Raw genomic sequence first — 72,089 nt, 5'->3', positions numbered from 1 at the left:
AAGGATGGATAGATGAAAGAATGAAAGGATGAAATTATGAAAGTATAGGTGAAAGAATGAAAGGATAAAAGTATGGATCGATGTAAGGATGAAAGGATGAAAGGATGGATGAATGAAAGGATGAAAGGATAGATGGATCAGCTAAATTGGATTAGAACTAGAAATATAAAAGTACAATTGACAATTTTCTCAATTGTTTCTGAAGCAAAAATCTGCAAAAATCTGCATTTAAGTCGAACATACCATGCTATAAATACACTTCAATATACGTCTACAGTCATTTGAATATAAGTCTACAGTCACTTCAATATAAGTCTACAGGCACTTTAATATACTTCTACAGACACTTTAATATACGTCTACAGACACTTTAATATACGTCTACAGACACTTTAATATACTTCTACAGACACTTTAATATACGTCTACAGACACTTTAATATACGTCTACAGACACTTCAATATACTTCTACAGACACTTTAATATACTTCTACAGACACTTTAATATACGTCTACAGACACTTTTATACACTTCTACAGACTCCTTAATATACGTCTACACTCACTTGAATATACGTCTACAGACACTTCAATATACGTCTACAGACACTTTAATATACGTCTACAGACACTTCAATATACGTCTACAGTCACTTTAATATACGTCTACAGACACTTGAATATACGTCTACAGACACTTGAATATACGTCTACAGACACTTTAATATACGTCTACAGACATTTTAATATACATCTACAGTCACTTTAATAGAAAAGAAACCGAAAAATATAATTAATATTTTAAACAAATAGCAATTATCCCACATTAACACATAGGGCCCTGAGCATCAAAATCACTTGTATTCACCAGCAGTATTAGAGACTAGCATTGACCAGGCTAATCATAGTTATTCCTGCCGTATACCCGCACTTGGTCTTAAAACAACGATTGTAGCTATTTTCCCTATACAGAAGTCCTTCCCGTGGTTCACTTGAATTCCCTAATCAAAATTTTAGGCAAATCGGTCCTGGGTTCATGAGTTATGATCGGACATACAAAAAAGAAACAGATTAACAGAGATTGCTAGTTTATATGGATGAGTAGTACTTACCAACGAGGATTCAGTATTTAGGTTCAAATCTGGAGAATGGTTTGATTAGTTATATTTCTGGAGCAAATCAATTTGAGTTGAAATAGTTTTAATGGATTGGGGGTTCCCCAGGCATAATAGCAGAATTCTACAGTTCAGTGCAGGAGTCTACCTAATTTTAGAACCATTGTGGATGAGATTACAGACAGTGAAGTAGTCTACAAGATTTTAGAACACATATGTATAACAGCGCAGATATCTACCAAATTTTAGATCACTGTATATTTATAATTATAAAAACCAAAGAAATCTGCCAAATTTTATATTACGCGTAATGATTATACAGTTACACAGCGCAAATATCTACCAAAATTTATTTTACATTCCTCATAATTATGATTATATGAAAGCGCAGGGATCTACAGTGGTAGGCGATTATATCAATAAAATGAAGACGACTTTCGATATCAATTTTGATTTATATCATGTTGTTAAACATGCATGGTTACACATAAACATAGAAGTAAAGAGTAGCTGTCAATCTCTTTAATTAATTAAAAACTTGAAATTTAAAAAAGCTTGTTAACAATCAAAACTTAAATAAAAAATCGTCTCCATTGTATTGATATAATCGCCGACCACATAGTACATCATAAGATATCTGAAAATAGTACATCATCAGATATATGAAAATAGTACATCATCAGATATATGAAAATCTAACAGATGGTTAATACAGTTTATTGACAAAGGATTTGTACTGCAGAATATTAGTTTGTTTACAAACAATAGAGTTCACTTGCTTACTAGATAATCTAATACAACATTCAGAACTACAGTCGACTTTTAAACTCAAGTTATGACTTGAAATAGTCCAATGAACATGAGGCCCAGAAATTGAGCAGTGTAAACAGACCCATTTCACTTATAACTGGTTAAATAACTTACTAACGAAGCTTTTTCCTTTGTTACAACATCAAATGCACTTTAGTATTTCTTTAATGTCGTCTTCCTATTGTACAGTTTTCACTGTCTCTATAATAAGATATTAGTTTCCTATTCTACAGTTTTCACTGTCTGTATAATAAGATAATAGTTTCCTATTCTACAGTTTTCACTGTCTGTATAATAAGATATTAGTTTCCTGTTCTACAGTTTTTACTGTCTGTATTTGCGATCATAAAACATTTCCCGTTTTCATGAAGCATGTTTAAAATCGAATTAAAAAATAATTCCTTGAATTATACGCATTGAAAACATGCCTTAAATGTTTTAAATATTACATATATATATATACAAGTTCAATCTTTTAATAAAACGTCCTAAATCTTATTATAAACGTGCTAAAACTAAAACTGAAACTTAAACGTGCCAAAAGTCTTAAGGCAAAACGTGCAACTTTGGTTTAAAGCGTGATACAACTATTTATTATAGGTTTAAATATGTACATCGCGTTTACAATCGTGTATTTAGTACCTGTACGCGCAACTACCCGCATGTATGTATGTATAAGGTAATTAATAATTTCTAAAACACTGTATTTCAATCTAACTTTTTTATGCAAAATACTCCAACAATATTTTTTGGTAAAGGAATTGAGTCTTTGCCACAAACAATAATTTTCTATTCCCTATATGCAACCTAATGTTATAGACCTTTGATATTTCAATGAATTATGTAAGATCAAATAATCTAATTTAAAATATCTAATTTATTGAGATTCGAAATTTGAGTTTGTGGCCCGGCAAAGACTCAGTTAATTGCTCATGTTATTCTAATGAATGAACTACACCCTATAAAAATCCTTGTTACGTACCATACGGGCAAACATAATGCATTTTGATCATAGAACAAATAGACTACATTTGTGGGTTTAGTAGTTATGTAAACATGGTGCCTTATTCAACATATGGTCAATAAATGTGATATATGTATATAATTAATATTATTCTGTGTACGCTCTTGATTATAATACGTTAGATAAATATATAGATTCCTGTATTTTTAACATAGCTAGCATTGAATAGTTCCTCTATAGTTTATAATTATAACACATGATGTTATGTATTTAAGACGCTTCGTGCCCCTGTTCTCGTAAAACCTTTCAAAGGTTTCTATTCCCGCCACCATTTTTTATCGCACAACAATAAACAAAAATGTTTTCAGATTTTTTTGTTTCAATGAATGCATTTAGTATTTTTTACCCCGACAAAATGTTTCAATTTCTACCAGGCATACACCTTCCCTTGGGACATGTGAAATATCTCACAAACAATTGGACCCAATCGGTTCAGCCGTTTTGACGTTTATTGGATAAAAACTAAGAGACAAGCAGAGAAAAAATATATGTAGAAGAAAATCAAAGATGGTGAAATCGGTCTAAAAGAAAAATGATTATTATAAAGGCCGGGGGTGTGGAGGGGGGGGGGAGACTAGAGGGAAAGAATATATTGAGAGGGAGCCCAAAAGAGATTAGAGGTTGGAGGAAAGAGGGTTTGGTTGGCAGAGGAGGGGAGGGGGGGGGGGTAAGTTGCAGCAAAAATGGTTCCAGTTTAATTCTGATTATTATACCCATTTATCCATCTATCTCTATATCTCTCCTACCTCTCCCCTTACAGTCTGGTATTTTCAACAATAGTAATCTTTTTACGGGCAATTCTTTTTCAAATTAGAATTTTTGAGTATATTTTTATCATTTTAAGTGTGTTGTTGTAGATGGTGGGTTTTGTTTTATTGCTCAAAATAGTAGGTTGGGGGTTCTAACTGTTCAGCTACTAAACTACAATTATTCTCCGGGCTTAGCATCATTATGCAGAGTAGTAATCCTGGAGCCGTAGACTCCTTAATATAGGATATAGTCTTCTCTTTCTTCTTATCATAGTATCCAGTATACAGTATCCTGTACCCTGGTATCCTAGTATCTTTGCCGGTATCCTGGTATCCTGGTATCCTGGTATCATGGTTTTCTAGTTACCAGTATCCTGGGTTACTGGTAGTGTAGTGAAGATGAGTATTCTGTCTCCTGGAGTAGGATAAGTATCCTGTATCCCTGTATTCATGAGTAGGATGAGTATCCTGTATCCATGAGTAGGATGAGTATCCTGTATCCATGAGTAGGATGAGTATCCTGTATACATGAGTAGGATGAGTATCCTGTATCCATGAGTAGGATGAGTATCATGTATCCAGAAGTAGAATGAGTATCCTTTATCCCTGAATCCAGGAGTAGGATGAGTATCCTGTATCCAGGAGTAGGATGAGAATCCTGTATCCCTGTATCTAGGAGTAAGATGAGTATCCTGTATCCCTGTATCCAGGAGTAGGATGAGTATCAAGTATCCAGGAGTAGGATGAGAATCCTGTATCCATGAGTAGGATGAGTATCCTGTATCCCTCTTTATCCAGGAGTAGGATGAGTATCATGTATCCAGGAGTAGTATGAGTATCCTGTATCCCTGTATCTAGGAGTAGGATGAATATCCTGTATCCCTCTCTATCCAGGAGTAGGATGAGTATCCTGTATCCAGGAGTAGGATGAGTATCCTGTATCCCTGTATCTAGGAGTAGGCTGAGTATCCTGTATCCCTCTATCCAGGAGTAGGATGAGTATGTTTATAAGGTTTGACCTCCTGACCTCGCGTGCTCAGCTCCTACACGCGCCATGGCTTCTCCTCAAATCTTTATTCTTAAATCACGAAATTTTCAACCATTTTTAGGAAAATTTGGAAGTTTTTCAGCAATGTTTTTGCTCGGTTTGAATAATTATGTTTTATTGCAGTACATATTTTTATGTAATGGTAGAAAGAGAAAGTATGCGAAGAGGGAAATAGAATAATAAAGTGGATTTTTTTCTCCATTTTTAGAGATATCAGTGTTTCTAGGTTTGGTGTTTATATACTTTTATGGGACTTCTTTTGTTATTGTGAATACATCAAGTACACGGATGACCGAAAAATTGTTACAGAATTTTTTGTTATTTTTATATTTCACTTGTTTGTGAGCTGAATTCTCTCAATTTTGCATGATTACAAGCGTTATAAAAATTTTAGTTTCCATTCAGGAAAATTCATAAAAAGTTGATTAATTTAGGCTATTTTTATAGTGAGTGCAGTTGATTGGAATAGTCATCTGCATATTCTAGGCTTCATGAGACTCAATTGCACTCACGTATAACCAGGGGGGGGGGGGGTACAGGGGTACTTGCCCCCATTTTCCCCAGAAGGGTTGTCATGAATAATTTTTTAACCTTTTCTGAGGTTTCGACGTCAACATTTTTTGTTGCCAAACTACATAACTTCATTTTTTTAACTTTTTGCCCCCCGACTTTGCCCCCCTGCCTCCCCTGCTTGATTGTCTCTATGAGTTCTGAACAGTGAACAGTGAACAGTAAACCTATAAATTATATCTATCAAGTGTATACACTATACAGTGTACAAAATATAATACCAAAACTACAAGCGTGTGAAAAGAGTTCAGGGGCAACAAAATAAAAAGTGGATTTAAAATGGGGAGTGGGGGGGGNACCCCCCCCCCCCTTGGGACACTGAGATGCCCCTTCAAGATATATATTAGTGTGTGTAGAGTATAGTGAACCCCTACTGATTTATACTCGTAAAGTGACAAAATTGAGAAACCTTTAAGATTTATGACAACAAAATGTCAAAGGGTTTAAAACTTGTTTTATGTTGTGTTAAAGTTGTGTTTGACGTTGATTTTCCTTTTTTTCAGAAATATGAGTAAGATATCTATGTTTTTGTTTCTTTAAGCTGTTTATTTTTATTTGCGGTTTTATTTTTGATCCCATAAAGATTGGATTGCAATTATTGCATGGAAGGTCTTCTATATTTTGATAAATTTTCATATAATAAGATAATTATATAAGAAATCTTGTAAATGTAGTAAAGTAGCTTGTAAGACTTAATGATATAAAAATATAACTTGATTAATTGTACTGTAAACGCGAATTCAATTGAACCTACATTCAAGATGGCAATGCCTGATTTACAACGATACCCTTGAAATCTTAGTCTGATCAAAAATGTGGAAGATAACGTCGTTTTTCTGACTCGAAAAGCTTTAATTTCAGTGAATTTCAGAATTTCTCCATCAGTTCTTAAAATTCAGAAATGCGCAATTCACTTTTGCAGAGAAGCCAAAAATAAAAGTAAACAGAGCTGAAAACTTTAGAATGAAATATCCAATTAGAAGATAACGTTGCTTCTCTGGAGTTTAAATTCATGTGGAGAACAAGCAATATTTAATCTGGATATTAAGAAAAAGAGTGGTTTAAGCCTTAATCCTGATATCCACCATTCTAAAGTTTTCAGCTCAGTTTAAATAAACAAAAACCTGGATATTTAAATTATACTTGATCAGACAAAGCTTTTAATGGGACCGTTTTAAGTCGGGCATTGTATGGAGGGTCAATGAAATTACGCTTACAGTCTCTTTAACTAATATTCAAATACCAATATTATTTGCTTTAAACACCTTGAGAGGATTAAACTATTGGTAAATGATGAGGATTTCTCATGAAATGAACACTGAACAAATATTCATTTTCATATAATTTAAGCATGGTCATTCAAAATAGCTAAAAATATACATAAAAGTTACATAAAAAAGTTTTTATTGAATCTATTGTTAAGCTAATCGGTCGGAGTAAAAATTACTTTTCATTGTTCATAATTTTGAGGGGGGGGGGGGGGATTATGCACCCCTACGATTTTCCTCTGTTGTCTAAATCTTAACCCTTCGCCGCTCTTTGAAGAAAAAATGATTTAATACTATTTAAAATTTCCTTTATGGCATTAATCTAGTTTCTTCATCTTAGATATTTATCAAGTTGACGTAGATTTATTAGATTTATTATAGGATTAAAGTAATATGTCAGGGTACAGGATACCTATAGGTGTTAGAATAATGCCCCCCTTGGACCCCCTGGGGGGGCGGTGCCCTTGTTGCCCCACCAGGGGGGGCGCTTTCTTAGGGTGACCACACACATTCTTAATAGGGAAAATACTTCCTTTACTCTCACACCGTTAAATGGGAAGGAAGGGAAGGAAGTGGAAGGAAGGGGAAAGAAAGGGAAGTATGGGGAGGCAAAGGGTGTGTCTTGAACTAAACCTAAGATCCTGGATCAGGAAATCTTCTAATTACACCATCATTATCTTCCTCTTCCTTTACATCTAGAGGATCATTAATAAGATTAAACACTTCTAATCCAGGTTTAGTATCTTCATTATTTAGTACATTCACTATATTTATAGATGAAACAGATAGGGAAGTAGGTACGGTGATTATATAAGTTCTGAAGTTAGAACTTTTGTGTTCTTAATCTCGGGATCAAGAATTGATCTGCATCTTGTGCTTTATCCTAGCACCATATCAGCATTATCCTGTTTCCAGCATGGTTCCTTTATCCTAGCACCAAAACAGCATTATAATGTTCTTCGTGGTTCCTTTATCCTAGCACCAAAACAGCATTATCCTGTTTCCAGCATGCTTCCTTTATCCTCGCACCAAAACAGCATTATCCTGTTTCCAGCATGGTTCCTTTATCCTAGCACCAAAACAGCATTATCCTGTTTCCAGCATGGTTCCTTTATCCTCGCACCAAATCAGCATTATTCTGTTTCCAGTATGGTTCCTTTATCCTCGCACCAAATCAGCATTATCCTGTTTCCAGCATGGTTCCTTTATCCTAGCATCAACTCAGCATTATCCTGTCTCCAGCATGGTTCCTTTATCCTAGCATCAAATCAGCATTATCCTGTTTCCAGTATGGTTCCTTTATCCTAGCAAATCAGCATTATCCTGTTTCCAGCGTGATTCCTTTATCCTAGCACCAAATCAGCATTATTCTGTTTCCACCGCGGTTCCTTTATCCTAGCACCAAATCAACATTATTCTGTTTCCACCACGGTTTCTTTATCCTAGCACCAAATCAGCATTATTCTGTTTCCACTTTTCCTTTATCCTAGCACCAAATCAGCATTATTCTGTTTCCACCGTGGTTCCTTTATCCTAGCACCAAATCAGCATTATCCTGTTTCCAGTATGGTTCCTTTATCCTAGCACCAAATCAGCATTATCCTGTTTCCACCGTGGTTCCTTAATCCTAGCACCAAATCAGCATTATCCTGTTTCCAGTATGGTTCCTTTATCCTAGCACCAAATCAGCATTATCCTATTTCCAGTATGGTTCCTTTATCCTAGCATCAAATCAGCATTATCCTGTTTCCAGCATGGTTCCTTTATCCTAGCATCAAATCAGCATTATTCTGTTTCCAGTATGGTTCCTTTATCCTAGCATCAAATCAGCATTATTCTGTTTCCAGCATGGTTCCTTTATCCTAGCACCAAATCAGTATTATTCTGTTTCCAGTATGGTTCCTTTATCCTAGCACCAAATCAGCATTATCCTGTTTCCAGCATGGTTCCTTTATCCTAGCACCAAATTAGAATTATCCTGTTTCCAGCGTGGTTCCTTTATCATAGCACCAAATCAGCATTATCCTGTTTCCAGCGTGGTTCTTTTATCCTAACACCAAATCAGCATTATCCTATTTCCAGCGTGGTTCTTTTATCCTCGCACCAAATCAGCATTATCCTATTTCCAGCGTGGTTCTTTTTATCCTAGCACTAAATCAGCATTATCCTGTTTCCAGCGCGGTTCCTATATCCTAGCACCAAATCAGCATTATTCTGTTTCTATCGTGGTTCCTATATCCTAGCACCAAATCAGCATTATTCTGTTTCCACCGTGGTTCCTATATCCTGGCACCAAATCAGCCATATTCTGTTTCCATCGTGGTTCATATATCCTAGCACCAAATCAGCATTATAATGTTCTTCGTGGTTCCTTTATCCTAGCACCAAATTAGTATTCTCCTGTTTGCACCGCGGTTCCTTTATCCTAGCACCAAATCGATCTTAAATTGAGGGTCAGGAACTTCAAGCATTAGTCAGCTTAAGCTTGGGTTAACAGTTTATTGTGAAGTTAGTTAGATAGATAGATAAATGGTTAAAAATACATAGATAGATAAACAATAGATAGATAATTAGTTAGATAGATAATTAGTTAGTTAGTAAATTAGTTAGTTGGATAGATAGATATATGTAGAGATCCAAAGATAGATAAATATTTTTAGATAGACAGATAGATAGGTCAACATATAGACAATAGAAAGATCGATAATAAATAGATAGATAGGTAAAAATATAGATGATAGATAAAAAGATAAAAATAGATAGATAGATAAAAATATAGATAATAGATAGATAGATGATATAGGTTTGCTAGACACGTAGATAAATAAATAATGAAAAAAAATACATTGATAGATAAAAAGATAGATAGATATAGACAGATAGATAGATAGATAGATAGATAGATATAGTTAGATAGTTAGCTAGATATACAGATAGGTAGATAGATAGTTAGTTAGATAGATAGATAGATAGATAGTTAGCTAGATATACAGATAGGTAGATAGATAGTTAGATAGATAGATAGTTTGATAGATTATTAGAGAGATGAAAAACATTTCGATATGAAGGAGTCAATAAAAACCAATATTTTGCCAAACAAGTTTACGAATTCACCCACTGTGTTACTTAATTTATGATATAATTGGCAACTTGTATCATAATTTCAAGTATTTCAATGTAAACTGCACATGGGAAATACACATTTTTTAGTCCATTATGCAGCTTTAATCATGATTAGTGATTACTTATTCCACTGTGCAACTTGTAGAATAACTTCAGCCCACTGTGCAAACTGAATCATAAATTGGCCCACTGTGGGTCTAAAATCTGATCTATATCACCCATTTTCTCACCAATATTAAACGATATTTTCAAATATAATTTATAGGTTTGATTAGTATAAGCCTAGAGCAAGGGCTATGTATAGGATGAAGATGAAATATTGAGAAGGGGGGGGGGTTAGTTCAAGGGGTTGGGGGCGGTCAATTCAAAGGCTTTGAAAACATTGCTTTCATTCATTTATCCATTTATTAATTCATTCATGTTTATACTTTTATGCAGGTGGGTGTATACTGTATTGCTATCAGAGATCCGGAAAATGAAAACTTGGATAAAGTGCATTTAATTTACCTAACTAACCCATTGGATCAAATTCTCATAGATGTTTGTGTTAGAGCTTGCAACATCATTTGGATCACTGCATGAGTATGCTGTAAGGAGGTGGAAGTACTTGAAGCAATTTGATCGGGGCCAACAGCAAGTGTCAAAAACCTTGAAATTGGGACAGTCATGGGACTTTAGGACTGTCCAAGGAGTCCCTTTCCAAAAAAAAATTCCAATTATTTTCCAAGATTTTTTTTCCAATTTTGATGTTAATTTAAACCTTCATTGGGGCTATGTGAGTTTGTGAGATCCCATTCATAATTTGGGCCCGATCGGTTCAGCCGTTTTGACCATAGAGTAATAAAATGAAGAGGTAAAGCTTAGCTCAGATGTACACAACCGACCTCCCTATTAATTAGTTAATTAAGTGGTCGGTTGTGTACATCACGATATGTTTACGTATCTAACGCTGTACACTTGTATATAGAGTGATCGTATTTCTAAGGGGTGTTTTATGTAGATATTTGAATATTAGTATTGATAATTAGAGCATCATCGAATTCTCTTTAAAAATATTTAATAAAGAATAAAAATTTAAATAATTTAAAATTGTATTCAATTGTTCAAGATTTAGGCCGGTGCTCAGTTAAAACCGGTTTTTTGGGGATTTGAGACGCGACTTAAATTCATTAAATTCGGACACCGATAATATAAATATCTAATTAATACAAATATGTTTAAACGATTAGTTATTTATATCTATTATCTAGTTGAAATAATGTTCCAAAATATTTATAAAAACCCAGGAAATTAATAAAAAAAAAACGGTTTTTGTAGAGTTGCTTTCTAGTGTAAAAAGACACCGCTACCACCACAAAACTTATTTATTTAGTAAATTCTTTCTTTTACTTTACTGTTTGCTGTATGCTAAATACAAACCATGCTTTTACTGAATGTTTTATATTTCTTTCGAGTAATCGAGATTTAATTGTTTCAATAAAATTGACAACATATGACTATACTTTTATAATTTATAGTTTATAGCGAAAAGCAGAGTTCGAGAAGTTGAGAGTCAAAAATAACTAAAACATTCATTATTACCAAATTTTACAGGGTCGCTAATTGGGAGAGAATCAGGGGGCGGGCATTACTCTCCTAATTTTGCCTGGCTAGGTTTATACTGTACAGTGAAATTTGTCGAAAAATGTCCCCGGCCCCCCAAAAGTACGCCCCTGATATAAAAACAAAATTGTAAAAATCGAGGAACAAGATTCTATAATCTCTATTATTTCGAAATTATTATTCACAAGGGCAAGGCATGCAGGCTTTTACAATGTTGTCAGAAGATGATTTAATACAAAGTTAGCATGTGCATCAGCATGACATGAAATATATGAAATATATGCGTGTGTAAAGGTCGGATTAATAAAATGAAATGAGCTCATTTGCAGAGGCGCAACTAGGGGGGGGCGGCCGGGCGCGCGCCCTCCCCTAGCACCTGAGAGGGGGGGGCGCCCCCCCCCCGGAAAAAGGAAAAAAAAAAAAAAAGGGGAAAAAAAGATTCCCAGGAAAAAAAAAACCCGGCCCCCCCCCCCCCCAGTACGTACCTGTCAGGAACGTATCGGCAATTGACAATTGTGCTTAATTTTACATTGTTTTATAAATGTCAATAACATTGTTTTGAAATGATGAAACTGGATACTGCAGGCATTGCTCTGTATATGTAAAAAGACACCGCTAGGGACCACTAGTAATGTCTTGCTGCCAATTGTTCTGTTGGCGTTGTACAGACTTTGTTAGAGTTGATTTATATTTATATTTTATTTTTTTTTATGTATAATCATTTTCCTTTTTTAATCTAATTCTAACCCTTGACACTTATTTCTTTTTTATAAAAAGACTGCCACTGATAGGTAGAACGTATCCATAACTGGAGTTAATTGTTTGAAGTCAACCCAAAGTCTCTTATGCAGGGTCGAGGACATGAGTAAAGTCTACCAGACCTAATTCCAATTATGGGTTTGTTCATCATTACACCACCCCACTTTATCTAGATCCTTTATCAAGGTTCTATTTGCTGTGCTGTCTCATTTCCTCTTAACCTTTGATATGGCACCACTATAGTCGTAATACTGTGATCTCTTCAATGTCCATGTCTCTTATCCTTTCCAATGTCATATCTATAGTGGTGCTATATTCGAGATAAATGATCAGAAGGTCCTAAGGCCTTCCTGTGTTATTATTGTATCGTTACCTGGATCCCTCCCATTCATGGATCTATCTCTCTCTCTCTGATCCCAGTCCTGTGCTCTGTCGTGCTCCTGCAGCGTGAGCTAGACCAGACGGTTCATCTACTCCTCTTCTACTCTGTTCCTATCCTAGACGTATCCAGGCGACACTTGCCTGAACAGAACTAGAAGGACTTCTTCGACCAGAGCACATATCCAGGGTTTGTAACTTGGGTTAACAAATAAAAGTTGCAGCCAAGATATAACGTACTATATATAAATAAATAATATGACTGTAGTAATAAAAAACTTGAAAAAGAAAGGAAGTGATTACTCACATCATTATAACAGTTTCTTTAATAATAATCTTTACCCTGAAGTTTATGGTAAAAGTATCAAAAAGGATGACAAAGCTTGCCTTTTGATGTTCAATTTTTATTGTTTTCACCTAGATCATGAAAAAACATTTCATAAATGAGCCCCAGGCGATTACAAAGGGGGGGGGGCAGTAGTCCTTTTGTCCCCCGTGGTATTTATAGGCAAAGGTTAAACTCAGATGTTGCGGGTAAAAAAAGAGTTTGCCCTCATCTTCAAAATAGTATTTTCCCCATGAAAAGGAGTAGAAAATTTTCTTAGAGCTTCACGCCATTTATTTACAAATTTTAACTTAATTTTTCCCTTTTATTCAAAATCTCCCCCCCCCCCTTACTTGATAAACAACTATAGACACATGCATTTGGCGAATTATTCAAGTGTGTGGCATGTCTTCCCGCAAATACAGGGGATACATAATAATATATAGTATATAGACTCAGTAGTTTCAGGAGAATACTCAGGACTTCAGAGAAAAATATAGAATTACTAGAAATTCAAGGCGCTTCGCGCCCTTCTTTCTAGCCTTAGAGGGCGCTTCGCGCCCATCTTCTAAATTAATTGTAAACATGTTCTCTTTGTGTACATCGTAAAACTAAACAAAAATAATTCGCGGATTTTTACAAAAAATTTCGCGGATTTTCAAAATTTTAAAAAATTTAATGACGATCGAATTTTGATAGANCTATCCCATGGTCCCACTCTTCTCCTTTACGCTTTTATTGGATTTATTTTTATTCCTGCACTGCACTGAATTGAGCCTAAAGTACACAAATCTTCGAATATTTTTCCTAATCTGCCACACAGCAGTGGTGCAGGGATCAGACTGGAGTAAGCTAGAGACAAGTGTTTATAAGGCCAGGCCCCCTAACTCAGACCTATTAAGGACAGATTACCAAGTTAAATCCAGTTTATCTACGCATCAATCCATAGGGTTTGAATACTCCCCGACCATTACATAATAATATATTGCCCCCCCCCTAGCAAAAGTCCTAGTTGCGCCTCTGCTCATTTGATCCATATGATACATTTACAGCTTTCGCGTATACGATTTTACATTTTCATCTTAAGTGATGCTACTAGGATGACGACATTGTTATATCTCCTGCATGATTTAGGATGCTGAGCGAGCTGAGCACTTAAACAATCATTTTACAATACAAACACGGCTGGGCATTACCCTCAAATGAAGAGACTGCAAAGACGACCGGAAACTTTATAAAGGTGACGATCCCTTTATGTTAAATTATGTCTTTCTGTAGATATTAATAATATAATGACTTGTTTTTATGATTTGGAATAAAAAAATAATTGTTTGCAGTTGCAGGGAATAAACAGAAAACAGCTACACTATAGATCCGTACAATAGTCTCTGAAGTCTCATCCTTTGTGAGATCATATGTATCTTTGCGTTGCCCCCCTCCCCTCAAAACCTTTCAGGTTACGGGCCTGAACTTTCATGTTTCATAATTCATGCAAACAATGAATTATGCTTATGTTTAAAATTTTAGTGGACGTTTGGGGAGATTTAAAAGTTTACAATATACCACCAGGGTGCAAATATATGAGGATTAAAACAATAAACTTATAGGCGAGTTTTCAATTCCTTTTTTTAGATCAAAAACTACCTAAAATTCGTCTTGTTTCGTGGGACACCCTGTATATATATTACATCAAGTAACTTCTTAGGTTTTTTGTTTCACTTTCATTTATCCGTTCGTTTTAATGCTTTTATTTTTGACAGTGCTAATACTACCGATATAGTACGATCATAACTCTTGAACCCCTTGACCATTTTGAATCAAATTTTGATTGAGAAACTTGCTAGGAGAGCTAGGAGTTCCCCGGAAATGTTCTCAGGTTTGTTTGAAAAATAAAAGTTCTGAATTGATTAAGTTAACTTTATCGCTTAAAGTTTAGTTTCCGTTGCCATCTATTTAGTTCACACCAGGGTGTTCCAAAAATTAGTTTTACTTTATTTTTCGTTGTCGTTATTTAATAATTAAAAAACCACCCCCAAAGTAGAAGTTTTGAACGTAGACTTTGCGCTCAAACTCAGGATTTACAGATCTTTAAAAAGTTTAATATGTCTCAAATGAATCCGAAAGAAGTTTTCCACAACACTGCATACTCAGTTCAACTACCTTACGTAGCCGGTAACTCCCTTTCAGGCGTATCTTATCTGTAGTTACATTTGTAGAGTTTCATGTCCTCATTTAAGCCTCATCCATTGTGAATTATCCTGTATGTGTATTGTGTATATGTTATCATGACTGCAACCATTAGCTCTAGACACTTGAATTCGTATCTGCTTAAAAACTACATATTTAAAAATAATCTAATATTGATGACTTAATCCTTCAATAAACCATTAAACATTGAATACGTGTATATTTTCAAAAATGGATAATTTTCATCTGAAACATGAATACTATATAACTGGATTGTGATCTGATATAATATGGTACATAAAAAATAATGAACAAATGTTTACAAACGGCCGAAAAAAATAAATGTTTAGTCAAAAATAATTTTCTTTCACAAAATAAAAATGCGCAAAATGCAGAATTCTCAGATTGCATCTTGATCTATTGGTCGGACTCCGAGACCCTCTTGGAGGATACAGATGAACTGGTGCTGCTCCTCATCTGCTCCGACTTACTGATATAGTGAATCAGATCGATATCGGTGGCGATCCCGACGATCACCTCACGCGTCTCAACATCCCTCTCATTCGTATCTAAAAAATAAAATAAAAATAAAGTTTGCTTTCATAATATTTGTTTTCTTCTAATTGTTTCCGGAAAACTCTGAAATAGGAGAACGACTTTCAGACTCAAGCTTTAACTTTGCAATTATTCATGTCAATGCAGTGTCAACTAAATTAGTGATTTAATAAGTGTCTGGTAAAACATTTTGCTGTGAAACAACATCAAATACAATTAAGTATTGTTATATAGTCGTCTTCCTATTACACAGTTTACTGGTTATCAATACATAAATTTGGATAAGACAGTTTAGTTTTAAATATGCATATCCTAGCCGCAATGCTCTCTCTCCTAACGTATACTATAAGCTGTAACAAACCAGTCTAAATTTCAAAAACAACATTTGTAAAAAAGGGACTGTTGTTGTAATTTCAAGAGACCCTCCATTGAAAGAGGAGCATGTCCTATGCACAATGGTAACCTTTAAGCATTTATCTGCTAATTAATGTGAAAGATATTGTAGTTTTTCTTTTTGAAAAGTTGTTATGACCATTTTCTCCATTGGTTCTGTATAGTAGAAATCCTCAAGTCACTCATATAGAGAAACGACAATTATAAATAATTAATTTTCCCAATTAAAAACATGGAAAGCACATTCATTCCTGATCATAAAAAGAATTTGAGTTATCGTTGTGAATCGGACATGGAACTATATTATTAGAGGGACGCTTGAAATTACCTTTACAGTCCTTTGGAACTTTAAATTAACATCAGGAAAAAGTAATTTTTAAAGGATTGAGGATAAAATTTGGAATTAGTATTTTGGGCTGGTTGTTCGGAAAAAAAGTGCAAAATTATGTATTTCAATCAAATTTGGATATTTGTAGTTTAATAATTTTGATTAGTAATCCTACCACAATGAGCTGAAATTGAACCCATTCCGTTATCGTCCCCTAGATTTAATAATATTTTAGCCTTAGCAACAAGACCCTCTTCAGTGAAGGTCTAATCCAATATTCAGATTGTTGCATTTAAACAATGTTAGGTCCTCATTAAGGTCTCATCATTTCATTCTTAAATTAAAAGGTTTTCGGATTTACAGTTTAAAGCTTAATCTCAACCAAAGTCTCCAGTTCTGTTCAGTGATAAAACAACAATATTCCAAACTTACATAATCTCTGACTATGAACAACGAGGGCGAAGTGCTCGACGTCCAGGATTCTGTTGAGCTTGCCCAGGGTGGTGTCCAGGTTGACCTTGTGGAAGGTGGAGTAGGCAACCTTCTCAATAGGATCGTCAGACATCACTTTTCCCTACAACATACATTACTTAAGGGACTGTCCACGTAAATTCAAGTGAACCTTTATTAAAGATCAGGTTCGATTCACAACTATACCCTTTAAACCTCTATCTGAATAACGAAGAAGAAGATATCGTTGTTTTTCTATTTTAACAATTCTAAAACTCAAAACTTCCTTAATTGTAATGTTTCTGCAACATAAATCTGCAAGTCACTTTTGTACAGGAACCATCATGAAAAATTATCATTTTTTAGCTAGAAACTATGATATTATAATTTATCCTTGATCAAGGTTTAATTACTGTTGTGAATTAAACATGCCACTTCTTAAAAATCTACACAGTGTCACTTGAAATACTTCTAAATTATAAAATAATAAATAAGATATAAATACGAGGAAAAGATGTAATCTAACCAACCTTCAGAAGTTTAGCTTTCAGACTGCCAAGAGTAACAACTCCAGTGATTTCTCCGGTCTTGGTGATAACAGGGAGCTGATCAAACCCTTCATTGATCATAACCTGGATAGCGTGCTCCACAGAGACGGAGGGAAGAATGCTGAGTGGGGCGGAGAGCTCCAGGGCACTGACCTTCATTCTCTCCCAGGGGTTCATGTCCTCCACGTCGAGCTGGATGATGTCCCTATCCGCCAACCAGTTGTCATCCAGGAACTTGGTCATGTAGTTCCTTACGCCGTCCGCAAGGATGACAACACACTTCTGTCCAGGTTTCAGATCAGCTGCCATTTTGACGGCGCAGGACATAGACGCCCCACTGCTTCCTCCACAGAGCAAACCTTCCTCTTTGATCAATCGTCTTGCCATGATGAAGGACTCCTTGTCGTTAGATTTGATCCATTTATCAACAACACTACGATCCAGAACGGTTGGGATGAAGTCGTATCCTGTGCCTTCGACGTCATAGAAGGTTACTTCAGACTTGTTCAGATTCTCAGGTTGAGCAAGAATCGAACCTTCCGGATCGACTCCGACCACGATACAGTTGGGACACTTTTCTTTTAGCTTTCTCCCGATTCCGCAAATCGTGCCTCCGGTACCAGCACCCATAACGACCATGTCGACAATACCTCCGCACTGCTCAATAATCTCCTCAGCTGTGGTGTCGTAATGCGCCAAAGGGTTTCCCGGATTCCGGTACTGATCCAGGATAATCGAGTTCGGGACTTCGGTCAATAGACGTTGGGCGACGGAGATATGGGACTCCGGGGAGTCCCAACTAGCGGAGGTTGGGGTTCGGACAATCTCCGCTCCTAGAGCTCGGAGGGTCGCTACTTTCTCATTTGACATCTTCTCCGGCATGACAATGATACACCTGAAGATACATTCATACATTAATGTTTTCAATTGAGTAAATATGATTTTTTCAAAAGAAAACTTGGAACTTGTTTCTTCACAATACCCAATGTATTACCTGTATCCCTTGACCGCTGCGGCTAGAGCAATACCAATCCCTGTGTTGCCCGAGGTTGGTTCGATGATGGTATCTCCGAGCTTCAAGGTTCCCTCCTTCTCCGCATCCTCCACCATCCTCAGAGCAATCCTGTCCTTTACAGAACCTCCAGCATTAAAGAACTCACACTTTGCCACTGAAATATAAAGAGTTACAGAAAGGCTCAAAGTAAAGTGGAAAAGGAAGATGACTCCTATGGCCAAAAATGGTACGTGGTATTTTGCGGGGCGCACAAAGTCGTTTTTATCTTTAGATTGAATTTACGAAGACTTTATTTTGGCAACCAATAAATATGATAGTATTGTAAATATCTGTTTGCATGTCCGATCATAACTTCGGAACCTCTTGACCAATTTGACTCAATTTTTTTATTGGGGAACTCAGAATCACGGGAATGTTCAAAGTTTGGTTAAAATTCTAAATTAAGTGGGTTGACTTTTAAAACGCAAGTTTAGCCTCCAAGCAAACCTAGGTTTCCAAGCTGTTGTATAACATATTTTTAAATTTTCAACTTCGTAATAAATGTTATAAAGTTTTAAAGATTTGTTGTTGAAAATTATGGATAAAGTAGTCGAGTTGTAATGTGTCGTCTATGGTTTACAAAACAGAGGCGCAACTAAGAGATTTTGGCAAAGGGGAGGTTTAAAAATAAACATTAAAACTTACATAGTTCACATTTAAGCCCAGCAGTTTGATTAATCTTGTTTATCTTCACTAAGGGAGTGTTCCCGATGTTATGAAGAACATTCGGCATAATCTTCTCTGGTTGTTTCCTAGAAAAACATTACATTTATCAAACCATGGTTTCAGGATCCAATTTTGTACTTACAAATTTCATTCCTATTTCCTTTGTGCGTTTTACAAAAAAATTTAAGCACATTTTTTATTCTTCTAATCTCAAAATATTTCATATCATGTTAAAAGTAATTATTTCAAATATTTGTATAGGTTTGCCCTACTTTTTCTTTTGCTTAGTATTAAATTTTAACAGTTGTTTTAAAATAATATACAGATATTTTCATTTTTATTATTATTATGATCTAAATATGTAAACAGTTTCTGAACTGTAACTATGTAAGCTTAATTTTTAAATGAGCAAAGATGGCAACTCTTAAAACATTTTTCTGACCAATAATGGGGAATATATTGTCGTTTTTCTGACCAATAATGGGGAATATATTGTCGTTTTTCTGACCAATAATGGGGAATATATTGTCGTTTTTCTTGATTCAAAAAGGGATTAATTCTTAGTTCCTAATTTTTAGAATGCACAAGTGACTTTTATAGAGAAACCACAATTTAAAAAAATTATTTTTCGAAGTCAAACGTTAATATCTATTTAATAATTGATCAGACAAAACTTTTGTGAATCGGGCATTCTATCTTTGCATGGAGGGTCACTTGAAATTACGCTAATAATTTGATCCTTTTCTTTGTGGGAAAAAAATATTCAGTTTCTGATATTGGATTGAAAAATTTTATGCACTAAAAAGATGCATGAATACGCAAAATTAATATTTCTATATTTTTAATTTCTATATAAACTAGTTTTTCTCGAATATTCTTATCCTTAACCAAATCTTAATAGCTAGGCGTAATAAGGCACATATGGAAAATATTAAATAGGGATAAAATACAAATAAATCACAAGTTACTCGAGACAAATAACGACATTCTGAACAATTCTAGGCATCCTAGATATTACTAAAAAATCTAGACATTTTATTTCCATCCTAGTGGTTTCTAGATTTCTAGACTTTCTTTACATTGACATTCCTCGTAATGCGAGACACCCAAGAAAATCTTAAATATCATGGATATTTAAAGAAATTTCAGTAAACTTGTTGAAGATCTAAATAGATATCCTTGATATTCTAGACATTTGTTGCCAACTTAAAGATATAGCCTTGGTATTTTAGACATTTGTTGACAACTGATACAGATAAATTTGGTATCCTAGACATTTGTTAACAACGTAAACAGATATCCTAGACATCCTAGGAATTTCAAAGAAATTTCCAAAGTCATTATTCGACCTCCTAGACATTTCTAGACATCTTAAGACATTCTTCAACATGCCTAGATATTCCTAGACAATACCTAGACTAAACATCGATGTATCTTTATTAGACCTTCCTAAATATTCTTAGACAATATCTAGAAACTTCTAGACATCAGAAGTCATTATTCGACCTCCTTAGAAAATATCTAGAAACTTCTAGACATCAGAAGTCATTCTTCGACCTCCTTAGTCAATATCTAGAAACTTCTAGAAATCAGAAGTCATTATTCGACCTCCTTAGTCAATATCTAGAAACTTCTAGACATCAGAAGCCATTATTCGACCTCCTTAGTCAATATCTAGAAACTTCTAGACATCAGAAGTCATTATTCGGCCTCCTTAGTCAATATCTAGAAACTTCTAGACATCAGAAGCCATTATTCGACCTCCTTAGACAATATCTAGAAACTTCTAAACATCAGAAGTCATTCTTTGACCTCCACAGACATACCTAGACACTTCTAAATAGACATCTTAAGTCATTCTTAAACATCCGAAGTCAGTTTTATACAGCTTTTCATAACCTTGAGAAGAGTTATGTTATTCAAATTAATGCTTCTCAGAAAAATAAGAAGAATATTTGAAAAACTATTGTCTGCATTAAATAATATCAATTACTAATTACTTAATATTGAAATTGAAAATATAAAAATAAAAATTCCCAATTTATTGAATAGATACTTACACAGTATCCCTAGAGTGAGGGCAATCTGCTGGATTACTTGATGGAGTCCAGGTACATCTGCTAGGTAGGTCAGGACGGATCTAAAAATTAAATGGACTCTTTTTCTCATTTAAAAAAGGTTTGTTTTATTTCTTAAAAGGACTGTAGGCATAATTTCAAGTAAATTTTCATGCAAAGATAGCAATGCCCGATTTACAAAGGTACCTTGAAACATTAATCTCATCAAATGCCCGATTTACAAAGGTACCTTGAAACATTAATCTCATCAAAGTATTTTCCCTAAATCAAGAAGTGTTTAATTCGGATAATTTCTCCATTGCTTTTTATAAGCAAGAAATGCACAAGTTACTTTGCAGAGAAATAGCAAATAAAAAAAAACAGTTTAAAGAAACAAAAACATGGATATCCTATTCATACTTGATCAGACAAAGCAAGAAGGATCACTTGAAATTACCCTTACAGTCCATTACAAAATAAATTAAACATTTTTAAAATGAGAAGGGAAATTATGACGCGTACCACTTTTAATAAAAAGTACAAAAAAGTGAAAAAGAGTCGAAGTTAAACCTAAACAAGAGAGTTCGACCTTTCTTTTTGAATGCAAGTGTTTAAGAGAATTTTTTTTTAAGAACAAATGTTTTTAACAAACTAAATAAAAACAAAATATATAAAATATGTATATTTTTTAAAATGTAAATCATTAATAATAGACAAAGTGAAATGCTACTAAAGCCAACAAGAATATGTTGTTGATAACAAAATAATGCCTGATCTGTCTTAATAAGTTTAGTAAAATGTAAACAAATTCACACTTTTTCAAAATTATTATTTAATTAAACAGAGAGTTCACAAAAAATCCTTGAAGAGAAAAGCACAATAGAATGTATATGCTTAACTATAAAAATGTTTTTTTTTAAATGATTAAAATTTGGTATTTACCATATTCATCTCGTTTGGCTTATTCAAACAGGTTGAAAGGGTTCTCCCTCTGACGGGAGGTATCGGAGCCACCGGAGGAGGGTTCTGACAGTTGTCGGAGAACTTAGGAACCGTGATCAGGGTTGAGTTTGCTACTGGAGCCATTGTAACCTAATACACAAGCTTTCTCAAGGTTCTACAGAGTATACAGTATTTTTATGGATTACTAATTGATTGTCTTATATGGAAAGCTAGGCCTAAAGGAGAGGACAGGAGGGGCGGTAACAGATGTTTTGATTTGGTTCTATTCTTTGAAAGTATTAATACAAGTTGTAAAAATACTTTTAAGTCTAGTACATATGAAATGCCATACACTTTCTAAGTAAATAAGGTAAGTTTTTGATTTTAAAATTGATAAAAAATCATTTCATGTATTAAAAAAAAAAAATTTAGGCTTTTATAAAATTTTATGATATTTACAATTCTTGACCATTTCCAGCGTTGGTATAGTTTTCCAAAAAGAACTAACGTTAAAATTTTCCAACATAAAACCATAATTTCAAATGTTTATACTAACTAGAAGCGTAATTCAAGAGAAATAAAAGTACATGTGTACCATGTACTATAATTGTACGGTAGTGTACAGAGTTGTTCACAATGAACTTTACAGTGTTTACATTCACCCCAATCCAAAAGTAAGTAAAAGGGTGGTTCAATGAGAGTAGAACTATGGATAGGGTTTGTTTTAACTAACTTCTGAGGGAGTTCAATTAATACAGTGGCCCCCACTAAACTGTTGAGTAGGAAGACGACTGTTACAAAATAAGTTATGAATTTAAAAAGTACAAAGTACATGAAATACAACAATTGTGCCGTTAACACAGACTTATTTGTTTAATTGGTTGGTTATCATGCAACCGGTTAAAATATTAACTGCTGTATAACAGTATAAACTTTGCTTAAATATCGTCTTCCAATTCCACAGTTTTATGAGTCGCACTGTACGTCATCAGTAAAATGTTAACAAACACCATCCCATGGTCCCACTCTTCTCCTTTACGCTTTTATTGGATTTATTTTTATTCCTGCACTGCACTGAATTGAGCCTAAAGTACACAAATCTTCGAATATTTTTCCTAATCTGCCACACAGCAGTGGTGCAGGGATCAGACTGGAGTAAGCTAGAGACAAGTGTTTATAAGGCCAGGCCCCCTAACTCAGACCTATTAAGGACAGATTACCAAGTTAAATCCAGTTTATCTACGCATCAATCCATAGGGTTTGAATACTTCATTCAATTCCATGTTACAAATTCTCCAGGATTGGTAAAATAGTGACGTAAATTCTGAATTATTTATTTGGTATTAGAACTTGAACCCAGAGAGAGGTAGAGAAACAGGTTTCAGATAAAAATCCTCAAAATTTCCACTTGGTTCACATTCCTGCACCCATCCAATACACACAGGGTGTTCGCAAAATAATGACCTTAAAAACTTAGTGTCCACAAAAACATGCCATAATTTTTTACATTTTATACCTAGAGATACTTTAGAATCAATGATAGTATAGTAAAACCATCCTAGTTTTGGAATACCCTGTAATTTTTCTTTAACATTCTTACAGTTAAACACTTCATATCCGTACAACAAACTGCATAAAATTTTCAGTTTTTCCCAGAAAATGATGGGAGGTGAGATATTTCCTTTGCACTGTAAAACTCAAGAATTACAATGAAATTTAAAGTCGTCTTCATTGTATTGATATATACGACGAGGACAATAGAAAAATGAACGCTAGAAGCCGTTCCTTCAATACACTACATTGGTCGACAACTTGACGTCTCCTATATTAGTCGTCAAGTGTACGGAGAAATTATTTATCTATCAGATAAGAATTCAGCATAAGACATCTAGCGGCCAGCATATCGTCTCCCAAAGTACGTGAACTACACGACCACTATCTATAGAGAGAACGGGCTCTGGGTTTAAAGAATACGTTTGCTTGCTATCCTACCAATCCTACCAATCCACCCAAAATATCCATTTATTTTAAACCAGTGCACAAGACTAAAAAGATCCGAGATTTAAGAATTAAAATTAAACCATTAAACCGTTGAAATTGAAAAAGACCAATTTGATCTGTATTTGATGTTAACATAAAACAACTAGCTTTACAAGTAGCTCGAAAATCAATTTATTAAGTGAAATGGTTCTGTGTACGATGGACAATTACTGTGTTTCATGTTCATTGGACTTTTTAAAATCAATACTTGAGTCTCAAAGTTGTTAGTTGTTGATTAGGTTTCCAGTAAAGAATGAAAAAGGGAAAACTGATTGCTTGCTTACTAAACATATCAGAGGTAATATATTTATAATCTCATCCAAATATTAACCCTGAGATAAATTGAACTCTGAGATAGGTTGAACCCTGAGATAAATTGAACTCTAAGATAAGTTGATCACTGAGATATGTTGAACCCTGAGATTAGTTGAACCCTGAGATAAGTGGAACCCTGTGATAAGTTGAACTCTGGGATAGGTTTAACCCTAAGATAAGTTAAACCCTGACATAGGTTTAACCCTGAGATAAGTTGAACCCTGAGAAAGATTCAACCCTGAGATAAGTTGTGCTGTACAGGGTAGACCAAATCACTTGTGATTATTTCTTTTAGTCAGATTATACTGTAAAGGACGGGGCTTACCTTAAATCTTTTAACATATTATTCTTCAAAATATTAGCTAAAGATTGTATATATAGCTCATTTTAAACGTGTTCTTAGAATTCTATAAAATAAAGACGATCTTTCTTTTATAGATTAATAGGGATATAGATAGATCATTGAAAAGTACGTAGGGCGGTCTGTGTGATCGCTTTATAAGGTAGAACCCTGAGATAAGATGAACCCTGAGAAAAGATAAACCTTGAGATAAGTTGAACCCTGTGAAAAGTTGAACTCTAGATAAGTTAAACCCTAAGATAAGTTGAACCATGAGAATTAAGATAAGTTGAACCCTTAGATAAGTTAAATCCTGAGATAAGTTATACCCTAACCCTGAGATTAGTTGAACCCTGAAATAAGTTTAACCTTGAGATAAGTGGAACCCTGAGTTAGGTGGAACCCTGAGATATGATGAACTCTAAGGTAAGTAAGTTAAACCCTGATATAAGTTGAATCTTGAGACAAGTTAAATCCTATGATAAGTTAAACCCTGCTAAGATAAGTTGAACCCTGAGATAAGTTGAACCCTGGGAGAAGATGAACCCTGAGATTAGTTAAACCCTGAGTAAAGTTAAACCTTGAGATAAGTTGCACCCTGAGTAAAGTTGAGCCCTGAGATAAGTTGAACCTTGATATTGATTAAACTCTTAGAGAGAACCATGAGTTAACTTAAATCCTATTGTTTTTATGGTATAGGGAAGAAGAGAGAAGATCTTGAATGTTATTTTGAATGAAACCATCAAGACAATAGTAACTGGAGGAGTCACTGCAACCATCATCAGTACCTTCTCCGACAAAGAATACAACAGGTATCAAAACCTTTGCCTGAGCTGAATTATTTTTGATGGAAGATTAAAAATTTTCTTAAATATTAAAATTTAAAAATTCAGTTTATCAAATTTCAGAATGGATAAACTGAATGATTTATTAAGTTAGACTTATTCCGTTCCAGAATAAAATATATTGATTTTTTTCTTTCTTTTGTTGGTTAAAACATTGCTTGTTAAAATTCATGACCTTAACCAGTCAATAAATTTGTTTAAAATGAGCCTTATTGCTGAACCAAGTTCAAAATTATCCAACTTCAAAAAAGATTTTCGACCTTTAAATAAAGGAATTGAGCCTTTTCCACAAACTCAAAATTTCTAATTGCAATCTGATAGTTTAGACCTTTGAATTACAACTTAGATTATTCAATATAACAGAATTCATAGTTTGAAATATCTAATGTATTCGACATTGGGTTGAGATGAAGTGATTTGAAAATAGGAGTTTGTGGCAAAGACCCAAATCCTTTTTAGATTGCTTTAGACATCACATTTTACTTAAGAATTTCCGTAAAGTTTGTGAAGTGAAAAAGTTTTAAACTCGAAAAAATATTAACTTTGCATAAATTTAAATTTTTTAGAACTGTGTTAACAATATGTGGAGATGAAAAAGGAGTTTCAGATGCAGTTACATCAACTTCTTGTCAGGTTGAGGATTAAGTTTCTTTAAAGTTAGTATCCTGTCAGGTTGAGGATTAAGTTTCTTAAAAGTTAGTATCCTGTCAGGTTGAGGATTAAGTTTCTTTAAAATTAGTATCCTGTCAGGTTAAGGATTAAGTTTCTTTTATCCTAGTATCCTGTCAGGTTAAAAATTAAGTTTATTCATAGTTAGTATTCTGTCTGTATAAAGTTTTCTAAAAGTTAGTATCATGTCAGATCAGGTTTCTTTTAAGTTTGTGTCTTGTCAGGTGAAGAATCAAGTTTCTTTTAACCTAGTATCCTGTCAGGTTAAAAATTAAGTTTCTTCAAAGTTAGTATCCTGTCTGTATAAAGTTTCCTAAAAGTTAGCATCCTGACAGATTAAGGATCAGGTTTCTTTTAAGTTTTATCCTGTCAGGGTAAAGATTAAGTTTCTTCAAAGTTAGTATCCTATCTTTATAAAGTTTCCAAAAAGTTAGTATTCTGTATGTATAGTTCCCTGAAAGTTAGTATCCTGTCAGTATAAAGTTACCTGAAAGTTAGTATCCTGTCTGTATACAGTTCCCTGAAAGCTGTCTGTATACAGTTCCCTGAAAGTTAGTATCCTGTCTGTATACAGTTCCCTGAAAGCTAGTATCCTGGCTGTATACAGTTCCCTGAAAGTTAGTATCCTGTCTGTATACAGTTCCCTGAAAGTTAGTATCCTGTCTGTATAGTTCCCTGAAAGTTAGTATCCTGTCTGTATACAGTTCTCTGAAAGTTAGTATCCTGTCTGTAATACAGTTCCCTGAAAGTTAGTATCCTGTCTGTATACAGTCCCCTGAAAGTTAGTATCCTGCATGTATACAGTCCCCTGAAAGTTAGTATCCTGTATGTATACAGTCCCCTGAAAGTTAGTATCCTGTCTGTATACAGTTCCCTGAAAGTTAGTATCCTGTATGTATACTGTCCCCTGAAAGTTAGTATCCTGTCTGTATACAGTCCCCTGAAAGTTAGTATCCTGTATGTATACAGTCCCCTGAAAGTTAGTATCCTGTCTGTATACAGAGTTAGTATCCTGAAAGTTAAGTTAAGTTTCCTAAAAATTACAAGTGCATCATCATGTTAGGTTAAGCATTATGGGGTTTCATAATTACCATTCTGTTTTGTTATGGATTAAGTTTCTCTAAAAAGTTACACCAGTGGTTTTGAACTTATGTGATATTGTTAATTCTTGGATCAAACAGTAATCCCTTTTTTCATCTGAAGGATGACTAAGTAATTTCTCATGAATATAATTTGGTCGGCTCAGCTACATTTTTCCTAGTCACAACTTGCCTAGTTCACTTTTGCCTAGGTAACATTTTGCCTAGGTAACTTTTTGCCTAGTTCAAGTTTTCCCAGTAACATTTTGCCTAGGTAACGCAAGAGCATGTTTTTTGCCTATTGCTTTTTTATAACAAATTTTGTCAAAAATTGAACATTTTTTTAAGCTTAACCAGTTCAATTTTAATGAATTAAATGTTATAGGACAATTGAATTGTATCTTGTACAAGTTATATCTTTATTTATCATTATTTATCTTATTTCTCAATCTTTTCTGTGGCTTTAATTTTCAGCAGCTTGTTGGTAAGGCCATGGTTATTCTTATCCCTGTCCCGCATGGTAAGCCCTGCAGTTATCATGGGAGCCATTTTCAATGTGTCACTCGATCTGATTGGTTTATAAAAAATTGAATTATTAAAAAAAATTGCGCAATTTTTGCAAAAAAATTTGCGTATTTAAAAAAAATTATCGGATTGTTGAAAATTTCTTTGTGAAAAAATTATAGACTAGGCGACAAATTCGCTCTTTTGTTACTCTAGGCAAAATGTTACCCTAGGCAAAATGTTACCTAGGCAAAATGTTATTAGGCAAAATGTTATTAGGCAAAATGTTACCTAGGCAAAATGTGACTGGGCAAGTTGTAACTAGGCAAAATGTGACTAGGCAAATTGTGACTAGGCAAAATGCAGCTGAGCCATTTGGTCGAAACCAACTGGCAACTGGTAAAATCAAGATCAAGCGTTGTACAGGGTGTCCCAAAAAACATGGGAATTCAGTGACGAATTGGATATCGTCTTTGCTATGAATTAACATTGTAATACCTAATTTCAAAAGCCATAATATTATTATGTCTGCTAGAGTTTATTTTATGAAAAGGGTAAAAGACTGCAAAGATGTGTCTATAATGTCTCCGAAAGATGAACAGTGAAGACGGACAAGTTTACTCTGTTTGTATACTGCAATTTTCTTGTTTTACTAAGTACAACCGTATGCAGTCAAAACATAAACAAACAAAATGTGAATATAGCAGACGAGACTCTTACAGATTACAGCTTTCTCGGTTGGTATCACTATACTAAATCAAAGAATTATTTAAAAAGACGATATTGAATTCGTCACTGAATTCCCATGTTTTTTGGGACACCCTGTAGATTAGCAAAAAAGTTTCTACCTAAGATCTGTACATAATTGGAAAAAGTATTTAGTTTCCACCGCTATTGATAAAAACTCTAAAGACTTTAACCGTTAATTTTACCCTGATATATTTTCAATTTAATTAGAGCTAATGGGACTTCAGCAATTATTAGTATGGAGCCAAAAAAGCACAGCCTAATTGATATTTTTTCTATCATGATCTATTCAATATATTTTGTATTTAGGTTATGAAGTACATAGACATTAGGGTACATCAAGGAGGACACCCAAGGTGTTGCAATAACATAATATTTCCTTCGTATATCATGAAACTATTTTTGTTGCAGATTTTCCTGTTTTTATTGGTGGATTTCCTCCCAAAAAAATTAAATCGAAAATTTCGAGAGCCAAATTTTTAAAATATGTTTTTGGATACAAACAAACAAATCGACAAGTCAAAATATATATGAGTGATTAAGTTAGGCCAATATAAACCCTTTTTCTCCCCTCATTTATATTCTCTTCTGTAGACTTGGAGCAGTGGATCTAATTCCTATTCATCCTCTTACTCCTGATATATCCTTGGAGGAATGTGGAAGAATAGCAAGAAAAATTGCAAACAGTATAGAACAACAGGTATAAACCGAACTTTCCTAGGGATGAAGCAGGGTCCAAATATCAGAGGTTAAAGGTAAAACAAAATGATATATCTGATCTATCCTTCTGGTAATGTGGAAGGAGAGCAAGAAAAAAACTCAAAAAGTTTAGCAAAGCCGGTAAACCCAAATCCCTTGTTTGGTAAAAGGCTGAATCTGATTTGAGTATTAATATTTTTGTGGCATCTAAACAATTCTTTCCTCCATTCCTTTTAAGAAAATCATATAGTTTGCTGAGAAATAATAAATGGTTGCGCGAAGAGCAAAATTTTCTTTTTAGGGTGTTTTTTTGCTGAATTTTGGAAAATAGATTATTTTTTGATGTAAAATTTTAATTCCCCTCCCCAATTCATCAAAAACTACCCCCCCCCCCGTAAAGATTTTTTTTAAGATTGAGGAGTTTTTATGGTTTAATTCTTGAGATGATGCTGTCCAGGTATATTATCTGAAATGGTCTAATTTGATCACACAAAAATAATTAACATTCTACCTTGGTTAGAAGTACTTGCGCCGAAAATATTGAAAAATATTGATTGATCGATCGATTTATTTTGTGTAGTTCAAGAACACATTTGGGGCATGTGTGCATTTGTTTATCTCTATAATAACTGATATGCATTGTGCATGTTGATAACTAAATTAGGAATGGAAATGTTACAAATTTTGTGAAAAAAAAACGAATAAAGGTAAAAGTTTATTCAATTGGCGCACCCTGAAAAAAAATTTAAAAACTTTTAAAAAGATTATTTCTAAAAATCTTGCAAAATTTTGCAACTTTTTGGCGACCTTTTTACTAAAATTTACGAAGAGTAACATAAGTGCACTAGTAATTTTTAATCATCAAATTTTATTTTTAAAAACTAATCAGTATTTCCTAAAAATAATTATATTGTAGAATGTTTCCAGTTCGTTTTATTTTTATGGAGGCTCTGATCCAACCAATAGAACACTTATAAACAAAAGAAAAGAGGTATTTTTAATAAAAATAAAAATTCACTTAAAATCGAATTATTTATGTATAAATATGATATATATCAAGAACTGAAGGCATACTTGTAAATCATGAAAATGTTAAGAAAAATAAAAAATATATAATTCTTATTTTGAAAAAAACCTTCTTGCACCCTAAATAAAACTAAAAAATGTCACTTATGAAAAAAATCATATAAAACTTGTAATAATAAAAATTAAAACAAAACACAAACTTCAAATTATATTTTTTACAAAAAGAAGGTAAAAATTTTATTTACATAAATGACAGAAACCCCACTTGTTTAGAAAAAACAAGCTATCTAAGTTAAAAACACTTATAAAACTTCCTAATGAACTTTAATAAAACCAAATAATATTATAATTCATGTCTGTAATGTTTAAAAAAAAATATATCAAAATAAAAGAAAAAATTGTGCCTTTTAAAACATATTTTTCCAGGTAGTTATGGAAGATATAATTTTATTTTAGTTTGGATGGTTTAATAGTGTTATAAAGAAGACCCCGGATATGGGGACCTATAACCCTCAAGTTGGCTTATCAGGCAGGTATTTAGATTAGAATTAAAGATTAAACTTGGGACTGTAGACGCATTTTCAGGTAATTCACCATTATTGGGATGGCAAGTACGATTCACAACGGTACCCTTTGTCTGATCAAGAACTCTCAATGTTTCTCTTTGGGAAATTATAATTTTTTAAAGGGACAGTTGTGCATTATGTTTACAGAAACAATGGAGTTTAATTTTTCAGAATTTGACACTTTAACTAAAAAACGGCAATATCTTCTACATTATTTGATGAGAGGTTCAAAGGGTTCAATTGTGAATCGGGCATGTCCCTCTTTAAATAGAGGTTCACTTGAAATTACGCCTATAGTCCCTTTAAAAACTAACTTTTCAGATAGACATTTTTCAATTTTGAAATAATCTTAAAACACTTATATGTTTCAATAATACACTAGTTTAAATAAAATTTGTCTTAAATTAATTTAAGAAAAACGTTTTTAAAAAAATAATATTTGTTGAAGGTGTTGGGAGTAGCTACTATATGACAAACTTCAATATCACACTTGAAACTCAAGATGCAAAAATTGGTAAAAGGAAAAAACTAGTTAAAGGGACTGCAGTACTCTTCATTCAAAAGTGACTCATCATTTATAGGCTGACATGTCAGGTTCACAACGGTACCATTAAAAGCTTTCTCTGAACTGAAGGATAAATAAGATATTCCCTGTATATCTCATTAACATTCATTATTTTCATTTGTAGTTTCTTTACAAATGTGACTTGCGCATTTCTCTTGCAAAAACAACAGAGGAAAGTATTGGGATTAAATATAGCTTTCTTCAAGCTAGAAAACGATGATATTTTTAGAATTATTGATCAAAATAAAGGTTTAAAGGGTCTACGCGGGTTTTGAATCGGACATCATTCAACTACTTAAATGAAGAAACACTTATAATTACAACGTCAGTCCCTTTAAGCAAATGAAAACATCTTTGTAAGTAGAATAATAGTACAGCACGGGGTCCATTATCATTTTAAATGGTTCAGTAGATAAAAACTAAATATCAAACACTGGAAAGAATAGTTTTCACTATCACTACTTTACCTTCTTCAAAGCTTCTTCCTTCTCATGGTTTAAATCAGGCCCTAGGTCTTCAATGTAGACGCAGAATCTTATATATTGATTGATATATAAATCGTTAAGAAACTGATTATTTTACTCAAACTCTATATTTCTAATCCATGTAATCTTTGCAACTTGATCCTTTGATATTTCAAAGTTTGACTATTCAATTTAACAGAATTCATAATTTGACATATCAAAGGTCTCTAATATTAAGTTGCAAAACTATAAGGAATATATTATTAGAGTTTGAGGAGAGTAATTATATTCTTTACCTCTTGCGTTGTGGTTCAGTATCTGAATCTGGTTCTTTCTCTGGCTCAACTTGAGTACTAGCTTCCTTTGTTGCTGCCTTGGAAGTAGTTGGTGAAGCAATTGGATCATCTAAATATTCATATTTAAAAATTCTGCCATTCAAATTTGCTTCAAAAAAACTATTTGTTTTATTGACAACTTTCATAAAATTTTGGAAAATAATAAAAAAAAGTATTGTGAAGATGTGTATTGTGTACCTCTGTAAGGGCACTTGTTCCTCCAATACTTATGCCAGGCTGGGTAAACGTCTTTAGGGTCAAGATGTGCCAGTTCAGCTGCAGACTTCCGGTCTTAATTTCAAAATTTTGTTATAAAAAACAAATTAAATTTTAAAGTTTTTCATCTTTACATATACGGGGTAGCCTATGTCAAAATCAGTCAACTTTTGGTACATAAAAGAGTGGTAGCTAATGAGGTGCCCAAGAACAGGTTTATTAAAAAAATTTAATATTTTTTAAGGGTCATACAACAATTTTTTTATAAAATCCGCAAAATTTTTTGTTTGTTTTTGTTTTACAATGTATACAAAGAGAACATGTTCACAATTGAAATAGGAGATGGGCGCACAAGCCTAGTACTTTTACATTTTTAACCATATTCTTTAAGGACTGATATGATATGAATATCGAAATTTCGAAACTTCCAACACCAAATTTTTCTTCTATCTGCAAGAATTTCACTCTTGTAGTTAATAAATCCCCTTTTTTTGCCAATTAGGACAGTTTACAGAAAATTATATACCACATAAAATATTTATAAGCTGATTAACATAGACAGAGCCAGGAAATTTGAGGGAAAGGGTCAAGATAAGCTTATCTCGGAAGAGTTAATCTTGTTCTCCCACTACTTTGGAAGTTAAACTGATCCTCTTTAACCTTTCGGCGTCTTCACACAGTCCTTCGCAGTTTAATGATAGAAACAATGATATGTCCAAAAATATTAAACCTCAACCAATTTATACATTTGTCTTGGTCGGTTTCAAATAAGCTGAAGTCCAGATTTTAAAAGATGATAACCTATCTACCTTTTCTTTGACTTGAGCTTAGCCCTAAGTGACAATAAGTACAAATAAATGATGACCCTGGCTTAAAACCTGGTTCTGCCCAGTAAACATTAACAGTAAAGCTAAAGATTAATGGCTAAGGTTCATTAATTTCCATTTCCATCGAGTAAATTTTGAAAAACCACTTTTTTACAACGATATGAAGTTAGTCTATGATTAAAAACATTGATGATCAGGGGTGCATATTTTCTTGAAAAATCATTTGCCCCCAAAATTGTGGGTATGTTTGAGTTGAGTGCAAAATTTGTTTTAAGGTTTTATTTGCTAAATTTGAGAAAATTTAAAATTTCGGGTAAAAAATATCAAAATGATAATTTAAATCAACTTTTTTTTCTTGTCCAGAGCATCAAAAATCTAATTGTTGAAAAAATTTACCCCAGCAAAGGATCCATTTCTTTTTATAAAAAGTTTTTTCATAAAAAGTTTTTCAGCTTACTTAGATATTTCCAATGCGGGTGACTAGGATGAAGAACATCTTCGGGACGGAAAGAGGTGTTGTACGGAGGGATATAGTTAACAGAATAATATGTAACTGAACTATCTGAACCCGTGGAACACTCCGAATCCGAACTATCTGAATCATTATTGGAACTCATCTGAAAATAATTACAAAATATTAAATAGTTAGTTCTAACTAAGAGGTAGGGAAAATTAAATGCAATTCCAATTTTATTTTTTATTTACGAAATTTTAGTTATTTGGAGACTGAAGAAGTTTAGAATATGAAACTTTCCACCCCTGAATTATTTTCTAAGTCTAGCATATTCGGGGAAGTAATGAATATGAAATTTTCTTCCCTTGAAATATTTGCTATATGGTGAAAAGATGACAAAGTTAAAGATATGGAACTTTCCACTCATGTAAACTTGATTTTAGGTGATGAAGTATTAAAGAGGGTTCGAGAACGGGAATTAGGGTTTAGAGGTGTTTCGGCCATGGCTTTTCCACACCAGGTATTTAGTTCTGTTGATCAGCCATAATTCCACACCAAGTATTTAGTTGTTGATCAGCCATAATTCCACACCAGGTATTTTCTGTTGATCAGCCATAATTCCACACCAATGTATTTAGTTGTTGATCAGCCATAATTCCACACCAGGTATTTAGTTCTGTTGATCAGCCATAATTCCACACCGATGTATTTAGTTGTTGATCAGCCATTATTCCAGACCAGGTATTTAGTTCTGTTGATCAGCCATAATTCCACACCAAGTATTTAGTTGTTGATCAGCCATAATTCCACACCAGGTATTTAGTTCTGTTGATCAGCCATAATTCCACACCAATGTATTTAGTTCTGTTGATCAGCCATAATTCCACACCAAGTATTTAGTTCTGTTGATCAGCCATAATTCCACACCAAGTATTTAGTTCTGTTGATCAGCCGTAATTCCACACCAATGTATTTAGTTGTTGATCAGCCACAATTTCACACCAAGTATTTAGTTCTGTTGATCAGCCATAATTCCACACCAAGTATTTAGTTGTTGATCAGCCAAAATTCCACACCAGGTATTTAGTTCTGTTGATCAGCCATAATTCCACACCAATGTATTTAGTTCTGTTGATCAGCCATAATTCCACACCAATGTATTTAGTTCTGTTGATAAGCCATAATTCCACACCAAGTATTTAGTTCTGTTGATCAGCCATAATTCCACACCATGTATTTAGTTCTGTTGATCAGCCATAATTCCACACCAGTGTATTTAGTTCTGTTGATCAGCCATAATTCCACACCAAGTGTTTAGTTCTGTTGATCTGCCATAATTCCACACCAGGTATTTAGTTGTTGATCAGCCATAATTCCACACCAAGTATTTAGTTCTGTTGATCAGCCATAATTCCACACCAATGTATTCTCCCTTTAAACCGTAAGTTAACACCAAGGTTAGTATTGTGTATTCTCCCTTGATCAACCATAATTCCACACCAAGTATTTTGTTCTGTTGATCAGCCATAATTCCACACCAGGTATTTAGTTCTGTTGATCAGCCATAATTCCACACCAAGTATTTAAAACAAAAACTAAAATTTTAATTTTAATATATCTGCTTAGCTAGATTATAGGGAGTCTTCTAAAATTCAAAATATAAAGAGAAATATCAACGAAAATTCATGAAACATTTTTCCACAATAAAATACTTTTCACTTCTGTCTTTTTAAGAGACTGCAATCATCCAGTTTATTAAATTAAAATTAAATTAAATTATTGCTTGGGAAAATATTGATTAAAGCTAAATAGTTTACATTATTCATAACATAAACTTTACAACATTATTTTTTGTCTACATATAAAACGAAGATTGTAAATGACTCAAATGACTCAAAACGTCTCAAATACTACATAAAATAAAATGTCGAAACAAAAACCTTAACATAACAATGAATAACAATGTCAAATCATATTTATAGAAATGAGTTTTATACTCCGTTTTTGTTTGGTCGGAACATAGTTTAAAAATACAAATCATTAAAATTCACTAAAAATGATAAACCAATTAAGTTACTACAAAATCTGTAATCCGATCATCATATTTAAAAAAATACAGAAAACACGAAGACTAAAATCATTCTGCTTTTTTTGATTATCTCCGTCACGTACCCTTTGTAAATTTACAAATGCACCAAAACTAAAATACTAACAGTACATAAATACTTTATTAAACTATAAAACTGCAAATCATCTAATTTTAAAACACGTAAATCCACAAGAAATTATTTCTTCGACAAGCAATTGATTGAGCAAGAGATCTCTCCTAAAACTCCCAGAAAGCAATTTCTAATTATTACAGCGGATTGCTGAAACATTTGTTTTAGGGTGGTCTAGAAATAGCGTGCAATGTAGACATGTTTCCCGCATCTTTAAACCAAGATGACGAGGTATATCAAGAAATAATGCCGGGGGTTTGGAGGACTAGGTTTAGGTAGGAAACATATTTATATCCCCCCCTAGTCCCTACCCATCCTTATCAAAATATCTCCACCCAAAATGTTTAAAATTTTAAACGCTGAATTTGAAAAAATGTCATTTTTGAGAGGAAAATTCCTGTTATATTTAATTAATTTTACTTAATTTTAATAAGCTCAGTAGTAGATTTCAATAACTTTATACAGGGGGGGGGGGCGGCAGGACCTTGCACCCCCTGACAGATTCAGAGGGGCGTAGCTCCCCCCCTGAGATTTCAGAAAAGCTTCTTAATAGCACTTAAGGGAAAGAAGACCTAGGAAAGTTAAAAAAATCTTCGCCTGCGGCGTGTAACTTTTGGTTCCTGAATCATCACTTTTTGTTCCGAAATAATCTAGCAACCCCCTCACTTAAATCCTGTATCCGCCCCTGACTTCATATTTATTTATAATATGCTTTTAGACTAACTCACCATTATTCAAATAACAATTAGAAATGTTAGTTGCATTTATGTTTACATTTTTTACCAAGGTGTATAGAGGAAGCAACTGCAAAAGTCTGCTCAAAATATAACACAAAAATTAGGAAAATAGTCAAATCAAATAAAAATCAAAATATTGAACATTTTCACTGAACTATGAACGGGTTAAACACAAAAATGACGAAAAAATGAGAAAATAGGCAAATTATGATTAAAATTACAGAAAATTCATGCTTAAAAATAGTCTACTCTAGATTTAACAGTCCCTATATTTTTGCAACCTCATGGTGTAAACATTTTATATTTCAAACTTAGATTATTTCATCTAACAGAATTCATAATTTGAAATATCAATGTTATTAAACATCGGGTTGAAAGATATAGGGATTAGAAAATCAAGAGTTTGTGGCAAAAAATTAAATAAAAAGCTTTTAAAAAGTTTACAGATGTTTAAGTCTATGAAACTATCCAAATTGCTTCGTCATACATCCTGAAGTACGTAGATCATGTTTACGTGTATATTCTAGAATCTAGTATATTTTGGTTAAAATATCTCAAGGCTAAATATGAAACACATCTTTTATCGTTTTCTTTTGTACAAGGAACTTTTGATAGTACACATATATGAAACCCGGTTTCGTTGGGGTTTGACACATTAGCATATAGCATTTTGAAAGGCTTATCAAATAAAGTTTAAATTTCTTAACTCGATTATTTCGGTTTCGCTGTTCGAATATCTCTTTTATTATCGGCTCACATCCGAAGTACGCACATATGTTTTTTTCCATGCCGAAAGTTACAACTTGATAAATGTTCATTTTTTTACATTCATCACATTTTAATAATGTGTAAACATCAAATTAAAAATATCTGGGAAAGTACAAGAAAACGACAAATTAAGTTATTATGGAATACATTCTGTCCTCTTGCCCTAAAGAAAGTGATCCACATAATGGCCTTTTTAAATATTTTCGTATTATATAAATTCTTTATGCTGTTAAGAGTAGAAAAAATGCCAATTAGAAATTAGAAAAAATGCCTTTATGTGTTTGACTTATCTTAACTAACCCAAGACGTATAGTTCGGGATTCGCAAATCCAACTATACAGCCTTGAATAAATGATTATGGAAAAATTATATAAAAAACTTTTTAAAGAATAAATATATTATATATAGGGGGATAAATCAAAATAAATTTTAGTCTGCAGAATATTTGACTATTTGATTGATTATAGGGGAGATTCGTTGATAGTTGGTTTTACTCCTGAGGAAGCATTGGAGAGAACCATTACTGCTCTTCAAACCAGAAACCCTTGTACAGTTAATCCTAGCAGTCCTGTACATATGTAGTACAACAATTACTGCTCTTCAAACCGGAAACCCTTGTACAGTTAATCCTAACAGTCCTGTACATATGTAGTAAAACAATTATTGCTTTTCAAACCGGAAACCCTTGTACAATTAATCCTAGCAGTCCTGTTCATATGTAGTATGCTCTTTGAACCGGAAATCATTGTACAGTTAATCTCAGTAGTACTGTACATATGAAGTACAGCAATTTCTGCTTTTTAAACCAGAAATCCGTGTACAATTGATCCTAAAAATCCTACAGGACTGCTGTAAATAGCAGTCCTGTACATATGTAGTACTACAATTGTTGTTCTTCAAGCCGGAAATCGTGTGTACTGTGGTAACCAGAAAACACTGGAATGTTATTTTCTTTCTTCTTTAAACTATTATCATTAAATCACGATCATTTCTAAAAAGATTCTTGAACAGTTTAGATAAAGAAATACAAATTTAAAAACTAAATTTTTTTAGCGACATTTCTTTAAAAATGGAAATAGCAACGGAGATAATTAATGCACAATTTAAACAAGCTTGAAATTGGTATGATGTAAAACAATGTCAATCTTGAAATAATTGTAAATTATAAAAAATTTAAAGAATATTATACTATACGCATAATATTCTTTGAATGTCATCTCCCTGTACAACAGTTTTATTGCGCCCACTTTATCATCTACATGTTCTCCAAATTCCTCATACTTTTCAGACATTATTAATATAACATGAACTTTCAATTTAAGATATTTCTTGTTCAATTAAATAGTCCTGTGAACATGAAACACCGAAATTGTGCAGTGTACACAGACTCATTTAATGTAATAAGTGGATTTCAAGCTACTTCCTCTGAAACGATTTGCATTAGAACAACATTAAATACACATAATATTGTCTACATGTCGTCTTCCTATTTCACAGTTTTCTGGATTTCACTGTATGCTTAGCTTCCTGAATCCCAAATATATTGAACTGTTATTGTTTGTAAATCTAACAGTAAACATGAATATATTAGATAGTTATGATTAAATGTTATTTTCTGGTAAATTGGTTGGTTGCTTTATTGCTTCCAACCAAATAATCATAAACAACTGCTTGGGTTTTCAGGTTCATTGTATAAAATATATTTGAAATTAATAATAAAGAATAGAATCAGACAGTAGCATACTGGGAGGGAGGAGGGGGGGGGGGCGTGCTAATGTTTAAATGGTACTTAAATCTGATAAAAATATTTGATGGCAAAGGGTTCCCCCCCCCAAAAAAAAAATGAGACTTGATTTAGAATTCTATGTTTCTTTGCCAAACCATTTAATGAATCATTTATATACTATTTTCGAGACAAAGTTTAATCTAGAGATTAAATATGAACAAAAACTGTAGTAGGAAAATTAAATAATTGAAAATATTAAATTTTACAAATAATTAACACGTACAAACACAGTATAATATGTATTTACCAAGAATGTAGGTGGAAGCTGTCTGAATTTGAACTTTAGTTGTGGTCTATATACTATGCTTATCTGTCTGTTTGTTTGTAACCAATAAACATCAAAACGGCTGAAATGATCGGGCCCAATTTTTATGACCCCACAGAAGGTTTTTGGATGCTCAGAATTAAAAATGTTGTCTCAAAAGTATTTTGATTTTGAAATAAACAAAAAATTTTAAAATTCTAAATGAACTTTATAAAACAATAAGAAAGAGGCTAACAAAAACACCTATTAAGATTATTTACGGATATAATATTTTTTATGGCTTTTCTTGTCCATGGATCCTTGCTTCTAACTTTCCCGAAAAGGACAATCTGCATATTACAAGAACTGTGACCCCTTGGTACGAAAATGAACTCCAACGGGTTTGGAAGTTGGATGTTTACATGATTTATCTTGCTTGGTGCAAGTTATAAGATATATAACATTTTCAGAGAGAAGAAAGACCGGAGGCTATCTTAACTTTTTCATCAGTAGAAGATGCAATTACTTGACTGTAAAAACTAGGAGAATGTTTACCCTGCAAGTACAGCCTCTAAGGCGCCCTCTGGCTAGCAGAAGGAAAGCTTCTTTGTTAAATGTGAACTCTAGAAGAGCCTATCCTCTCATTTCATCTCCATATAATATCTATACTCTGTTTTTATGACTCATTTAAAATTTTTTGTTAAATTAATTCATACCTTGAAATTCTGTACTTTCATTCTTCACATTATCTTCTTGTACATATACAGTACATGTACCCTCTACAAAAGATGTTTCTTCCTTCACATATACAGTACATGACTCCTCTACAAAAGATGTTTCTTTCTTTACATATACAGTACACGTATCCTCTAAAGTAGATGTTTCTTCCTTTACATATACAATACATGTATCCTCTACAGTAGATGTTTATTCCTTTACATATACAGTACATGTATCCTCTACAGTAGATGTTTCTTCCTTTACATATACTGTATAGTAAATGTTTCTTCCTTTAAATATACAGTACATGTATCCTCTACAGTAGATGTTTCTTCCTTTAAATATACAGTACATGTTTCCTCTACAGTAGATGTTTCTTCCTTTACATATACTGTATAGTAAATGTTTCTTCCTTTAAATATACAGTACATGTATCCTCTACAGTAGATGTTTCTTCCTTTAAATATACAGTACATGTTTCCTCTACAGTAGATGTTTCTTCCTTTACATATACTGTATAGTAAATGTTTCTTCCTTTAAATATACAGTACATGTATCCGCTACAATAGATGTTTCTTCCTTTACATATGCAGTACATGTATCCTCTACAGTAGATGTTTCTTCCTTTAAATAAACAGTACATGTATCCTCTACAATAGATGTTTCTTCCTTTACATATACAATACATGTATCCTCTACAGTAGCTGTTTCTTCCTTTACATAAACAGTACATGTATCTTCTACAGTAGATGTTTCTTCCTTTACATAAACAGTACATGTATCTTCTACAGTAGATGTTTCTTCCTTTACATAAACAGTACATGTATCTTCTACAATAGATGTTTCTTCCTTTACATAAACAGTACATGTATCTTCTACAGTAGATGTTTCTTCCTTTACATAAACAGTACATGTATCTTCTACAGTAGATGTTTATTCCTTTACATAAACAGTACATGGATGTTCAACAGTGGAGATTTCTTCTTGTTGATTTATTCTCTACAGTAGATACTTCCTCCTTGAAAGGAACTTTCTCTTTGTTCAGATATTCAGCCATTCTTTCTAGAATTCATAGAATACAGAATTACTATAATTATAGATTAAAAAGAATTAGAATTTTCAAAAAAAACTTTTTATAAAATTGAAAATTAAATAAAATTATTTCATATTTGGGCGAAGTAATGTTTCTAAAAATAACATATCACATGGCACATAATTATATTGGCACATGGCACATAATTATATCCATTTTTGAGTTTTCTTATTTGGTGAATTTTTAGATTACTGATGAATAAATAAGGCAGCAATGCTTAATAACTAAGATATTATAGATACAAACAGAATTTTTTACATCAACGAAAGTAATCATATTTAATTTCATTTTAGGGTGAAATAGTGCTAAAACAAAAACATATCACATGCATGATAAATGAAAATATTCATTTATCATGTTTTATCATATTGTGAATTTTAGATAAATTATCAATTATAAAATAAATAAAAACCACTAGCATTATTTTTTAAATTTGGGAGGAAATAATATTTAAAAATAAAAATAACATATAACAAGGCACTGATGATTTTCTAGACACAACATTTTCCAATAGACAATAATTGTTTTATTTCTTATTCCCAATGAAGGGATATAAAATTTAAAAAACAACATGAGGTTTGCTAAATCTATATATCCGTTAATTATGTTTTCTCATTTTATCAATTTAGATAATTTATACCTAGTTGAAGCATTATACAGTGATGTTCTAAATAACGCGGAATAATATAATTTGGTTGATAACTTTAAAGTCGTCTTTCCCTTAAAAAAGCTTGCGGCATTCAACTTGATTTTAGCAATATTTTTTAATGAAACAAATATTATAAAAGCACAAAATTAGCAGACCACACTTTGGAATGACAGGACTAGAGCTATAATGTGATTTTGCGTCTTACAAATATAGCTAAAACAGGTTACCTAATACCTATGTTAAATGCCGCAAACCATTGCTACGGGTCAAAGGTGACTTTAAAGTTATCAATAAATTCATATTATTCTGGTAAATAGTTACATTGTACATTATATAATATTCATAAATACTTTATACAGATAACCCGGCCATTATACCTGCGGAATGATGGTTGACAGTTTGTTTACTGGTGTTTATCTTTAATATGCCATTTCAGTTCAAATTCAGTATTTGAAGAATATTTACACTGATCACAGGGATATCTTAAACCAGAATGCTGCTTTGCTATGTGTTGCTTTAAACTGCTAGCTGTAGCGACAGCAACATGGCATAATTCACAGGGATATCTCACTCTTTTATGCTTGATTTCAATATGAATCTTCAGAGTACTCACGTTAGGCGCAGCAAAATCACACTGATTGCAGGGATATCTTACTCCTTTATGCTCAAATCGGATATGAGCTTTCAGATTACTTCCTGTAGTTGCAAATATTCACAGATACCACAAGGCTGTCGAACTTCTTCATGCTTACGTTCAACATGAGATTTCAGATTCCCTTTTCTAGTTGCAGAGAATTCACACTGACCACACGGAAATCTTGCTTGTTCATGCTTACATTCAATATGGGTTTTCAGATTCCTTCTTGTAGTGGCAACATATTCACATTGATCACAGGGATATCTTACTCCTTCATGAATACGTTCAACATGAACTTTTAGATCCCCCTTTCTAGTTGCAGAGAAATCACACTGATCACAGGTATGTCTCAGTCCTTCATGATTACATTCAATATGACGTTTCAGATTCCTACTTGCAGTGGTCACATAATCACATTGATTACAGGGATATTCCACGCCTTCATGCTTAGATTCAATGTGTCTTCTAAGATTCCTACTTGCAGTGGTAACAAAATCACACTGATTACAAAGATATCCCACGCCTTCATGTTTGGATTCAATATGTCTTTTAAGATTAGTTGCATCAGTGGTCACATGATTACACTCCAGACAAGCATATCTACGTCCTGCTTGCTTCTTCGGTCTCTTTGGTTCGGGGAAGAGAGGATCTTCTTCGTCATTATCAATATCATCTGACAAGGTAAAAGAAAAAAAAATTAAAATATTTAAACAATTTTATGAATCATATTCCCAAGTTGTTTTCACACAAATCCAGATTTGGAGATGGGGCACAATTGTTAAGTATTTAATTCCAGGGGAACACAATATTTTCAAGTTCTTCATGAAGATAGAAGACGGATAGTGCCCCCACCCCTCCCCCCCAGTAACTTCAGATTTGACAGTCATCCATTGGTAACTCCCTCCTCATTCCCCTTGAATATCTAGTTTTATTTGGCAGCTTCTCATTCGTAAGGCCAATCATTTGTTAAATTTCTTTTCTCATAAATACTTTGTCTTCTAATTTCACAAATTTTGTAATAATTGCCCATTTAATTACTTTATAATTTATAATTTACTGGTCAAATCTGTCCAAAAACTGATGTTTTCCTACTTTGAGTTGTGTATTCTACAGATAGAGAACTTTTTTAACCAATTCGGATTTTTAATTTAATTAGAACCCAAAATTAATTTTTCATGACTTTAGAGTAAAAATGGTTCAGGTTGCATATCCTTTTTGGGTAACCCTACACATTGACAAGGGTTGTTCTCTAGTGATAAAATAATGCAAAATATGTTTGGTGTTTTTACAGAAAGAAATAAACAGTCTCTTTCAGGCAGTGTTTTAGGAATGAAATAAATAAATGAGAAGAAAACATTCACAAAATATTCATAATTATGTAAATAGAACAATAAAACTAAGATTTTAGTAATTCAAAAAGAGGGATAAATGGCTCTTATTTTCTAATCCTTATTTCTTTGCTACCTTATCTATCTAAACCTTTAAAATATTTAAAACTGTCTTATATAAAGAGAGACAGAGCATGTTCTACGCCGACTACGCTTAACTCATTTGGGGCTTCTGCCTCGGGGGCTATTGTGAACAAAATACTCATAAATTTTGAAAAGACTACATCTAGTGTCCTATCTGTTATTTTAATTAATCTATGGTTTCCACCATCAAGTAGCAAAGATCTAGGGATTATAAAATATAAGAGTGAGGTGAGTACTCAGTTCTTTTCTTACTTTTCATTTCTGTTCTTTCCATTTTCATATCTTCGACCTGTACATAAACTGTACACGTATCTTCTACAGTACAACATGGTAGAATTTCAAACTTCATTTCTTGACTCGTATTTTCAACTATTTCATCTAAAAACAAAATTCATTTCATTAAATTAAATTTATCCAATATCCAATAGATTATTTGGAAACGAATTTTTAGAACAAAAAATGACTTGTCTAAATACATGGTTACGCACGACGGATGCAACTTTAATGACGACCTAACAATTTTTTTACCTATTAAGGTCTGAAGTTCGACTTTACCTTTTACTTTACCTATTAAGGTATTAAGTTCTACTTTACCTTTTACTTTACCTGTTAAGGTCTGAAGTTCGACTTTACCTTTTACTTTACCTATTAAGGTCTTAAGTTCGACTTTACCTTTTACTTTACCTATTAAGGTCTTAAGTTCGACTTTACCTTTTACTTTACCTATTAAGGAAGTTCGACTTTACCTTTTACTTTACCTATTAAGGTATTAGGTTCGACTTTACCTTGCTTTAAGGAACAATTGTAAGTAAAAGACTATCGAATTCTGTACAATTAAATGAACAGAACAATTACAAATATTGAATGAACAATGATTGTAAGTAAAAAAAATAATGCTGATTAAAGTCCGAAATCTCATCATGCGGGCAACCCTGTATGTATTTATTAACAAATAAAGGTTAAAAAATAAATATTAAATTACTGAGACGTCCCTCAAAAAACTGTTAAATATGAAGATGAAGATTAAATAATCTTGTGTGTATTGAGCAAATGGTTTTACTACTAGTTTTAAAACTAACGTATTGAATAAAATGGGTCTGTGTACATTACACAATTGCGGTGTTTCATGTTCATTCCACAATTTTATGGTTTCCACTGTAGTGGAATTGTTGTGGGTTTATAACATTATTTGATAAAGTGAACAATTACTAATGTACGCTATACTTTAGATACCTTTGATTTCAGCATTAACCTCCAGCTTTATTTCTTCTTTGATAAACACTTTTTCTTCGATCTGTTCCACTTCCACAATAAATTCATTTTTAATATTTTCTGCCATGCTTTCTAAAATACTATTTCACATCTTAATATCTGGATATTGACGTATGTGCATTATGATTATACTTTTTCAATTTTTTTTCATAATTAAGGAATACATCTTTAAATGCTAAAAACTTGGAAATAATGCGTTTTGTAGATTTGTGTTTATTGCTTCCCCCATTTCTGCTTACATGAGGAAAACGAGTTTAAAAATTTATACATTTACAGATTGGAGANAGGAAATAGAGAGACAGGCACCTTCAAGCACTTTAATTTAGTTTTATTTTTAGATCATCGTAAGTCGTCCCCAAACCCCATACTTGCTCCCTTCATTTAACGATGCTTCTGCAGACAGCCTCGAAATCTGTAGTTTTCTTGTTTAATGCTAAACTTTGCAAGACAATAAAAAAGGGGAATTTTCCTAAAACTTTGAAAATCGCCTGATTAACATAACTCATTTCTTTATTTTTTATTTTAAACATGATGCTTACACTTACGATTAACACAGAATCTGGGTAATTTATCTTTGCGTTAAAGGCCCGGAAATGGAATTACTGGAAACATGATTTTAGTGTTCTTCCATCTGTAGAGTGGCTTGATCGATTCACAATGATATCCCTTAAACCTAGCTGAGTTCACCGGCCATGGGACAGCGGCCAGGGGGAACCAGGTCGACCGGCTGACAACAACTTGCTTGACGCCAATCAGCTCAGCTCGACAAACTATTCAGAGCCGGTCAGCAGAGTTGACCGACCAAACCTTGCATATAGCAGGACAGGTAGATCAACCAGGTCGACCAGCCTACATGCAACAGCTATTCTAATGAATGTCAGATGTACCGTCACAGGCTGGTTGATCAGAAGAGGCAGGTATACAGCTCCACCTGGGTAAGGGAGAACCATACAGTTCGGTAGAGGAATACATCGATTCCTTTCGCCGAATGGGAGTACAGGTAAGGAGGACAGAAAGCTCAATCAATTTAGCTTGCAGACAAATGTTTAAAGGGTACCGTTGTAAATCGGACATGCCATTAATGGAGAAACACCTTAAATTATGTTTGCAGTCCTTTAATGAACTTATTAGCGTATGACGATAATTTAATAAAGATGAGAATTCTCGTTTAAAATTGTTGCTGAAGTTAAATTACACAATTACGTGTGTTACAGTTCTTAAAGATGACAAAATCTGTATTATTTATAAATATATTTACTAATAATGTTGTTTTTATCGAGCATTGAAAATAATGTACAATACATTCAATAAAATTATGGCTAAGTATATTTATCAATTTTGCATCCATTTAAAACCCTAAATGTCCAAAATGTCGTCAAAAATCCAAATAAGATTATAAAAACTCTTTAACAAATCATTCCATCCCATTTTCCGACTGATATATAAATTCATGCTCCAGCTCTTCGTATAAACCCGTGGTTTCATGAAATCTTTTATTTCGCACGGGTTGTCATAAAAACAAAAAATTGTTCGGTTCAACACCTCTCCACGAACCTGAACCAAACATGTGCCAGAAAGTAAATTAGGGCCTGAGAAGAAACTATCTTCGGAAACATCTGTTGCCGTGTGAATATCCAAACCGGAAACCAGCGCCGGGTAATTACGTGTCCAAGCAAGAGCGCGGCATTCAGCGTACACCTCGTGGGTGAGGTCTTGGCGTCCAGAAACTCCATACCGATACTTTCTAATAATTCTGAGAGTAATAACTCGGTAATTACTTGTATATTCAGTAATTAGTACAGAGCTGAAAACTTTAGAATGTGGTATCCTTAATCCCGATCTGTTAATTAATCTGGAGATTAAATTCATGAGGAGAACAAGCAATATTTAATCTGGAGATTAAGAAAAAGAGTGGATTAAGCATTTATCCCGATATCCATCATTCCAAAGTTTCCAGCTCAGGATAGAAAACCGATTATGACATGACGTTAAAATGAGACATTGAGACGCAAAATTGTCGATTTTAAGCATAGGGAAAATCTATTAATGGCCCTTTTATTTTTTTTTATCAATTTTAAATTTAAATAATTCATACTTAATTAAAATAGAAAATTAATTCACAAATAAGCCTAATAAACGGAATGGGGAATAACATATAATTATGGAAAATTAAGAGTATAATAACTTGCACAATTAGTTTAAAAATCAGTAAACGAGAATCTTAGGAATCTTAGAAGGAATCTTTTATAAACAGAAATGTATTTTCCAGTTTAATCTGCTCGGAGAGCTATGAACACAAAAATTAAATATTTTCTTTGTCAAGATATACTGATACAAAAAAATATACATACAGTGGGAACCATGAAACTCTGGAATAGAAAGACGACATTTAGACCCAAGTTATGACTTTAAATAATCCAATGAGTTTTTGAAACACCGTCATTGTGCAGTGCAGTAAACAAACACTCACTATAAATCACATGTGAAATGTTTGTAATGATTGAATAAAAAATTAACTGGAAAAATGTTAATAATAAATACATATATTCATTATTTCTTATAAATGAAGGGTTAAAAAATAAAAATAAAACATTAAAATTTGAAAATAGTGCGTCCCTTAAACATTGTACAGGATTACCCCGAACGAATGAGACTGTTAAGACGACCTGAAATTCTTAAAATATAACGATCCCACGATAATTTAGTCTTCTACCTTTTAATGGTTTACAAAATGATTTGGCTAAGAAAGAAACAATTTTATACAGTTGCAAGAAATACCGAATATAAGGAAACAGTCGTCTCTACAGTCTCATTCTTTGTTGGTAACCCTGTATTTTAGATACAACGACTTCGTTTGCTATCACGAACCTATATAAAAAATATTAAAATTAACAAAGATATTGGATGTGGAGACAACATAGTTTTTAAAAAATATCAAAATATGGAAATTTTTATGATTCAATTTTAATTTTAAAACACAAAGCACACTTTGAAATTGCATATTCTTTCAAGTTAGTAAAATTAGGTTCACAAATAAAATATGATTATGTTTAGTGGAGAACACATGGTTTACATATAAGAACTCAGAAATGAAAAATCACGAAAAAAATTAACACGTTTGCCACAAACTTCATTTTTCTAATCCCAAAATCTTTGCAACCTATAAAAGTACAAAACTTTTATATTCCAAATTAGAGTATTTGATCATTCAACAGATTTCACAGTTTGATATGTTTTTTGTCCACGAAATTAAGTTGCATAGGTTTAATGATTATAAAATTATTATTTGTGGCCAGTGTTTAGTTCGAATTCATTCCCTTAATCCTTACATAAAGATAAAACATCCTGATAAAAGAAAATGTAAAGAGGATTCTAAAATATTTGTTTATAAGTTATTGAACAAATATCTTTAATATACAGGGTGTCCCAATAAACAAAGTAATTCAGTGACGTACAAGGGCGTATACAGAAATAAATGTAGGGGGGGCAAGATTTGCGCGAAGCGCAAAAATTTTTTTTGCCCCCCCCTAGGAGCTCCTAGGGGGGGGCAAAATTCGAACTGTAAATTCATAACACTTGGCTTCTTGGATATCAGGCATAAGTATAAGATACTTAAAAGGCACACATACAGTCCAAATAATTACCTTCTAAGCATTGTTTCTAAAAAATCGACATTTTATTATACTTTTATAGGTATATTTAGTATTTAAACTAGAGATAGTAAAAGACATTTTTGAAAATAAAAACTTAACTTAAACTTAAATTCTATGAGATGAAAAGAAGTACAAAGGTCCAGAAAATAATTATGACTTGTAAAAGTTTCTGTTGTGAAAAAAAGTAGGNATAGTGATACCTACTGAGAAAGCTGTAATCTGTAAGAGTTTCGTCTGCTATGTTCACATTTTGTTTGTTTATGTTTTGACTGCATACGGTTGTACTTAGTAAAACAAGAAAATTGCAGTATATAAACAGAGTAAACTTGTCCATCCTCACTGTTCATCTTGCGGAGACATTATAGACACATCTTTACAGTCTTTTACCCTTTTCATAAAATAAACTCTAGCAGACATAATAATATTATGGCTTTTACAATTAGGTATTACAATGCTAATTTATAACAAAGACGATATCCAATTCGTCACTGAATTCCTATGTTTTTTGGGACACCCTGTATATTTTCTAAACAACAACTTTTATTACTCTAAAATGCCAAAAAAAAAAATATTTTTCAAGAAAAAGACTAATAAAACGCGGTTAGTTAAACCAAATTTAATTATTGTAAACCGGCGCCACGATGGTTGGTTAGAAAGTTAAATAACCGGAACTAAACCTTGGCACGAGTCTCTTCAGACACCGGAAACATGCAAACCGGAAACACTGATTAACAAGATCGAACTCGAGCATCAGTGATCTCTACGCTCTGGTGATCACATGGAATCTAAAGCTAAAAAGAGAGGTTTTGTGATATATTAAGATTAAAACAATATTTAAGTAATGATCCCACAAGAAGGGGGGGTCAGTAGTCCTCTTGCCCCCCTGAGCATTCCAGGGGGGGCCCTGCCCCCCTGGGATTTTTGGGCAAAGGTAAAAATCAGGTGTTCTGGGTAAAAAAAGAGCTTACCCTCATCATCAAAGGGGTGTTTTCCCCCTTAAAAAGTTAGTTGAAAATTTTCTTGGCGCTTGGTGCCATTTATTTTCTAAATTTACCTTAGTATTTCCCTTTTATCTAAAATCTCCACCCCACTGCATACTTGATAAACAACTATAGATAGCTATATGCGTTATGCACAGACGCGTACACAGGGGGGGGGGCAGTAGTCCTCGTGCCCCTACTGGGATTTATGAGCAAAGGTAAAAATCAGGTGTTCTGGGTAATAAAAAAAGAGCTTGCCCTCATCATCAAAGGGGTGTTTTCCCCTTAAAAAGTATAGTTGAAAACTTTCTTGGTGCTTTTTCGCCATTTATTTTCAAATTTTACCGTAGTATTTCCCTTTTATCTAAAATCTCCACCCCCCCCCGCATACTTGATAAACAACTATAGATATATGCATTATGCAAGCGTTTGGCATGTTTTCCCGAAAATACTGAATGATACATTTAAATATATAGCCCGTGGACTACAAAGGTAAGTAGTCTCAGGAATTGAGAGAACTATACAGAGGGATATATTATAATATATATAGTCCTTGAATCGGAACTACAGAGGACTACAAAGAGGAGTAGTCTCATGGGACTACTCAGGACTTCAGAGGGCAATACAGAACTAAACAAATGGATACATTGTAATATGTAGACCTTGAATTGGGACTACAGTGGACTATAAAGGGGAATAGTCTCAGGAAACTACTCAGGACTTCAGAGGGTAATACATATACAGATAGATACATTATAATATGTAGTTCTTGAATTGGGACTACAGTGGACTAGAAAGGGGAGTATAGTCTCAGGAGACCACTCAGGACTTCAGAGATTAATACAGAACTAAACAGAGGGATACATTGTAATATATAGTCCTTGAATATTAAATGGGCCACCTAGGGGACATGTAGTAGACTTAATATAGAATAACAGCATTTTTAAGGCCAGGGGGGGGGGCAAAAATCGCCCAGGGGGTGCAAAAAAAATTTTCCGAGCTTTGCGCGAAAACTTGCCCCCCCGGCTTAATTCCTGTGTACGCGCCTGGGGGGGGGTCTCCATTAAAGTTACCCAAGCAAGCAAAAGCAGATGGAATTTAAAGCTGATAAGAGAGGTTTGGTGATGTATTTAGATAAATATAATATTTGAGTATGTTCTTGCTTAGGACGGGGGGAATTNATATTTAAGAAATGATCCTGCAGTGCACAGGAAGGATGAGTCACCAAGTCAAATTCAAGAGGTAAAGAAACCGCAATGAAAATTAATCTGATTTCAAAATTATAAACATTGATATCTAAAATATATACTTAATCAGATATAGTCTTAAAGGTAGTCCAGGGGGCGTACGAGAGAAAAAAAATTTAGTGCCCCCCCCCCCTTTAAAACCCTTTTTACAAAAAATATTGTTACCTTTTTTAACTATATAAACTATTCGATCATAAGCACTTCCATATTACAAGTGTTAATAAATTATTTATGTAATTTTCGTAAGTTGACTCATCGACAATCCCTCTTAATACTGTGGTGTAAGCTTCAAGGGATGAAAAATAGAGATGGAAACGTTTCTAAAAATATATCTATATTTTCATAGGTTCGATATATATTGTAGTATAAATATTGATATCAGATATATATTTACCATAAAGGCAGTATTGATGAAGCTTTAATAATGAAACTTTTTTATTATACTTATAATTATGTAATTTGTAATTTCAAGTGACCCTCCATTTATGAGGTATGTCCGATGTACCTTTGAAACCTTCATTTCTCCATCGTTTCTGAAGCAAGAAATGCACGAGTCACTTTTGTAGAGAAACCACAAATAAAAATTATTAGTTTTTAAAATGGGAAACATGGATGTATAATACAATACTTGATCAGACAATTAGCATTGAAGGGTATTGTTGTGATGATCTTGTATGAATTATATATTATAGACAGATGAAAGTTTCCAGAGTACCGTTGTGAATGGGCATGCATCTTTTTTTTGTTTTTTAATGAAGGATCACTTGAAATTACGCCGACTGTCTTTTTTATAAAAGATATTTGTTTATGTTTACTATTGTGTATTGTGCTTTACAAATCAAGATTTATTTACCATATATGACGTACAAATCAATATTTGTTTACTATGTGCAGTACACATCAATATTTGCAGTTTACTATGTGCTGTACAAATCAATATTTGTTTACTATGTGTAGTTCACATTAATATTTGTTTACTATGTGCAATACAAATCAATATTTGTTTACTTATGTGCAGTACAAATCAATATTTTTATTGTGTGCAGTACAAATCAATATTTTTTTTACTGTATGTGCAGTACAAATCAATTTTTGTTTACTATGTGCAGTACAAATCATATTTGATTACGATGTGCAGTACAAATCATTATTTTTTTACTATTTGTAGAAATCAATATTTGATTTTAATATGTGTAGTACAAATCAATATTTGCTTACTATGTGCTCTACAAATCAATATTTTTTTACTATGTGTAGTAAAAATCAATATTTGTTTACTATGTGTAGTAGAAATCAGTATGTGTTTACTATGTGTAGTACAAATCAATATTTGTTCACTATGTGTAAAATAAATCAATATTTGTTTACTATGTGTAGTGCAAATCAGTATTTGTTTACTATGTGAAGTGCAAATCAGTATTTGTTTACTATGTGTAGTGCAAATCAGTATTTGTTTACTATGTGTAGTACAAATCATATTTGAATTAATGTGCTGTACAATATTTTTCTAAATCTAAAGAAAATAATGTTAAAGACAAGAAGTTCTAAAGAAAAGCCTGAATGCTAGTAAGAAAAATGAATAAACCTCTATTGAACCGATATTAAGAAAATCTTGAAAAGATCATGTATATTACTGAAATTAATGAAGATCTAATTAAGAATTTTAGATTAACTATTAACCAGAAAAAGGTCTCTTCTCAAAACAATAGAAAATTAAATCCTAAAATTTTCTGTAATTAAAGGGACTGGGACTATTATCGTAATTACAAGTGGCCCTTTATGCTATGATGGAAAGGCTCAAAGCGCTGCTACTAAGTTACCAAAAGTTACTTCCGCCGTTTACCCGCACTTGATCGATTTAGCCGGGAAACTAAATCTTCGCTATTAACGCCGATCCACTCAATTTAAAATCTCAAAACCAAGCAAAGAACATTCCCAAAGGTCTCCCGAGTTCCCCAATAAAAATTTGAGGCAAATCGGTCCAGGGGTTCCAGAGCTGTGATCGGAGAAATAAACAAACAGAGATTACAACTATTTACATATAGATATATTTATAAAGGTTTCATTGGTACCATATATTGTACATCGAGCATTGCCATCCATTCATGGAGGGTTTAACTTGAGATGGCTTACAGTCTCTAAATAATAGAACGGACCAGGAAAAGGAAGGGGGATTACAGAGCGGAACGGACTGGGGGGGGGGGGCTGAGAACTATGATAAATTCAACCTCATGAGAATTTCGGACTGATTTAGTTCTTGAGAAAATCATCCAGCCGAAGAACACTCCCCTCCCCCTACATGTAACCACCTGGAAGTATTAGCACGCCCCCTCCCCCTTTCCCCAGACTGAATGAAATTATGTGATTTAAATTATATTACACCATCTCCTGGTATAACCTGCAAAACATGAACACAATAGGGTGTCCCATAATATATATATTTTTTAGGCAAAGCTGGGTTTCCAAGCTAGTACAACATTTTTAGATACAGATACCCCCACTTGAGTCCTTCTTCATTTTACTCTTCTGAATCCTACCCATTTTCCTTCTTTTCTTTACTCCAATACATCTTCATTCATCCAAATGGAAAACATAAGTACATTCAATACACACAAATACCTCCATTCTTTATTCTCTTCAATCAAACTTACAGAAATACCACCATTCTCTACTCTTCTCATTTCTTCAGTCAAGCTTCTACTATTTCCTACATTCTAAATTCTCTTCAGTCAAACTTCCACAATTGCCTCCGTTCTTTTCAATCAAGCATACATAAGTACCTTAATTCTCCTCAGTCAAGCTTAATCAAATGCCTCCATCGTCATTTGTCAAGCTTTCACAATTACCTCAATTCTTTTCATTCACGCTTCCACAATAGCCTCCATTCTCTTCGGTGTCTAGCTTCCAAAAATACCTCCATTTTCAATTCTTCATTCTTTTCAGACAATCTTTCACAATACCTCCATTCAACAATTCTCTTCTATCAAGCTTTCACAGTACCTCTATTTTCCATTCTACTCATCTCTTCAGCCAAGCTTCCACAAACCTCCATTCTACATTTCTTTTCAATCAAACTTCCACAAATACTTCCATTCTCCATTCTCATCAGCCAAGCTTCAATTAATACCTCCACTCTATAATTCTCTTCAATAAAACTTCCACAAGTACCTCCATTCTCCATTTTTTCATCTATTGAATCAAGTTCCCATAAATACCTCCATTCTCCATTTTCTTCAATCAAGCTTCTAAACAACTTAAAAAAGAATAAGCAACTTCTCAAATATGATAAGTTACGATTAAGGATTTAAAATAATTAATATTAAATAAAATTTATTTAGTATTAAGATGATCATAGTTTTTAACATGTAATAAATCATATGAGATTTATATATATTGCTCTTTAAATTAAACTTTCAACATTTAGACATAAATTTAGTTTGTTAAACCTAATTTTAACCTGAATCTACCATTCCATTGCAGAATCGATAGAAACTAAGAAGAAATAAAACCTAATAATAATTCTCCGTAATAAAGTAAGATGATTTAGGCTTTCTTTCCAATGAGGGAAGAAACCCTCGATTTGATCGATTTTTGGCCCCATAAGGGTATTACAACAGTTTTTATTTGCGCAATATATAATTTTTTTTATTGCGCCAAAATTTAGTCCTTTAAAATAAAATTTTGGCGGGAAAAGTTCAAATGATGTGAAAAAGGAAAGGAATTTTAAAAGATTAAATTCACTTGACAACATCAATCTTAAATTCTAAAAAAGAAAAGTGAAAGTGCTAGAAGAGAGAAAAAAGTGCTGAACACTTATCACTATTATCACAATATTCAATTTTAACATAATGCCACCGGTATTCTCAGATAATGCAGTACTTCAACAAATATTCTATATATTATAAATACATGTTGTTTAAGTGCACAAGTTCAAAAATAAATATATAGATATAAACTATTTTAAATATTGTACAGATAGATTTTAAATGTAAATTTCCCCCAGCAATATTAGATGTCGGGTTTGTTAGTTTAGTGGGTCAGAATTATTTTACGAAGATGTTAAAAAGGTTGTACTCATAACAGTTAACTACTTTACAGTGGATGTTACAACACAAAATATAATGAATATTACGATTAGCACAAAGAATTACAAATTTTAAAATATACATCTTTTACAATTTGTACATACAAATAAGAGGAAGTTTCGAACAAAAAATGACTCGATTATAAGATTAACTTTGTTTTTATTTGGGGGGGGGGGGGATAAGCTCGGAAATTTTGTGTTGGATACCTTTTATTCCTATTGCTTGATCTCGATATCCACAGTGGGCACTAATAAATTTTATCCCAATTATCTGCAAAGGGAATGGTGCAGTTTAGAATGAAGAAGGGTTAAAATGATATATAATATAATCTATATCTAGTACTCTATCCTCTATATTTTAGGAGTAACTGATTGGATTACACCGGGTCTTGAGTGGTTATCTGGTCATCTTGACGGGATATCGAATATCAAGATTAATTTAATCTGTAGATTAACGACAGACCGAGATCAAATACAAGAGTTCCCCCACCTCTGGTTTCTTTTTTTCTCGCTTTAGAGGCGGGTGGATGCCCCACCGGTGTACATTTGAATATACTGCAGTCCTTCTTTAGACTGTACCACCAATTTACAATTACTAAAGTGGCAAAGGAGTGTAGGTGGGTTTAACAATACATAACAAAGTACACAATTAACAGGGCTCATAAGTGAGCTAGAAAAAATAAAATAAAAAATCTTTGCTTACAACATTAAGTAAAAGTTTATATAATCATAACACCGGGATCGTTAATAAATTTGGAAACATTAACATTTCAAATATTTCATCAAAATCTAAAACAAAATTAGCATCCATTGCAAAAAACTATTATGACTGGTTTTTTCTTTTTGTTTAAGAAAGGGATTAAAGAAAAATAAATCTCAAGAAAAGATTCAGATGTCTTTGTTCGATTCGGTTTTAATAAATGAGGTATAAATACACGATACATTAGCTGGTTAAGCGCAATGCCCCGTCTAATTTTACAACGTGAATTCTCATGTATTCTGTACAATGCACAACAACAATAGTCTGCGCAAACTAATCCTAACAGACTGCGCACGCCTCAGTTCTTGAAGAAATCTGGGTTAGCTCCGGATAGAGGATTTAGTTCCAGGTAGAGGATTTAGCTCCGGGTAGAGAATGAAGTAGAGTTCCACCAAGGACGGATGGTATCCTTGTTTAGTGGTAGTATGGATGTCAGTTATTCTGGGGTTCGGATTCAAGGGCTTCGTGGAACTGTTGGAAACACGGAACTAAACATTAAAAATGTCAAACTAAATTGAGTATTCATGATTTTAAAACTAGTAAGCAAGTTAATTGATTGGTAATAGATTGTGAAAACACGTGGCCGCCATATTTTTCCTATTATTCAAAATAAAAACCATCCCAATAGAGATAAAATACAGAAACATAAATTATAAATGAAAAAAATAATAAGCACTCCCTTAATAAAATACTAGCTCGAAAATCCAGCTTTAACTGGAAACTGTACTTTCCCTTAAAAAGTGAACTCACAAAACTTAAAATCTTTAAACAGAGTATAGAAAATTTCTATGTTATTTCGAGTTCCCCAATCAAAATATTAAAAAAATCTTCAGAAATAATCGACCTCTTTTATAAGAGAAAATGAATAATTATTTTAAAAATAAATTAACAATTGTATTGTATGGTACGTAATGATAGTAAATAATAAATATAGTCTTTCCTTATAAATACCAATATAAAAGGATATTGAAGTAGTTCAGAACAGATTCATTGCAAATTGTTTGAACAAAGTGCGCATACAAGGGGAGCAACCCCTTTCCAAGAATGGTCATGATCAAATTTATACTATATTACTGGTAAACTTTGTAATAATAACTCCTCTAGATTTACAGCAATAGATACGAAGATATAATGAGAGAAATTTTCTCTCCATTTTTTGCAAATGAGATATAGTATTGCTGATATGTTTTTTGACACTGAATAAAGTTAAGAAGAAAAAAAAAAGTTTTTATCTGCGTACAAGTATGCGAAAACAAAATTTAACCGGTTACGTATTAGAATTTCATAGCAGTTCTTCTCAATGGCTATTCAATATGAGTAGTTATTATTGAAAACAAAAAAAAATCTTAATGTTGCGTGCTCCCGCTCCCCCCCCCCACACCCCCAGATTATAGCATGCATACACACACAGTACACAATACAACCCTGTTTGTTTGTTTTAAAATTCGTTCGAGAATTTCGGAAAAAGATAATAATGATATTTACCTATACATAGGTTGGTCTGACACTCTGGGCAATGATATTTAGTTTTTCGTCGTAATATTCGTCCACTTCCGTCCGTTGTATTCCAGCAGAAATTACAGGATAAAGCCGGCCCATCCCGAGCCTAGAACATATACATATATATCTATTTTTTAAGAAATTAATCTTTAAGATGTAACATTTTAATTTTACTTTATTGTACGGACTTCCTACTTTATGGCCAATTTATTGTAGCAATTGACAACAGTACATAATATATATATATCTCTAACCACCAACAAATAACTAACATATTTGTTGGAAACGTAATATTTGTCTACAGTCGTCGTCGCATATATAAAAACATCTAAGACGACTTACGATTTAAATTTTCATTTATATCAAGCTTACAAACAGAATGGTGGATACACATAAACATAAAACAAAGAGAATCCGTCAATCTTTTCAATTACTTGTCAACTTGTTATTCGAAAAAAGCTTGTTAACAATAAAACTTAAATAAAAAAGTCGTGTTCATAGTATTGATATAATCGCCGACCACTGTAGTATGACATTTATAAAGGGATAAATGCAAAATGTGATCACTTTGGATAAAAATAATTATAATCATGGCAAGAAACTGCACCCATTAAACTGTGGAATAGGAAGACGAGATTTAAGCAATTCTGATTCTATTAGAATGCGAACAGGTTTATTAGTAGCTTTAAAAATAACTTATTAAGTGAAATGTATCCGTTAAACTATACGATTGCTGTGCTTCTTGTTGCTATGTGGATATAAAATCATAAATTAGGTCTAGCAGTCGTCTTTCTATTGAAGGTTTGTGGATCCCATTATAGTTGAAATGATATAAATCTAGACAAGAACAATAAGATAAGAACCTTGCCCAAATTTCTGACCTCCTATTGGGGGTTAGTTCAAAATAGGCAGAATTTATGAATAACTTTATTCAAGTTAAAATACACTGGGAACCAAGAAATTGGACCAAACAAATTGGTTTATATATTTTCAATGTAACAGAAATATGTCTAGGNGGCTGTACTGTTCTACTGTTGTAAAAATTTGTCGATAATTAAGATTTTTATTTTGAGAACAAAAATATACCTTAGGACAGTGCCCAAACTGTTCCATACTTCCTACCGGTCTTCCAGAGGAGCTACTGAGAGGCATATAATTCTCCGTGTGCCGGGGTTTCGGAGGCTTCCTCTCCGTATGCATCGGAGACAGATGCTCATACGTCGGCACGATGGGATAGAGGAGGGAGGGAGACGGTACGGATTGATGACAGGGATGAGGAAGAAGCTCGTGCATAGGTTCAGGTTCAGGTATAACACGAACAGAGGGAAGATGGGGTCGGAGGAGATTTGACGGAGGAAGTCTAGGTCCAGGTCCGGAGCTGGAGTAGAGCAGAGGAACCGACTCCAGGCCGCAGAGCGGATCTATGGAGGGTTGGCGGGAGGTTTCGGGGTGAGGGGAGACGGGAGCAGGGGATATGGGGTGCTCTTCAGGAGGTGGAGAAGGAATGGGGGACGGAGAGAAGGATTTAGGTCGCTTGACCGGAGGTGTGTTAACGGTGATTCTCGGAGGCGAGGTCGGAGGCTCAATTTTAGTGACTCCCTCCCCCTCCTCGTTTGACTCCTGGCATTGCTGCCTCTTCAAGATACGACCTCTGGAAACAAAAAATAGTTTAATCAAATCTACACACTTCCTTAATGGTTGACTTAAAAATATTCAAACAAAATAATTTCATCCTTAAAAAATAAAAAATTTTAAGTTTGACTTAAGATGTCCAGTGTCCACCGTATTAACCTTAAATTATCTTTAAAAAAATTCTATTAGTCTTTTTTTCTAAAGAAGGGTTTAGATACCTATAAATTCGATTAGTAACTAGCCACTCAGTACTTGTATCCTGTATCTAGGTACCCTATATACCTGTTCAGTTCTGAGGTTGAAGCTGCTCTGACTAGAGTTCTACAATGAGCTCCTGGAACTTGAAGAGTATCCTTCTGATGAATCTCCAGCTCCTCTCTATCCGAACTATGGGATATGCTCTGACTACTGGATAAGGATCCTTGACGTTTATTCTCTTTATCACTTCGACCCTCACTAAAAAAATGCTATTTTAAAAAATCTAGTTTGAAATAATTTATTATCGTTATTGTATTATAAAACGAGGGAATAATGAGTGTGTAAATATTTTAACAAACCTTGAATTATGAAGCTCAGAACTTCTTGATCCTGAACTCGAACATTTTTGTGACTAAAAATAAGAAATCAAAAATTATGGGAATTTGTTTTTAAGTAATTATTAATTGAACTACTAACCAGAAGACCCAAAAAACATATAACATTCGTATATATACGTGTCTTAGGATTGGAATACGATTTTCCATACATATGACGTGCGTATTTTCGTAACCCTTTCCTTGGTAAAAATACGTATTTAAATTCGTAAAAATACGTTTATGACAAACGTAAAAATTCGTATGTAAAAAAACCTAAAATCCAATGTATCAGGAATATTATTCTACTTAAATTCACATCATCATGTGTACCCAGCTAAATCAACACTCATACATACACTGATAAAGTGTAGCTTCTATTTAGAGGTTTCCGGGTTAATAGGGGGAATGGAAGATAGCTAAGTTGGAAATTAAATTCTAATTCATGAACCCGACTTTTTGATGTTGTTACTTGATAGTTACCTCTTAAAAATTATATTTTATTACACATTAACAATAAACTGGTCCAAGAAAATATTTATAATGTTCATTATTATCCGATTAAATTGGTTAGAAACAATTCTGAAAACTGTTGTTAAAATATTCTAAAATATTTCTAGGTAATAATCTTTAATGAACAATTGAAAGTTTAAAGAATGCCATGAAATAAATAGTATAATATATCCTACTGATCGTCCCATATCATATTAGAATATCCAATCTTAAAAGCCATAATACTCGACACATAATACTCGAAAAATCTAGCATTTTCAAAACAATTCATACTTCTTAAATTTTCTGATTTGTCCCCCAAATCGTAATTTAGACCCATTGACGCGGTCTAATTTGATGTGGGACACTCTGTATATCCTACAATGAAATTTAAAGACAAGAAAATCGTAGTTTGGCCTTTGAAATAAACTGCGACATTTATTTGTCCACCTAATTTTAGAAATATCTATCTATCTATATTTGTTTGGATTTCAATTTCAAAAACAAAAAAAATTTATCTCAGGTAATTATGAAATCGAACAAAAGAAGGCAGACCTCATTTTAAAATGGCAGGCCTAGGGTTGCGAATGAATCCCTAAAACTATTTTAATGTCAAAGAAGACATTCAAGCCTTCTTTCAATTGGTTTAGAAATTCCACATCTTTAAGAATATGACTGTACAATACCTGGAACATGGCTCGTTTCTTCTTAGCGATATGTTCAGTATCTGAGCCACTGTATAGACTAGGAGACTTATCTTCTTTCACCTCCTCCTTAACCAAGTGGTATATATAACAATTCCTACTCCAAAGGAAATTTCTTTTCGAGAATTTTGGGGCAAATACAATGAAAAATTGGACGTAATGACCCCCTCCCCCTTTGTAAACACGTATTGTACACACAAATCATAAATGTACCCGAATTCAGCGAAAAAATTAATAAACATAATGTACTAGGCAAAAAAAAAACTTAAGCGTGGGGATTAATTATCTATTTATGTCATTGTAATGGGTATCATTAAGTGCGAAAATGTTTTTGACGGAATTTTTACTTTTTCTAGTTTCAACAACATGAGTTTTATTCAATTTTGCTCAAATTTTTTAGAAGCAGGTCGATAAAGTTACTTAATCACCCTGTTGTAGGGTGATTAAGTAACTTTATCACCCTACAATGAGAAAAATTAAGTATGAAATTTGAAATTTTAATAGCAGGGTGAAAAAGATACTTTTTCGCCCTGTTGTAGGGCAATAAAGTCTTCAACCCTTCAGCGGGAAATATTTGGTGTGATAAATTCCATCAAAATTGAAAAAAATTCTTTATCAAGTCAGCCAGCCCATGGAAGTCAATGTCATGAATTTTCTTTAAATTTTGCACACAGCTAGCATATTATGAGAAATCATTAAATACAAAATGTTCAGGCTCCTGTGACCTCTGGTTGCTGAGTTATGGCCTACTGAAGTTCCGGCAATTTTCGGCCTGACCTCGCATCCTTCAAACATCAATAACTTTTTGGTTTTTGTTGATTAAGATATTAAGCTAATTTAAACGCCATTATTTTGCTCGATACTTCCAGATCAAGTTGTATAAGTAGAATTTTTTTATTTTAGTTATTCAAATATGCTCACAAATCATATTCTATCTTTTTTACCTCGATTTTTTTTCTGAGGCCATATAATTTGTAAACCCATAATTTTAGTTAATTTTCCGAAAATACTCTACCACAGTCGTCATTTTTGCAAGACAAATTTTCAAAAAGCGTCATAAAATTATGGTTTTAAAGCTCTAGTTCCAACACCAAGTAATTGTCAGAAATGAAAATGTGCAATATCATTAATACATCATAGGAAATCTTAAAAAAAAAAATTAGCGCAAATTGGAGGATGGCCTCATAAAAAAATTGAGGTCAAAAAGTTAAAATATAATTTGGAGCATATTCAATCAGTAAAATAAAAAAATCTTCTATTAAAATTTGATCTCAAACTGGTTAGTTAAAAGTGGCGTTTAAATTAGCTTAATATCTTGCTTAACAAAAAAGTTATTGCCAATTAAGGCTTGCGAGGTCAGGCGGAAATTTGCCTCGAGGCCGGAACTAAGTATCCAGAGGTGACCTCTGAGGAGCCTGAAATTTAGGTTTAAAGGTTTTCTTTTGATATGCTAGGTGAATGAAAAATTTGAAGAATATCCATGACATTGACTTCAAGGATGAATGACCTAAAAAGCTGAACGCTCATATATATAAAGGGTGTCCTTCTTATTGTACCAATTTTGAAACCTTAATAATGAACAGAAATAAAGATCTGAGTTGAAAACTTTAGAATGAGATATCCTTAATCCTGATTGCTTAATCTAAGTATCCAATGTACACACTTTTAATTTTATTCTTGATCCTCATTTTTGGATATCCCCACAGTATAAAAGATACAATTAATGAAACAATGCTATATCGATTGAACTAATATGCGATTGAATTAAAGTCAGCCGTTCACAAGCCGGCTTTTAGAGCATTTAAGCAAATATTGAATTAATCCTGTTAATATGAACCTATTTAAAAAATATTTTATCACATTTTAAACATAAATCCAAAACTTAAATTTATTTAATCGATGTTTTTAGTTCAATTGATATTACACAATTAACACCAGAAAAAAAAAAACAGTTTTCCCAAAGTTGAAGAGTACATCTTGACATGATACGCTCATTTGTTGAATTTTATACTTCTTTCTTGGATATCGAATGTATTAAAGTAATCTCGGGTTTAATAAAACCAGAGATGGAATTTAAAGAATTTGAGCCGCGGTTTAAATCTGCCAAAACCCGGTTTAAATTAAGCGCCGGCTTAAATCTTAAAACATTTGATACAATTTTATGTGGAACCATCCATATTTAAGCCGCGGCTTAAATTTAAACCGCCGCTCAAATTCTTTAAATTCGGCCACAGGAGCATTAATCTTGATATCCATCATTCTAAAGTTTTCAGCTCTGGTTACATTTATTCAGTGACATTTTTAATCTTCAAATATGAACGTTTTGTTTTATCAATTGGTTCACTTCTTTTTCTTTAACAGATATTAAAAATGGCCACCTTCCTCTTAAATGAATAATTTGGCTCTGGTACAAAAATTATCAGCAAACCTCAGTAGAGTATCTCGTGAGATTCCCTTGGCAAAGTTCTCAACAATGAGTTAAAGCTCTTTCAACGATTTGGGTTTCTTATCAGACTTCTTTTCTCAGCTACACCCCAGAAATAAAAGTCTATAAGGGTTTAGGCCCGGACTCTTTGGGGGCCAGGGAAAGTCAGTCTTGTTGCTCACTACTCTGTCAGAAAATTTCTTTCAGATAAAAAAGTGAATTTACAGTTGGATAGGTAGGGGTAGCTCCGTCTTGCATGATATAGTAACCACAACAGGAACAGTCTTCTTGTTAGTGATGTTGAAGTTAACAATGTTATCCCTGCGTAGCTGAGTTAATCCTTTGTAAGAAGAATAGGTCTGAACAATCCAAATATTGGCTTCTTTAGAAAACACCATATTGGAATGTGACTCAAATGAAATTACTGAATTTGCGCATATTCTGTTATTAGAATTGTGAATTTTCATTGTATACAAAAAAAAGTTCATATTTTGATTGCTCAAATTTGTTTACTGATTGGAAAAATTCCAAACAATAACACAAGTTACAGCAATTTGAAAATTGGCAAGATTGAAGGACACCCTGTATGTTAGCCATAGCATTCAGCTACTAATATATATATTATATATACCCCTACCTTGACCTCCCCCTCCCCCCTGTCCTCCGTAGAGGTGCTCTCATGCTCAGACCGATTCCGGAACTTCTTCCGAGCTAGACTAGTACCTGAAACTTATTAGTTTTAAATCTGCAGGTTCATGTTGTTGTTGTCATTGACCCATTGTTAGATTAAGAAGTTCTTTTAATGAAAATAACAAAACAAATGGCGTCGCCCTGTGTTTTTTTGTTTGTTCTGATTCTAACTATCAAATAATAGCTCTTTACTAAATTCTTTATGACCACAGCTTTCCAATGGTACCAAAGTTTTATTGTGTCCAATATTTCAAAAGTAGTGAGAAAATTCCGGTTTTTAACATACAGCAGCGGTTGGATTACCCATAGAAGATAAGACCTAAGAGACGATTTTAAGGAATTTGTTTCTTTTTCTTACATTCCTAGCTCTCCGCAACTATTACTAAATCATTGAATAAACCATATGGAGACTATTTGAAAGGCAGTTACTCAAATTATACCTTCTAATAATCACATTTAATATATTCATTATAATCTCATACTTTGTGGGTAACCCTGTACCACCTCGTACACCCCTGATGATGATTTTTATATTTCCCTACCTGGAGGTATATTATGAGCCGGACTGCCGGGAGGAGATAATAATCTTTTATGTCTGGATATCTCCAGAGGACCAGAGTCAAAGCTATAACCTCTGGATTCAGCGGAGTGAGCACGATGTGGGAAGAATCCTCCCTCCGATCTAGAACAGAAAATTGGTTTAGTATCTTTAGATGAAAAAAAATGATTTTTCACTCCATACTCTAACTCTCCGATCAATATATATTAGCAAATTTGTTTAAATCTTTGGATCTATGGAGATTGTACGTGGACCTCTGGAGGTATGAAGGTATATACCTGGATCTATGGAGATATGAAGGTACATACCTGGATCTATGGAGATATGAAGGTACATACCTGGATCTATGGAGATATGAAGGTACACACCTGGATCTATGGAGGTATGAAGGTATAAACCTGGATCAATGGAGGTATGAAGGTATAAACCTGGATCAATGGAGGTATGAAGGTATATACCTGGATCAATGGAGGTATGAAGGTATATACCTGGATCAATGGAGGTATGAAGGTATATACCTGGATCTATGAAGATATAAAGGAAAATACCTGTATCTATGAAGATATGAAGGTACATACCTGGATCTATGGAGATATGAAGATATATACCTGGATCTATGGAGGTATGAAGGTATATACCTGGATCTAGGAGGTATGAAGGTATATACCTGGATCTATGAAGGTTGAAGATATGAAGGTACATACCTGGATCTATGGAGGTATGAAGATATTTATACCTGGATCTAGGAGGTACGAAGGTATATACCTGGATCTATGAAGATATGAAGGTATATACCTGGATCTATGAAGATATGAAGGTACATACCTGGATCTATGGAGGTAAAAGGTATATACCTGGATCTATGGAGGTATGAAGGTATATACCTGGATCTATGGAGATATGAAGGTACATACCTGGATCTATGAAGGTATGAAGATCTATACCTGGATCTATGAAGGTATGAAGATCTATACCTGGATCTATGATGGTATAAAGATCTATACCTGGATCTATGAAGGTACTCCGGCAATGACTCTGTACTAGGCTGTCTACCATGATGGGTTGGAACGGGTAAGAGACGGGATGTACCAAGGAAAGGACTTAACATCTCGTTATTTTTCTCTAAACCTTTGATCTGCAGAGCGTCCGCAGTCTATACAAACCAAATAACATTAAAAATGTATTCTATGGGAGGAGATATGAGGCATATGATTTGTTTAGTCTAAATCTAAAAAAATATGAACAATTTTTGTTATATATTTATACAGAAATTCGGCTCCCCCTCTCTTCCCTCTCTTTCATTCAATGAAAATGCAATAATTGGTTTTATATGTTCAGTTTTATTTTTGTGGGAAATTTTAACTAAAAAAAAACAAAATAATACGCGTTTCTGCGGATAAAAAAAAAATGATTGAAGATTTTTCGTATTTACCTTGAGAACCCCTGGTAGCTTATCTGAGGATACATTGACTATACCATGATACATAAACTTAACCACAATCTGCAGATCCTCGAACGAGACATCCTTCAGGATTACTATTGGGTGCTGAAAGACACATGCAATCAATTATTAACCAAATTAATAAATCAATTAATCAATTAATTAAAACCAAACAATATAAAACCAAGGTCAGACCTTTTGTATAACAGTTTCGACTTAACTCGACATTCCAAGCGAAAACTATTAGTTTAAAACGATGAAGTAATGATAAAGTATTTTTGTGTTGTAAAAGGAATTAACGTAAATCAGATTATTATTTCCCGAAGGAAAGTTCTGACCAGCAGTAAATTTGGAATTTAAGTCAAGAAATAATTTAATAAATCTTTTAGTAATTTTGTCAAAAAAAATATCTGGAAACGAGAGCTTGTTAAATTTGTTAAAATCTATTTTTTGAAAACATGAATGGCAAGTAAAGTACGTGCGTTCTAAACTAAAAAATCTTATATCAAGAACTAATTCTTAATCGTTAAACCAACAATACAAAGAACGTGTGAAATTAAATATTTTTCAGAAGACTTCTAACAAAATAACAAAATAATAAAGGTTATTAACAGGGATCTAAGGCTCTTTAAAGATCGCTAAGGATCTCTAAGTATCACTAAAGATCTCTAAGGATCCCTAAGAATCACTAGGGATCACTAGAGATCTCTTTAAGATCGCTAGGGATCTCTAAGGATCACTGTGGTCTCCAAGGATCGCTGTGGATCTCTAAGGATCACAAAGGGTCTCTAAGGATCACTATGGATAAGTTTAGGATTACAAGGGATCATTTAAAGATAACTAGGAATCTCTTAAAAATCCCCAGGGATCTTGAAGGGGTCTCAACGGATCTCGTAAGGATCTCTGGGGGTCTCCCAAGGGTCTCTAGGGGTTACAAGGGATTACAAGAGATCACTAGGGATCAATATGATCAAGGGATAACTATAAGGATCTCTAAGATTTTTATAGATATACGGTGGAGGGGGGGGGGGGTGACTTAACATGTTTATTTTTATAAAGGAATTGACATGTTTAAAGTGGTTTATCAATAAGGATAAATATACCTGACAAGGATTAGCGGCGAAGAGAGCCTGGAAATAATCTGAACACGCAGAGAGAACAACCTAATTTAAAATTTGCTTTCAGAAAAGATCAAAACTATGAAGATAAAAAAAAATTAGATCAAAAAATGTTAAATACAGATTATTTTCGAATATTTTCAACAAAATAATATCAATTTTTTTTTAATTTAACAACATCAATTCATAAATCATTTTTGTTGATAAGGTTTGTTAAAGGTTCAATTTGAAATTCAAAAAAAAAATTAGTTAAAAACGAAAAGAAATTACTGAACAAATTTTTCTTATGAATACCTTAATTTTCTAATAAAAAACTTAAACTTAAACTTCAATCTTTAATATATCAAAACAGAAAGACATTACAAGTTCAAACCAAACCAAGACACTTGACACTGGAAAATAAGTTGTCTTCTAAACCCTACCTTATGTGCCTGAAGATGTCTGCCCTCAGCTGCTAGTGATACATCGACAAGTGACTCAGCCTTAACAAAAAACCCGACTATTCACCATGCACCGTGCAGATAGCGGCCTAGAGTCCAAACAGAGGTACATTGTTAGAGAAGGATTTTTGTACCCCCCCCCCCTTTCCCTTCATAAAATAAATGTTCATGGTTAAAGTATGAATTTGTGGCCCAGCGCCCGGCCCCTAGTCTGTCCTAGCCGCAGCGCTCGGCCCAGAAATTGTCTTAACGTAACCTAACCTAACCCTGGACTAATACTATATATATATCATATATTTCATGTATGTACATATTTTTTATGAAGCGGGGGGGAGGCGGGGGACTTTTTTCTCTATGATTGAGCTCAAACAGATTCATAGATCTAAATATTATCTGCAGAGCAATGTGGATGCATCATTTCTGATATAGTACATATAACGTTAATCAGAAATTCTCTTAAATGTATACTCCACCAAATCCCGAGAATAATAAAATAGAAAAATAAAGAAAACAGGTTAACAAAATAAAAACAATTCTAATTCTAGCAATACTCATGGTATTATGTCTTAAATGGAAACTGAGTTTAAGTAGAGGATTGAAAACATAGAAGTCAATCTAACATTATTTCACTTTAATTTGAATTGTGGACCCTGTTTTTATTTAGTTTGAATCTCATTTTATTAAAAACTAGCTAAAATGCCCGTGATTTTTTTTTTTAGCCTCTGTTACCCCCAGGCTACCGATGAGTATCCACACAAGTTTTCAGCCCATTCGGTCCAGCCGTTTGGTCGGCCAGAGGGAACATATATATATATATGAATGTCTTGTTTTATTATATAGATAAAAATATATATTTTTTTTTAAGCAATAACTGTTCACACAATAAGCGATCTATTTTATTTCAGCTGATTTTCAAATGTGCGAAATACATTCATGAAACTCCACAAACCAAAGTCGGTTTTTAAACAGCTGATCAGTGCACTTCAAGCCTGGCAACGGCTTAAGACTAGGTAGTTAGAATAAGACACCGCCAGTCAAATTATAAATCTAATAACTTCGCTGTGCTTTTTTTGCTTTTATTAGGATGCTGTTTTGATTGATTCTTTTATGCTTCCTTAGTTTTTTAAAGATTATATTGCTTCAAGTGCTCAAATAAAAAGTAATGATAATAAGTTGAACATTTCTTGGTATCGTAAATATCCGTGAGCTCAATTTAAGGTATCAATCTATCTTCATGATATCATCAATAGACAAATTAACTTATCAGTTTTGGGATCCATACTAGGATCGATATCTTAATGTATGAAAGTAAAATTGCTTAGAATTACGCTTCACTATTTTAAAGTGTACAAAAGAAGGATAATCTCCTCCCCCCCTCTCTTTTCAATTGCAGCAATCTTTTATCTATCTATATAATAAAACAAGACGTTCTCGGGAGGTGTTATATAGGATAAAAATAAAAATCAAAAATATTTTTTTTCAAATTTTTAAAACATATTTTTTTTCCACGGGCAACGCCGAGCTCTTCAGCTAGTCTATTATAAAAATGTAAAGCCAAGGGGGGAGGAGTCTAGTTTATTCTTTGTATTAATCTATTCAGCTGGTGACGCAAGCGATTATTAATTATTCATTTGAAGCGTATTGTAGAGAAAGCTTATTTTTGTGAATCACTTTTACTTTTATACATTATTCAGTTTCATCATGAATAAAAAATATGTTTGAACAGTATTGGTAAAATATATTTGAGAAGAGGGAAAAAATATGGGTTGAATCTATAATCTGGTTTAAATAAAGAGAAGAAAAAAAGACGATTTCAATATCTCTCGATAAACATAAAAATTAGAATTTCAATTTGATATCAGATATAGTGCACAACAGTGTGTAATTAATATATAATAATTAAAATATTAACAATGTCCCCTGTAGCCGGCCATGGACACTCATGGGTGGCGGGGGGGGGGGGGTGCTATAGGTTAAAAAATCTAAATTTTTATGAATTTTTTTTTTCCTAAAAAAAAATTCCACTGGCAACGCCGAGCCCTTCAGCTAGTATTGTATGTAATGTATGATGAAAACTACTTTCTTAGTATCTCTAAAAGTAACCGATGCATTTATTGATTATTAGACAATTGTTTGATTGAAATCTGAAATCTTATGACGAAAAACTCAGACAGTTCATCTTTTAATAATTTAATTCCCCTGATTCAGTGTTAAGCCCCTAAAATGTATTTACCAACGTGTCGAAAATATACACCCATGTACCTGTACAGTATAGATATGTACTGAATTACCTGATAAAGTCCTGTAAAAACAGAAACTAGGTTGACCGGATGATTGTTCCAACGAAGTGAAAAGTACTGAGTCCCCCCATCTGACATTTTTATATTCTGAAACAATCACAAAGCTGAGAGATACAAAACTTAAACGAGACTATCAACATAAACTACGATTACTTAAAATTCTCCAACGATGCCCTTTAAACAAGTTATTCAGGGGATATTTTCGTTTTATCAAATAAGAAAATTCATATTTCTGTGCCGCGGATTTTCAGAACATGACTTGCGGATTTCTTTAACATTAGACGAGCCTTTCCATTTAAGTACAACAATTTCTTAATGACACGATTGTGAATCATGAATGTTTGTGTTGGGTCACTTAGAAATCCGGTGACAGTCCCTTTATTCAACAATTCAAAATATGCACGACGATAAGATGGAGAAAATTATTAATTACAATCTGAGCTGAGGATTTGAATTTAAAGTGAGTGAAACTTTATCCTTGAACTTGAACTAGACTAGGTTCTACTGCGGGGTGGAACAATGGGGGAGGGGGGAGGGGGGTACATTAGTCGGAAACCTCTTCTCTCTCCTCCGATCAAATTTCAAAATTCCAATAGCAACTGCTCATGGCCAACAGGGTGCAAATAGACATGGACGACAATCCATCATACAAAACAAAAACGCTAAAACTGACATAAAAAAGTATAAAAGTATAAAAGGTTTTAAAAATGACTGAGGTTAATAGATCGTCCAGTTACCAAGTACAAATCCATCTGAGATTCGTTTAAATGTTGCTGCAAACCCAGAGGTTCAGGGAAGAGTCGGGTTACACTTTATCCTAGTACGCAGTTTAATACAGGGAGCTCAGAGGTTTATTTAACCCATCCCAGTTCTCGTTCTAGTCTAGAGAGGACGTCTTGCTCCGGGGGGTCCAGCATGGCAGGATCAAACATTAAACTACCCCACCTAGATATTCAAAATAAATGAAGAAATGTAAAAATAATTTTAAAATTTGAAAGAATTTTTTTAAATATCTAACCCATTTGAAAGTGCTAGTATTAATAGTGCAAAAAACACAGAATTTATTTTAAGGTAGTCCAAAATAAGTAACAGGCTGTAAAATTTTTATCATGGTCGGTAGATACCCCTTCTCTAATAATAATGCCCCCCCCCCCCCTTTTATAAATATATAAGAGTTGTTTGAATAATAAATTATAAACCTTTAGAGAAAACTTGACAAAGGACTTATAAGTTGTAAGGGGGGAAGAAAACTAACTTAACAAGACTTCTTCGGAAATGTAAAAATAAAATAAAATAAATTAAATCACTAAAAACTAGCAAAATCGTTTTAATTCTAAAAGATTCTAATTACGTTTTAAAACTTATGAAAAAGATATATCTACAATGAGAACCAGAACACTATGAAAAAGGAAGACGAGAATAAAGCAGTCTTCATGATTATTTGATGTCACAACAAAGCAAATAATTTTACTAATAGCTTAAATATCCTTATTCAATGAAATTGGTCCGTGTAAACTGCAAACTTACTAAGTCTCATGCGCATTGAGATGGAATTTGAAGAATTTGAGCCGCGGTTTAAATCCGCCAAAACCCGGTTTAAATTAAGCGCAAGCTTAAATCTTGAAACATATGATACAATTTTAAGTGGAACCAACAATATTTAAGCCGCGGCTTAAATTTAAACCGCCGCTCAAATACTTTAAACTCGGCCATTGGACTATTTAAAATCATAAATTGAGTCTAAAGTCGTCATCCTATTCCACAGTTTTCTGATTCTCATGGTAAGGAAGAAAAAAAGTTGAAGAGAATACTAAAAAAATTTACCTAGGAAGAAATCCTGAGTTAACATTTTGGCTGAGTTCTTTCTCTAGCTTCAAGGTGACATCCTAAAACATCGTTTAAATAAGTTTATATTCCGAAAAACTTAAAAGGATTGTTTACCAATTTTGGACTACACTTTATTTCCTGCCTTCAGGGACATTTTTGAGAGGTCAGACTCCGCACTGCTCAAAAGACCAAAGATAGAGTAATATATATTTTTTTTTCACTCTTTATTCAAGAAAAGGAGTTGAAATTAAAATAGTCTTAGAGATACTAAAGATTCGACTGTCATAGAACATGCAGGATGGATAATTTCTAAGAATTGTTGTAATTATTTAAATGTAAAAAAAAACTGCATATCATTATTTAGATATTTTAAAAAAAACCCGCTAAAATGAGGATATATTTATTTTTATTATGATCTATAAAAC

The 72,089-nt window shown here is 33.2% G+C and overlaps 5 protein-coding genes across 8 annotated transcripts in view; 1 reads left to right on the top strand and 4 right to left on the bottom strand.

Moving 5' to 3' along the window:
* Positions 1-15,159: 15,159 nt before the first annotated feature.
* On the bottom strand, positions 15,160-33,821 carry LOC111706267 (cystathionine beta-synthase). The gene is made up of 11 exons (XM_023479098.1): positions 33,647-33,821; positions 32,345-32,437; positions 32,108-32,216; positions 31,815-31,881; positions 21,953-22,102; positions 21,014-21,093; positions 18,933-19,039; positions 18,228-18,402; positions 17,216-18,128; positions 16,668-16,809; positions 15,160-15,528 (listed from the first exon to the last, which is right to left on the bottom strand). The coding sequence occupies exons 1-11, from the start codon at positions 33,804-33,806 to the stop codon at positions 15,377-15,379; spliced, it is 2,148 nt and encodes a 715-aa protein (XP_023334866.1). The 5' UTR covers positions 33,807-33,821; the 3' UTR covers positions 15,160-15,376.
* LOC111706268 (glutamate formimidoyltransferase) lies at positions 22,109-39,100 on the top strand. The gene is made up of 13 exons (XM_023479100.1): positions 22,109-22,322; positions 24,232-24,290; positions 25,347-25,459; positions 26,059-26,125; positions 28,801-28,847; positions 29,086-29,191; positions 30,107-30,181; positions 30,673-30,745; positions 31,231-31,296; positions 34,087-34,163; positions 36,031-36,137; positions 36,650-36,703; positions 37,835-39,100. Exons 2-13 carry the CDS (start codon positions 24,246-24,248, stop codon positions 37,947-37,949), a joined length of 945 nt encoding a protein of 314 aa, XP_023334868.1. The 5' UTR covers positions 22,109-22,322; positions 24,232-24,245; the 3' UTR covers positions 37,950-39,100.
* A 2,539-nt stretch (positions 39,101-41,639) lies between these two features.
* Positions 41,640-45,468, bottom strand: LOC111706280 (zinc finger protein ZFAT). Of its 2 annotated transcripts, XR_002766197.1 has the most exons (4): positions 45,202-45,468; positions 44,221-44,346; positions 42,188-43,169; positions 41,640-41,850 (listed from the first exon to the last, which is right to left on the bottom strand). XR_002766197.1 is itself a non-coding variant. In XM_023479115.1 (3 exons), the coding sequence occupies exons 1-3, from the start codon at positions 45,305-45,307 to the stop codon at positions 42,544-42,546; spliced, it is 858 nt and encodes a 285-aa protein (XP_023334883.1). In that variant the 5' UTR covers positions 45,308-45,468; the 3' UTR covers positions 41,640-42,543. The 2 variants fall into 2 exon arrangements, 1 of the variants encoding a protein (XP_023334883.1); XM_023479115.1 differs by having other exon boundaries at positions 41,640-43,169.
* A 9,901-nt stretch (positions 45,469-55,369) lies between these two features.
* LOC111706273 (serine/arginine repetitive matrix protein 1) lies at positions 55,370-69,924 on the bottom strand. Of its 2 annotated transcripts, none has more exons than XM_023479105.1 (13): positions 69,829-69,924; positions 67,520-67,579; positions 67,083-67,142; positions 65,971-66,084; positions 65,543-65,691; positions 64,519-64,661; positions 63,927-64,012; positions 60,847-60,933; positions 59,654-59,706; positions 59,379-59,552; positions 58,551-59,115; positions 57,450-57,570; positions 55,370-56,452 (listed from the first exon to the last, which is right to left on the bottom strand). In XM_023479105.1, exons 1-13 carry the CDS (start codon positions 69,913-69,915, stop codon positions 56,397-56,399), a joined length of 1,755 nt encoding a protein of 584 aa, XP_023334873.1. In that variant the 5' UTR covers positions 69,916-69,924; the 3' UTR covers positions 55,370-56,396. The 2 variants fall into 2 exon arrangements, with proteins under 2 accessions (XP_023334873.1, XP_023334874.1); XM_023479106.1 differs by having other exon boundaries at positions 64,522-64,661.
* Position 69,925: 1 nt separating this feature from the next.
* Positions 69,926-72,089, bottom strand: part of LOC111706274 (uncharacterized) — a 17,908-nt gene continuing 15,744 nt past the window's right edge. For both annotated transcript variants that reach the window (XM_023479107.1, XM_023479108.1), the window contains exons 11-12: positions 71,662-71,723; positions 69,926-70,782 (exon numbers count right to left, since the gene is read on the bottom strand). In XM_023479107.1, coding sequence (XP_023334875.1) covers positions 70,689-70,782; positions 71,662-71,723 — 156 coding nt within the window. In that variant the 3' untranslated portion in view covers positions 69,926-70,688. The remainder of the gene's footprint in view (positions 70,783-71,661; positions 71,724-72,089) is intronic.

The sequence above is a fragment of the Eurytemora carolleeae genome, unplaced genomic scaffold (genome assembly GCF_000591075.1).
Source record: "Eurytemora carolleeae unplaced genomic scaffold, Eaff_2.0 scaffold465, whole genome shotgun sequence".
NCBI classification, from domain to species: domain Eukaryota; kingdom Metazoa; phylum Arthropoda; class Copepoda; order Calanoida; family Temoridae; genus Eurytemora; species Eurytemora carolleeae.
Note: the sequence above shows the minus strand (reverse complement) of the source record. Positions and strands in the feature narration are given on the sequence as shown.

Coding starts and splice junctions, on each gene's coding strand:
- LOC111706267 (XM_023479098.1), bottom strand. CDS start 33,806: ATGAGTTCCAATAATGATTCAGATAGTTCGGATTCGGAGTGTTCCACG. Junction 22,103..31,814: donor AGGAAGAAGCTTTGAAGAAG/GTAAAGTAGTGA, acceptor CTTGTGTATTAG/GTTACAATGGCTCCAGTAGC. Junction 18,403..18,932: donor TGGGCTTAAATGTGAACTAT/GTAAGTTTTAAT, acceptor TTTATATTTCAG/TGGCAAAGTGTGAGTTCTTT.
- LOC111706273 (XM_023479105.1), bottom strand. CDS start 69,915: ATGTCAGATGGGGGGACTCAGTACTTTTCACTTCGTTGGAACAATCAT. Junction 66,085..67,082: donor TCGCCGCTAATCCTTGTCAG/GTATATTTATCC, acceptor TGTGTCTTTCAG/CACCCAATAGTAATCCTGAA. Junction 59,553..59,653: donor TCTGAGCTTCATAATTCAAG/GTTTGTTAAAAT, acceptor GCATTTTTTTAG/TGAGGGTCGAAGTGATAAAG.
- LOC111706268 (XM_023479100.1), top strand. CDS start 24,246: ATGAAAAAGGGAAAACTGATTGCTTGCTTACTAAACATATCAGAG. Junction 28,848..29,085: donor CATCAAGGAGGACACCCAAG/GTGTTGCAATAA, acceptor TCTCTTCTGTAG/ACTTGGAGCAGTGGATCTAA. Junction 29,192..30,106: donor CAAACAGTATAGAACAACAG/GTATAAACCGAA, acceptor ATTATATTGTAG/AATGTTTCCAGTTCGTTTTA.
- LOC111706280 (XM_023479115.1), bottom strand. CDS start 45,307: ATGGCAGAAAATATTAAAAATGAATTTATTGTGGAAGTGGAACAGATC. Junction 44,347..45,201: donor GGTTAATGCTGAAATCAAAG/GTATCTAAAGTA, acceptor TTTTGTTTTTAG/ATGAAATAGTTGAAAATACG. Junction 43,170..44,220: donor GGAAAGAACAGAAATGAAAA/GTAAGAAAAGAA, acceptor TTACCTTGTCAG/ATGATATTGATAATGACGAA.